At 35.3% G+C, this 72089-nt stretch overlaps 2 protein-coding genes across 2 annotated transcripts in view; both read left to right on the top strand.

Moving 5' to 3' along the window:
• The first annotated feature begins 210 nt into the window (after positions 1–210).
• Positions 211–44308, top strand: LOC108778262 (dual specificity tyrosine-phosphorylation-regulated kinase 2). The gene is made up of 3 exons (XM_018545393.1): positions 211–503; positions 723–1422; positions 42758–44308. The coding sequence occupies exons 1-3, from the start codon at positions 211–213 to the stop codon at positions 44306–44308; spliced, it is 2544 nt and encodes an 847-aa protein (XP_018400895.1).
• Positions 44309–70716: 26408 nt separating this feature from the next.
• The window catches only part of Zw (glucose-6-phosphate 1-dehydrogenase Zw), a 14010-nt gene continuing 12637 nt past the window's right edge, over positions 70717–72089 (top strand). Inside the window, exons 1-5 of the mRNA XM_018545619.1 lie at positions 70717–70822; positions 70894–71080; positions 71155–71283; positions 71806–71929; positions 71997–72089. The exon at positions 71997–72089 is cut by the window's right edge and continues 94 nt beyond it. Of these exons, the coding sequence (XP_018401121.1) occupies positions 70717–70822; positions 70894–71080; positions 71155–71283; positions 71806–71929; positions 71997–72089 (639 nt within the window). The remainder of the gene's footprint in view (positions 70823–70893; positions 71081–71154; positions 71284–71805; positions 71930–71996) is intronic.

Consider the following 72089-nt stretch of genomic DNA (forward strand, 5'->3'; position numbering starts at 1 on the left):
TCTCAACGGAGAAGCATGTCACCCGTCGTAACATCAGGACTGTTCTTCGCGTCTGGCGAAAGCGCGAGGATCACGCGCATGTCAGGACACACGGAGGAACGCTGATCGCGCGCCACGTGGATTCGTCCGCTGGACGATACGCTCGCGCGTTCTCGATAGCGGGCCTCGACGAGGACAGATAGGACTGACAAACGAAACAAATGGGCACCAATGACTAGCTTGGCCCTGTCGGCGGCGGCAAGCAGGATCGAGATGCCCCTCTCCAAAGCGAATCCGTTCGTGCAGGCGGGCGCGATCTCGACGCAGCCGTACATCTCGAGCAGCGAGAGCAGCAACCACCTGCCGCCGATCATCAAGGGTACCGGGCTGACCGGCCTGAAGCAGACTAGTGGAGGCGGCGGTGGCGGCGGTGGAGGCGGAGGTGGCGGCGACGAGTCGGTGCCTTACGTGCAGGGTTACCAGAAACTACCGTGGAAAGGCGAGAGCTACGGCCTGAGTAACTGGCCGGTGAATTACAGTTTTAGTCACAATTCGCATTCCCAACCCAACAGCCAGTCGAGCAGTCCAGTGGTGAGAAACGGCCGTTCCGATGGCAATTCCAACAGCGGAGCTGTTCGCGGGGGAGGCGGAGGAGGGGGAGGAGGAGGAGGAGGAGGTGGCGGCGGCGGCGGCGGCGGCGGCGGTGGTGGAAATGACAGCGGTGGCGTTGGTGGCGGTGGAAGTGGCGGCGGCGGCGGTGGTGTCGGCAACAACAGCATCGTCAGCGTCAAACCGAAGACGGCGACCATCACGCCGGAGATGGTGATGAAGCTTTACATGAACAAGCTGACGCCGTACGAGCACCACGAGATCTTCAACTACCAGCAGATCTACTTCATCGGCGCGAACGCGAAGAAACGGCCGGGCATCATCGGCCGGCCGAACAACAACGAGTATGACAACGAACAGGGCTCGTACATTCACGTGCCGCACGACCACGTGGCTTATCGGTACGAGGTTCTCCGTGTCATCGGCAAGGGCTCGTTCGGTCAAGTGGTCAAGGCCTACGATCACAAGACGCACGAGCACGTGGCGCTCAAGATGGTGCGGAACGAGAAGCGCTTCCACCGTCAGGCGCACGAGGAGATACGTATACTGCGCAAGCTGCGCGAGCAGGACAAGGACAACACCATGAACATCATCCACATGTTCGACTCGTTCACCTTTCGCTGCCACATGTGCATCACCTTCGAGCTGCTCAGTATCAACCTGTACGAGCTCATCAAGAAGAACAACTTCAAGGGCTTCAGCCTGCAGCTTGTGCGCAAGTTCTCGCACTCGCTGCTGCTCTGCCTCGACGCGCTCTACAAGAATAAGATTATACACTGCGACATGAAGCCGGAGAATGTGTTGCTCAAGCAGCAGGGCCGCAGCGGCATCAAGGTGAATAAATGCACGAATAATCCTATTAAAATAGAAATCGCGCGATTGTGATATTTTGCTCGATAAATATATATCTTTTCAACTATTAGGTATTCAATTAAGAATAATCGGTATCGGCGGATCGAGTGAACGTTTTCTTCGCAACTGTGTGTTGTGAACAATTGTAACAAATATTTTTCGTAATCTTTAACGAATTTTTTTTCTTTATTTTTCATGATTTTACTGGATTTTGTTCTTTAAAATGAAAGGAGTGTGGTTCAATTATATTAATTTTAAGCAAAGACTAAAAGCTAAAACTTTTTTTAGTACACTGATCCGGCGAATACCGCAGTTAAAGAATTTTCGGAGTGAATACCGAGAGAGATTAGGATTAAATACATCAAAATTTCAGAGTAAGCGGGATAAAAGAGTTAAAAAATGTTTAAGATAAAAAAATGCACAGATAAAAAATAACTTTATTAGGAAGTATAGAATATATTTTGATATTATACAGTGAATTATATTTTTGCATAAATCTATAAAATTTATTTCCACAAATCACTTCTCATTTCATAAACAAGAGAATTGAGATAAAATTATCGAAAAATGAATATTTTTTAAATATTTTACGTATCGAAGTGAATATTTTATATCCTTCGTATGTATTTTCATGTGTTTTGTTGTATTTTGATGTGAGATATCTCGAAAACATTCACTTTTCACCTTTATTTTACTATTTTTTTACGCAGAATGACAAGAGAGATTGATTTGTATGAAAAAAAAAGAGTTATGCAAAAAACCAAGTATAACCAAAACCATTTTTATCTCCGTAGTAGTGATTAATTATTTTACCCGTGCATTAAACGTGTTTGCTCCTTTTTAATAAATATTATACGCTTGGAAACTTTCTATAGATATTTTATGAAAACAATTTTACAAATAGATTTATAGCCTATAAAGATAAATAAGCGTATACGTATCGTGTAATCGAAAGGCTTATAATTTATCGCCATGTCCCAGAAACCGATATTTCGGGATTAAGCAGCGATGATATTCCGCTGCTGCAAAATGCGAAGCGCGGGTTCGCGAAAATTAGAGTTACAATCAGATCGTTGGACAAACAATAGAATTGCGATCACTATAAATCGCATGCATCAATATGCGTTTAAGGAATTTACAAGATGTTTCTTGGAATTTCCTTTTCGGAACTAGAGAAAATCTGTTCTGAATTTAACAGAATTGAATTTAGATTTGTTTCCGCATCCGAAGTCTTTAAAGGAAATAAATAAAACGTGTCACCGAGAACTGTTAAATTGATGCGTGACAATCTTTACTTTTGTAACTACACAGTTCGAAACGCGAGTTTCTTTCGTGCGACGAAGGAAGGCACAATGTTTGAAAGCAAATTTACAGCTTGAGGCACTCGACACATTCTTTGATATTTGCGATAATATTTGCGAAACAAGAGCTCGAGTCACTCTGGAAAGCATCTTGAGAGACCACTTATTATTTCTCGTAACGCGATCCTTTATTGACATTCCTTTATTTGCATGCGGAAGCCTTACTACTCCACGTTGGGACAACAAATATGTCGCTGTACCGACGATACGATGCACTGAAGTCATGACACGAGTGACGTTCCAGGAAATGCGAACTAAAAATTCATATCGTTTTATATATGTACTTCATCCTTTTACCTGCTGCACCATGTTCCTTTATACGTTCTTATCCCATCAAAAATATCACGTACAGGATATTTTCTAACGCCCTTTTTTACGCCCTCCACGATCGCCTTTATTTTCGTGACACTGGGGGTTTTCAATTAATGCTAATCGATATTCCGCCTCGCCCACGAAACATTTTCCATGTACACAGCAGCCGCGACCTTTAGCCCCTACTGTTCCCGAACGAGGATCCGATATCGGTGAAATCGTACGGAAGGCTGTCTGAGGCTGCCTTTTCCCCTCGCGAATAATACGACACGTCGCGTTTTGAAAAAAAAAAATCAACCGAGTTCATGGCTAATCGACAAACGGAGAGAGAACGCGCGCGAATATTATCTGCATGGCCATTGCGCAGGTACAGTCACGAAACGGACGTAAATAAACTGTGTTAACCCGACATTATCAAGATGAAAATATGTTTACTAATTGTAAGATGAGATTCGTTAAATTCGAGTTAGTCTGAATCGTATATAATAACACGATGAAATTTATTTGGAATATCTTAAATTTAATGCGAATCAAAATTATATCTACAAGAAATTAAAAAGGTTACGAGTCTAAAGGTGTAAGATGCTCTTTAATATAATGCTCTTTAAATTACAAAAGTTACAAACATTTCTATCCTTATCGGGTCATCAGTGTAAATAACATTTAAGTAAAGTTAATTCTAATAAAATTAAAATAAGAAATTTTGGGGGGGAAACGCATTATTTAGCCTGCGTATCTTAAAATTATTAATAATGAGATTCGATAATCAAAAATAATAGAAATTAAAAAGGCTACGAATCTAATAGACTTTTAAATTTCTATTGTTTTTGATTATTGGGTCTTATTGTTATTATAATTTATTAAATTTTGAACTAAACAAAATCATTCCATTACGTTAACTTTAAGTAAAAAACACATTAATTTAAAACACTACACCAAATACTAATTAAAGAAATTTCGAAGCGAATTCTGATCACATTGAAAAAAATCTTTAAGTCTTAACATGTTTCTTTGAATAATAGGTACTAAGTAACATTTACTTAAAGTAAATAAATATTTACTTAAAAAAAATGATATATAAATTAATGATTATACTAAATAAATATATTTACATTTAGTAAATATATTTACTTAGAACTATTCAAACAAATATTCATTAAAATTTAGTATTTTTCAGTGTAAGGTTAAAGGCAGAATCAATTTTTTGATTGTATAAATTTTGGTAGATAAATTTAAATTTATACGAAATAAATAAAATGTAATGCAACTTCTATGATAGTAGAAATTCGTTGTTAAAACTTTTTGTATGAGAATTTTTTCACATTTTTATACAGTTCGGAACAATATAAAAATGTGTATTAAGCCGGAAGATCCATACGATTTTGTTGAACTAAAAATTTAACTAACAATAAGTAAATAGAGAAAATAATTTTATTAGACTATCAAAATAATTATATATGTATGTATATGTTTACAGATATATCTATAACTCAAACATTAATAATGTTGCAAAAAGTTTTGACGTCTAACAATCGATTTCAGTTTTTTCTTATCCTATATAATATTAATTATTTCTGGTTACTATTTATACAAAATTTGAACTTTGTCATACTCTGTCCACTGCACTTTTTTATCAATATAGATTAATGTAATTAAACTTACGTTTCATATTTTTTTAGTTCTAAGAATTAGAAAAAGATAACGAGTAAGTTAAACCGAAATAATTAATGTTACTCTGCATTAATAGAAATGAACAATAACGTCATGTTAAATAACTAAGTAGTCTCTTCTATCGCACGATATTCGGTTTATCGAAACGATCCGCGAAGGAAGGCGATAGTCCCAAAGGGGAAAATTGGAAAATTTCTACTGTACAGCTACTCGTCTCAGATGCACTAAACACTATATTGTTTCACCACAACGATGGAAACGGGGATATATCATACGTGGGCGGTGACAGAAATTCTTCGGTGCAATTCTGCGATTCCCAAGCGGTGGCTCGCGAGTCTACGGGGGATTCCGGTGTATATTCGCGTTGAAAATGTTGGTCCATTACCAATGGTACCTCTGCTTCCATTACGCTTTTAACGGTAATTGGTAGAACGTATGGTTCTCAAGATACATCGCGTTCTTCCTGCCGTCGTTGTAATTTACATTGCATATGAATTAACAACTTAAATACATTCTCTGCTAGGACTATGAATATTTGACGTCGTTAGATATGTAAAACGGCTTTGAATTAACGCGTGTGCATTGAATCAAAAAACATTCGATGAAAATCGTTAAAATATATCGTTATTTTTAACTTAAGACTTACTTCTTGTTACAAAATAGACAAATTTGTCAATATGTACAGGATGGTGCACGAAATGTCATTTGGTGTGTTTAAATATAATTTATATTAATTATACATTTTTTTTTATGTTTATATACATTGTATATACAATTATATTTAACTAATATATATTTATTTTTAACCAACCTTGATACAGAGCTAGTACAGAGACAATTAATTATCAAAGTCTGAAAATTGTGGATAATTAAATGATATGACATTTCATACGGTACTTCGTAGCTTGTTCGTGTATTCACGTTTATCTGATTATTTTGAATATCATTCCCGTATTCAATTCTCGAAATCTTGGATAATACCTGGTATTCAGAGGTACGTGGGTATTCCAAGTCCTTGCCCCTACTTCCTCGTCCCGGCAATGAACGTGCAAGAACGCGCGCGTTCAAGTGGGAATCGCATTATCTCCACCAACTGTAGCATTCGCACGCAAGTCCGCAAACTTTCTGAGTAAGGCCTCTGCCTGTCGGGTCATAACCTTGCGAGGCCGCACGGTGGTTTACTTTGACGTCGACCTGCACCGACGCTCGCACTGTAAAGCTGAGAGACCGAGTGTTTGAAATGAACAAAAATTAGATTTGCTTGCCTCCTCTAAACGGTCGTAACCGATGGACGGCAAGTTCCGATGGCCTTCCAACGATCGGAGTCTGAGCTCGATCAGTGGGGTAACGCGATTCTTTCCATATCGCTGCGAAAGCGATGATGACACAGCGTTTCCGATCTTCTCTGTTTTGATCCAACTATCACTGGGAAATTGAGATGACAAGTTTAACCCTTGTTATACACGATGATCTTTCATTCCTTTATTTACTACACACGCCTGCGCGATGAGTCGTTTGTGTCCCAGGTTAATTTTTTCATCATTTTTCATTCAAGTAAAAAATTATGTGTCAAACGGTTTTCTTATATTGAAAATTATTTAAGATACTATATATAAGATTTGTTTTATACAAAATTACTATAAAATTATCTGTATTCACCCACGTCAATATAATAATAATTTCTTTTTAATTTTATTGATGAGAATGAATAGAGAAAGACATTTCGCAAAATTTTCTTATTAGTAAAAGAAAAAAATGCGCAGGACATGAATGATCCAATCGGGTGTACAACTTCCCTGAATTTTTTTTAATTTTTACACGTGAAATCGACAGTAGTAATGCTGTAAATTTTGATGCCGGACAAAATAGAGCCAGCTGTAATGATTGATTATCATGGAATCTACATAAAATATTAGAGAAAACTTCGATACAATTTCGAATTTTGTTGATGCAGGACTTCTTCCGCTGGGCGACTTTTGATTTCGTGATTAAACAATAACTGTTATCTAATGACGCATTAACGCATGTATCAACGTACCTATGTACAGAAAAAATTACGAGAGAGGAAGTATTACTAAGAAATCTCCGAGAGGAGAGAAAGAGAGAGAAAGAGAGTTTGAATTGAATGCAGTGCAATGAGTCGTGCGAACGCAATGAATCGGAATCGAATCCGAACCGAGGCAGTGCCAGGTTTCTTTCCTGAGTTTCACGCTTGCACGATTAACAACATTTCGAATTCGCCTCGAGCTTCGCCGAGACTTCAACTTCAACGCGCCCTGAAAGCACGATATTTTACGCGATTCGAGTGCAATGTTACCGTAGATGCAGCGGCCAATTGCTATTCGTAGTGGAATTTCTAGGAGTAATCACCAAGGACGCGCGCGTCCAATTTATGAATATTCAAGACCTGTCTTCGATCGTCATGCAAGCTTTTCCAATTTGACTCTCCTAATATTTAATTTTGTGAGAAGGCTCGCTGAGTTTATTGTATATCGTTTCATCATTATCCGCGTAATCGATCTTGCTGTAAGAAGATAGATATTAATAATAAGATTGGAAATAAGAGCGTTTTATGTGAGTACATCACCTAAATGCGAGAAGTATTTCATCACTTGACGGTCAAAGTTAAATTAATAATGTTGAGCTAATACGTGTACGTATTTTTTTTAAATAAATTTATTTCAGAAATATGATTACACGCCGTTACTGTCTAATTGTAAGATATTGTTTCGGGGTCACGTACGCGATATAACTGATTTTATAGCGTACATTACACTGCTGTCGCCCATATATCGGTTCTTTTCTATTACGTACAGCAAAGTGGGTCGCAATTTGACGATAAAATGTCATAAATTGTCCTACTCTTTTTATAAAATATCATTTCGCGTGCAGCATCCTAACTAATGCAGTAGACGTGTATTAATTTACATTATAATTACAAGCGGCAATAATTTATGTCAAATTAAGCTTATCAATTAATTATATCTTGAATTTGTAACGAAGTAATATCACAATTTACGGATGCGCTCGAACATTAATCATCATTCACGTGAATAAAAGTGTTAGTATACATATATTACGCGTTAATAATACGTTAATATCACTGTCTTTTAAATTACAAACCGGAGTGAGAAAAAAGAAATTATTTATGTATATTATAAAATATTATTAATCGAGTAGACATGAGAAGGTATATGAATCAACTAACGGTATATTTGTAAATAAAAGTATACGAGTTTTAATATCACGTATTGCGCTGTGTTTAAAGCGAACACAAGTTTGCGGGATGTCAGGATACATCTATTAATTACACGCGCTTATAAATCTGCACGTGTGCACATTATGTACATACGTATGCACACGTATACGCGAAGCTGCGAATTCCTTTGATGAGAATAAATGAATATCATGCTGTGAATTACTTTTTGCATTGTCGTGTATTTCCTATTACTTCAATTGCAGTGAATGTACTTAATATCCTTTCGTGAATTTCTTTTTCTGTTTCTTCTTCCTCTGTCATTTTTTGTTTCATTCTTCATCTTTTTCTGTAATATTTTTATATTTTATTGTTATATCTTTATTTTGGTATTTCTATTTTATGCAGGTTTAATTTCACTTATTGGTGCTTATTCATGCATTGCTTTTGAGAAAATTCCCGGAAATTCTAGAGCTTTCTCTCTCTCTCTGTCTCTCGTCTTTAACTCATCATTGGTTTGAATTAATTCGTAATCGAGATGTATGATGCATCGCTTCCGTTTAACAAATATCAATTGGATCAGAATACATGATCAGTCTCTAACTATTATTTACTATTTTATGTTCAATGAGACTGAAAAAGACTTGAAAGTAAAATAATTATTATAAAGTAAACTGTAATAAAAAAATTGTAAAAAAAAGAAGATATGGTAAAATTTATTAAAATGAAAAAGTCAAATAGTCTTTAAATCTTTTTATAAAAGAAATTTTTAATTATATTTATAAAATAAAATTTAAATAAAATAATATGTAATGATTATATAATAACATGTTTTTATACGGAATTTTTAGAAATTTGAATCACATTGTGCAAATGAAGCAGGAAATGAAATAATATCGCATTATTTGTGTATATATCATACATTTTTTCATTTAATTATCATTTTATTTTTGTTTGTTTGTTTAATTATCATTTTATCCACATTACATGAATAAATTGTGAAATCGTGACTTTTGCACACACATGCGGGAGTGCCTCGCATTAAATACGAATTTGGGTTCCTCGTTGAATGTGTTAACACGATAACTGTAATTTCCAGTTCGTATTTAACCATCCGCGGCGATACTGTAATGTATGATGTTCGCGGTATGATCGGCACGGAATGGAAAGCACGCTCGAAATTTGATAGGTGTGGAATTCCATATCAGTGATATTTACCAGGGAATATATTTATCATCGATCGGTGCAGTTTTGGATGTAAATTAAGTGTTATGCCTGTCGTGAGATTGAATTTGCATATACCGGCGAAACGAGTCGTCGCGAAATAAATTCGAAATTGAAGAGAGCTGAATTATTTCATATATTTTATCCTCTTTTTCCTCCGAATACGATTGCTTGTTTTTTGATAAAAATAAAAAAAAAAGGTTTGATTAAACAGGTTAATTGTTTATCGACGTGTTTTATTACGTCAATTAGAGAATAAAATTGGCAATTAAAATCAGATTACACAGGATTCTAAATATATTTGTTAGCGAATTTTGCCTTCCTGGGTATATATTAAACGGTAAAAACACATTTACGTAGCTTTTGCCGAGCGTTAAAATAACTTCCGCCGAAAGCAATTCTGTTTACGAAGACGCGATTCAAACTAATCGGGAGAGGAGACAAAACTTGCCGCACACACATCACCCACCACGGTGCAGAAATGTATTCCGGAACTTGTAAAAGAATTCAGCGACGTTGAAATTTATATCTACCGAATACCGCGCAATCCCATGCTACTCTTTTGGCATTAATATCCCACGGAACGAGCAACTTACAAAATCATACAAAAAACGCTGGCGGATTCTCTTAGTATCCAGATCCCGAAGGTAATCATAATTGGAGCAATCCGCCTTTTGTTATTTTCCTTCGTTATCTTCATTGCCACCGCGGTCTAATTTTGCACGCGGTTTTATCGATAATTGTTCACCATTAATTAAACAAGATTCTTCGTGAAATAAAGCGGATGGAAGAAAGACTAAGAGGAGAGTAGCAACGTGCTCGTCCACTCAGTTATGCGGGAGAAAATTCGAATCGGCGGTTTTCTATAGTTAAACCTTTTTGATGCGTTCCTATGTTGGAAAACTCTTTTTGTTGGTTTATGATTGTCCACACGTTATTTTCGTTTGTCCACCCGGAAGGAGTGAATAATTATGAAAAATAATCACATGGGGGTGCTACCATTTTTTTTTTGTATAACTTTTTTTTGGAGGGTGGACAAACGAAAATAACGGGTGGACAATCACGTACGCGTTGTGGACAAACGATTCCCGTACATAATTACGAAAAATAATCACTTGGGGATGCTACAATTTTTTTTGTGTATAAATTTTTTTTGGAGGGTGGACGAACGTGGACAAACAGTGGACAAACGAATGCAATAAAGATTTTATCAAAATTCGCATTTAGGGGTGCCAGCTTCACAGAGCTGGCGTATTGTCCATACTAGACAAAATGTAAACTGACATATTGAAAAAAAATTACGAAATTTTAATAAATATTTATTCAGATAGTACCGCAATGGGATCATTTGCTTATAATAAATAAATATTTATTAAATTTGAAAAATGATATTTAAATTTAAAAAAAAGTATCATTTTTTTTTTAATTGGAAATATTTATTTATTCAAGTTGGATTTTGAAGCACAGTTGAAATTTGTAAAAAAATATCGACTTATAAATAATAAAAATTTATTGATAGTAAAAACTTATTGAAACTTTCACAAGTGTGCAAGAATTTTTTTCAGATTTCCATATAATTCAGAACAATATAAAAATCTGCATGCTTTCTCTCTAAAATTCAAAGACCCAGATTGCTGACGGTGCAAAATTTTACATAGTCAACGAAGGTTTAATGAAAAAAATAACGTTTTATTAAAATAAGAGCTTTAAGAGTGTATTTGTTTTATTAATACTGCGCGGGAGAATTTGGTTGCATTAATTAGAATTCTAGTTGGAAATAAAAAAAATTAAAATTTTCTGGTTTTGTGTGAAACTATTATAATTCTAATTGAAATAGCCAGAATTCTCATTGATATATAATTGGAATCTTCTAGTTCATTCATTTTTAACTAGAAATTTTTCTTAATATGCCATTGAAAAAAATTAACAAAATTACGCTTATAGAACCTCCTGTTATTTAAATTTATTTGAAGTTTCTTGCCGGGAGTTCTTATATTTTATATTATTCGTTTATACTGAAAAATTATGCGTCATTTTGCAACATACATCATTTTTTAATTTTATTTTTCATGATGTGTTCGGTTCTTTTATCGTTAAAAATTGTTCAAATGTTGAAACCATAATATTTTTGGGAGGAGGGGGGAAAGCATTGTATGATTTTCAATAATCGACTTATTGAGTAAATATGATTTATTATTATATAAAATTTAATCTGTGCATTCTTCTTACCACGCCTGACTTCTACAGCTCTCTATTGTTTTAATTTATTTTAAAATTTCCAATTAAACTGTTATCGGCTAATGTTGTTATAATATTATTTTTTCGGGTTCTGACTTTGATAACGGCGACCGAGGGAAAGAGGTTCGTTCGTTCTTGTTCTCTCGGCAGCGGGTAGCTCTTCCGGCAAGACGCCGTTGCGCTCCCCCTGGCGTCTTGTCGATCGATAGGGAGTACGTAGGACGTGTACCCCGCCTTTACACGCCCGTGTAATCACGAATCTGATCTGGAACGTTCGACCAAACTATTCACTACCCGGGTTTGACAGAAATAAATGTTTGACGCCCGTCCATTTTGCCGTTTCCGTCGTCGCTGAAAACTCGTGCGATCTTTATCATTTTGTCAGCGATTTTCGCGAGTCGCCGAAACATGTATGAGACACGGCGACAGCCAAATATCGTCGATCTGCCCTTACGTGCCCGATTTTCGAAGATTTTCATTTAGAAGCCCAATTCCTGTACCTCGCGTTGGGCGTCGGCCAAAAATCACTTCGTGTCGACACATCTGGAAGCTACCGCGAGAAATGTAGCATAGATATCGATCGAATAGGTACGCTGAACACGCTGTCTCTAATCTATCTACATCATGCTTTATCTACCTCTGATCGCAACAAGTACCGAATCCGCGATTACCCGAAGAAGCACGAAAATTTTCTTTCGTCTTTACAATTAAAACTTTTATTTGAAACAGGTTTGTAGCGTGATTTATTCTCTCTGTCAGTGTAAATATTTTCGAAAAATTATTAAATAAAATAATAATATAAAATAAAATTATTATTTCAAAAATATTATTAAAAATTCCGTTTTAAGATGCTTATTAATATCAAATCATTAACAGTTTTCTAAGATTGCTTATTTACAGCAATAATATTAAATTGCTTGTTAATTTGTGATATTACTACTTCAGCTTCGGTTTTAGGATTATATATTTCAAGCTAATCGGCTCACAGTTAGCTTGAATTAAAAATTGTATGAATTTACAAGAAATATTAGATACGAAGTTTATATTTTTCATTCGTGTATAAAAATTATTTAACAAACAAACGTATGTAATTTTGAAATTTTTTCTTAAGATGAGGTAGTACAATTTCGAACGTACAATTTTAAACGAAATAAGATTTAAATCCAATTTTCGAGATTCGAGAAGTTTGGTTTTCCCCAGTTAAGTGGTATTTTTTAGTATCCTCTATACAATGAGATCAAAGTTATCAAACTTGAACCTGAAAATTGGATTCACATTTTATTTCATTCAGAATTGTAGCATTTTCGAAATTGTACCACCTTATCCTATTCGATATTAAATCGAACGAGCGCTCGAGCGGGGTAATTTATTTCCGCCCTTTTTGCATAACTATCGTTGAAAGACTAACGGGATGAGATCCATCGTGATGCTTTTGCAAGCAAGGAGAAGAGCGAGTCGCGGCCGATTAATAACCGCGACGCGATTTTCGATAAGCAATCGCGATGAATTCAAGCGCAGCCGCGAATATCCATTACTCGTCGTTAGGCGGATTGGTATCGCGCGGTGCGTGAATACATTGTGCGTCCGAGGATTGACAGATACTATATCACAAGGCGAGATCCCACAGGAGGATAGAGAGAGAAGGAGAACTACCGTACACTACTCTGCTCCGTGGATTGCGTGGGCGCGGACGAGTCAGATCGATCGCGCGAGGAAACGCCGAAGACCGTGTGCCCCATTTATCTATTCACATTGAACAAATGGCGAAGTTTAACACGAAGCCGGACGAATTGTTTGCCAATGAAAATCACGCTAGCGCGAAACAGACTTCCGCGCTGGACTTCGGCGTTATTTACGCTCCGGAGATGAATTACCTGTTCCTTTTTTCTCTTTTTTTCTTCACTGTCTTTTCTCGTGAATATAACGCGAATGTCAATTTGCGAAATGGTACTTATTAAGTAAATTATGCGCAGCGTAATTGACGTGAATGAAAAATATATGACACGAACAAATCGAGGAGATGATTAATCCGTCAGAGAGACCGGTTATCGAACTATTTATCAGAGACTCGCGTTCTGTTCTTTTTCTTACTTCTCTTCGATACCAACTAAAAGTAACATAACATCTTTGTTATATAATTTCACATTTAACTAATTATATATATATATATATATGTAATATAACTCATGGTATCACATAACACAGTTACATTATTGAGTGAGTGACAATAGATATCATATTACTTTTAGTTGGTGTCGAATGGGTTCTTTGTCTAATGGCACCTGATTCTCATGAAGGTTCGATACAGCTTATACAATACTTCATCCTCTGCAGAGACCTGATTCTGTAACTCTTAATGACAGTGTCGATATCGTTATACTATCATTGTGCAGGTATTATATATGATGAAAAAGTTACGCAGCGACAGTATAACAATATCGAACTGTCGTTAAAAGTTTCAGAATTGGAGTGCCGTCAACTGAAGTCTTTAAAGAGAGAGAGCACCATCAATATCTTGGTTGTGAGAATTTTGGTAGATAAATTTAAACTTGTAAAAAATATATAAATACAATCCGGTTTCAATAATGATAAAACTCGTTGTTAAGTCTTTGATAAGTATACCAGAATTTTTTCAGATTTTTACGCAGGGTGATTCCTAAGTGTAAGTATAACAAATTTAAAGGGGTATTATTTTTTTATGAAGAAAAAATCCTATGAACATACGTCCTAAAAATATTTTAATGTTTTCAAAATACAATTTAGGATGTCAAAGATGAAAAAAAAGTATGAAGAAATTTAAAAAATTGAGAAAACTTAGAGAGATTTTAATCAAATTTAGTGTGCTTATGTAATACTAACAATAAGAATAATTTTCCAATATCAATGAAATATTTTTGGATCCACCAATGACATTTGTGGGGATAAAAAAAGCACTTTAGAACATATGTTCACAGGACTTTTTCTTTCTAATATGTAAGCCAAGAACGTTTCATCCCTTCAAATCTTTTATATTTACTTAAAAATTGCCCTACATAATCCATAACAATCCCAAATTTACTCTATTTCTCGAAGATCCCTATTGCTGATGGAAAAGTTAAAATTAATGTTGCCGGCGGAAAGTTACAAAGTTGTAATTGTAAACGAAAATGCAATTTGCGAAGTTAGAAAATATAAATGTGCGGGCGGGACAAACTCGGTTAGTTTCATTAGAAACTTTCAAAAATTAAAGCTGATGCAACACACTTGGACCGAAGTAAGAACACGTCCGCCTCGGTCAAATCGTCACACGCGAATGAATTTAAGGTACGGCGTTATCGAAAGCATCGTTAGGAGCGCCGGGAACCTATCGGTTTTCCATCTCTACCCGGTAGTAATTAATTCGTAGGGCATTAGGTTTAACCCGCTTTCGGGGGTCGGAGGGCTCGCGCGCGAATTCGATACCCACCCTCATTTACTCGCGCGGATGTCGTAATATAACGGCATTAGCATGTACGTAGGCACGCGATCGTATCGACGAGCCTTCGTCGCGGTTTAATAGATCGAAATCAATTAATTTCCCAAGCGCAACGATTCAATCTCGATTTCTCACGTGCCCCGGGAAACTCTTCGGAGTTCGCGTTATTCGTGGGAACGTGCGAATGAAGATGAATCGGGATTGTATCGGCGAAGGTAATAACTTTGGAACTTTGCACGGCGTGGTAAACAATCCGAGAACTATCCGTTGCAATTCTCGTCCAACGTGGACTGGAACAGGAGATAGAGAAATATCAGCGCTAATCTCGTTAAGTGAAACGTTTCCGATTAATACTTCTCGATGCATCGCAAACGCGGAATTCCAGCAATTAACTTATAAATCCCAGGACTGTTCGAACACTTCGGAACTTTTCTGACTGACATACATGCACACGTATACGTACGCATGTTAAATGAACGAAGATTAATGAATGAAAATTTTCTCAATGGAAGTTCTCACTTAAAAGCGAAGTTTCGTCATGCACCAGTTGATTTCATATCGAAATAGCCATCACAAGTTCGCGCACGTTGATAGAGATTACTTTCTAAGACGTTAATCCTCGAATGTCACGACGCATCTATGAGACCTGGAACAGATATTCCTCGCGATAAACTTCACTGTGGAATGCGATATTACGGCTTAAAGAGATACTCTTACAGATTTTATGTTATAGATATTTCAACAAGATACGACTGCTTTTATACGGAGAATTTTAATTGCCTGATAAATGTATGTGCATCGTGTCCCCTACAGCTATGAAGCACGACAAACGGAAGTTCTCTTAACCAATTTGCAATCGCGTTTGCGCGGTATATTAATAGGAAATATTACGAACGTAAACAGATAATTGTGAACGTATGCAAATTTACGTCATGTCTCTAATTGTGGTTCTCGTTTGAGTTACGAACAATCAGATTAAATACAATAAAATGATGTACATTACCGCTCAAAAGTATTTTGAGTTCGCTTCCTTCCTTAGCTTTTAACCGCAAGAGGTAAACCGCTAAGGGCGTTACGGTATACAGATTTGGAGCATTACTGGGGGCATTACTTTAATAGAATTTATATTATAATGAGATTATGCATTATTGGGTATTAATGGGTATTATTAGAGGATTAATGAAAATTACTGGGGCATTAATAGAGATTTCTTGGCATTAATTGAGTATAAAAATTGGGTATTACTGGGCATTGGTGTATTATACAATTTTGGACAACTCTACAATTTGTACGATTGATATTATGAGGTTGTAAATTATAGGTTAAAAAACATTAAAATCTTCTATAAATCATCGTAAGGCGGAAGTTTATTTTCCTATTCTGTATTTCAAGGATGCTTTATTAGAAACTTAGTGTAGTTTTCATAGCTGTAGTTGAAAATTAATTAAATGAAGAAGAGTGAATTTCAATCTTTTTTCCTATATAATTCTAGATATTAGACTTAATAATAATGTTCGATGATTCAAAATTTGCATTCTATAATATTATATATATAAAAAGAATGTAGTAGAATTAGCATGGAGTTTAGATGTACAAAAAGGACAGAAGAATCAGAATGGGCAAATATTGTACTTTTGAGCGGTAGTGTACGTGTACTATTCAATTACATAGTGTAGAATTAAAAGAAGTGGAAATGACTGAAGAAAAGCTGTGTTTAATTAAATGCCTCGTAGGAATGCAATCAACCGTGCACTCAATAATTCCTTGTACCTTCATATTTTCACTATAATAATTCTAATAATAACAGGAATGCTTCGGATGACGATGATGAAACTTTCAAGACGCTAACGGTGTTATTGGGTGCCATTTCCGATAAATCAGAACACTAATTAGGTCACGATAATGCGCCTGGCGATCGGTACAATTTATCTAACGAAGGCGTATCGTCTTCGAATAGCGGCTAAAAATAGCTTGGTACATCCTTCGTTATTGTCTGAAACTGACGTCCATGATATTTATGTTCCACGGTACCCCGCACGAAGGTTGCCCAAGCTCTAAAGGAAGACTTTCTCGGAAGAGATTTGCCTCGGCGACGAGACTCGCCGAGACACAACTTTGTTCAACAACGTCTCGAGCGGGCCGATGCATCTTCTTGCATCTCTTCCCGATGCTGCGTTTTTTTTTTTTTCCGGCATCCTGAACACGTGTCGCGACGACGTGTTCTCTCGTGCGTGTGCATGTTGTTTCAATGCGATGGAACGATTAAGTATTTCGGAGCGCGAGAGTAGACGAAATTCGTAATTTGTAAGATCCACTTTAAACACGAAGTTGTGCGTAAAGCAGATCTGATAAATTATGGGATACATGTACGACGCCGTTTAAAGTAGACCGTGCAAACTTGTGGGCTTGATCCACTTTTCGTCTTGTAATGAGACAGCGAAACGATATGTTAACGAGAAAGAATTAGATATTATCTTGAATTAAACGTCATATATGTGTACATTTAAATTTTAATTTGTCATTAGGTCTCTATTTATTTCTGCACTGTCTGAACTGATGTACATGCGAGTGCGATAAGTTAAAGTGAAACAAGATACAAATTCGTTTAACTTATTACACTATATGCACCAGTTCAAAGAGGAAATAAAAAACAGACCTAATATGCATCGCAGATAATAAGAAAAAGCGAAGAAATCGTAAACTGAAAATTAATTACAATTGTGTTTGGCGATTTGGTTAAATTTGTGAGATTGGATTAAAGTCTTCATTCGTTTTAGCAATAAAGATAACAAAAAGTCTTAAAGATCCTCCAAAGTTTCTTCTTGTAAGAAATCTTCACGATAGAGACCATCTTACGACTCTCTAACACACTCCATCCACGAAATTGTACGTCTTTACTTCACGCTCCAAATATAAACTCGCGTATCCCTCCCTCCATGTGGATCTATTCCTGGATTTGTCTCTACGACAATCTCTCCTTTCTTAATATAAATAAGGATGGACTGATCGTTTCTTGGCAGGTTTTCCTGCAGGAAAACTAAGTAGGCTCACACGTTTTTTTAATAGCAATTTCAGCCACTCTATTGATACTTTGCGCGACCCTTGTGGAAAATAATAAACAGGGGATGGGACCCTGGGATAAACTCCTCACAGAAGTGGTGCTTCAAAAGAATTGATCAGAGAAGAAGTACCACGTATGTTATTTCATCCTCTTCGAAGAACGGATAGTGATTGATTCGTACAATCAAATTTATGTGAACGATTGATATAAAGAGGCCATTTCCGTGTTTTTCTCAATGCATTTTTTGTAACGGCTAAAAATCACAAGAATATATTTGATAAAATTTACAAAAATAAAATGAAATTAAAAATGTATGAAAAATTAGTTATATTTAATTAATCCTACAGCTAAACTAATAACACTTCAGTTTATAAACTTGTGTGGTTACTGCAGAGAATTTATAATATAATTAAGATCTCAGCATGAAATGTATACTAAATTTGGAAGAAACTGTTTTACTTTTCTACCTTCCATCTACAGCGAATGCAATCACTAGTAACATCTTGAGAATTATGCAAAAGATTGCAGGCAAGAGCACTTTTTTGCCGCTTTTAAGTCGCAAAGTAACACCGGCGGTTCGCATTCTGATATGAACTACCACTGATATAAACTAAAACATAAAACTCTCGTCTGGTGCGAGCTCACTTAGCGTTTTAAGGATTCAAAAGAGTAGGCGTGGTAAATGTGCTCGGTTTAAATGTAACTGATGAGGAGGCACGGTCAAACGCATTTTGAGAGTACCTCAGAGGCGCAGTTGGAGCTCGGTCGTAAAAATAGGGAACGGATAGGTCTCTCTCGTCCTCTCCCTCTCTCTCTCTCTCTCACTCATTTTCTCTACGTTTACTATTAATAGGCGAAGTAGTGCGTCGATGCCGATAGCGTGTCTTTAATCGACGCTCGTCTAGTTTATCGGAAATTTACCGGCCGTGTGTGGTGCAGCCTTGAGTACGAGACTAATTCGATTTTCGCTACCGTCTTGAATAATAAATTTCACCGCTCTGTGAAGTGGCCAATACTGAATTTTTTTTTTACGGTCGAAGTAAAACGTTTGCGGCGACGAGTTTGCCAAACGAGCTAATAAAAAAAAAAAAATAATAAAATAACGGATCTTCGAAATCAACACGATTTTTCACCGACGTCTCAGTTCGGTGATTGAGGACCATTTCCGAGGTAGTTTATTTTATCGCGGAGACGCAGCTGTAAAAATTTATCGTGTTTGTCGATTCGATTTTCTATTACGTTGTAATTTTGACAAGTGGAGGCGAATGTATCGATTTTACATGCGTCTTAATAATTCGAAAATTGATTTTATGTAATTATTTCACACTGTCCATATTTTTACCAATGTAAATTAATGTCGATTTAATCTTACGTTTTATCTTTTTTTAATTCTTAAAACTGTAAAAAAAAATAAAAAGTACGTTAAATCAAGATTTAAGTTGAATTTTTACTTTGATATAAATGGATGTCAAACAGTGTAATCAATATTATCTTGTTTATTCCTCATGTTGTAAGAGTGATTTATAGCGTTTTCCACTGCGAAAACTAGTCCGACGCTGCAGTTGACTGGTATACACACCGAGTGCAATCAGTATTTTCGCGTATTTTCAGTGTTAATAAATAATTTTACTCTTTTAATTACATATTCTTTGTTGTCACGCTAATTTTATAACCTTAAAAGGATTAAATTAATTATTAATACTGAAAATATGTAAACCAATTTACACTCGATTACCTCATTGTTGCATAAATTTCGTCAATTAAAAGCATTTAAGTTCGCCGCGAAATTTGCGTTTTTTCCACAACAATCCTCTCATCTTTGTGGTCTCAATTGTTTCACGTCTCGTTAACAAACAGTTATCGTAATAAAAATATAACGTTTATTTATCGATGTTATCGTAGATGTATCCGGCCTGTTGTTAACACGCAGTAGCGCAACGGTGCCGCATTAAAAATAATAAGCACATTCCTCTTCCCTGGCTGATTTTCGCGGCGGCCGGCTGTCCGGCCGGTACTATCTCTACGATACATTTCGTTTGTTACCGGATCTGGCGAAGGTGCGCGGGTCAATGAACCCCGCTCAGTCAAAAATAACGAGGAAGACAACGACCGCACATCGGTGTTACACCGGCGCGTGATGTCGTTTCTCTCCTTCGTTTTTCTGAACGGGAACTTCTTGCGAATCCGGCATCTTCTATCATAAAAATATTCTTGACCATCGTATATGTATCCAATATTCATGCAGTATTGATTAAATTAATAAATAAATCTTGTTCCCGGTTTCACGAATGTACTTTGTTGGTAATTTTAATCTCGTTTTAATTTACTATTTTTATCTTTTTCTAATTCTTAGAATTAACAAAAGATAAAGAGTAAATTGAACCGAGATTAAAGTTAATCTTACATTGACTAAACCGGGCTTTAAATACTTTGTTGAGTAGCAACAATCTTCGATTGTAAAAAGATTTCTACAATGTGTTTTTAAAATTATAAATAATTGAATTAGTTAGGTATGCCAGTGTGGTTGTTTTCATAATAAAGCGTTTAATTATTAAAGGTTGTAATTAACCAGTTACAATATTTGAAAAATTGATGAACCGATATTAGGGCACATGTAGGTATATGTTTTACTTTGATTATAAATATTATATTAAACGACCTTTTGAATTTATTCGAGAGATAAATAGATTATAAGTGTTTACTAATTTGTGTTGTATTTGTGTCGAAATTTATATTTGCATAGGTTTATTTGTTTTTCAAAATTAGACGATTAGTGTTTCTCTGTATATTTTTTAAGATCCGTTAAAGTAATAGGAACTCAAGATAATATATCCATGCCCATTTATCAAACACGTTCCGTGCTGGTGGCGAAGTGTGCGGAAGCAACCTCGATATTTATCTGCGTCGTTAATGGGAAAATACGCGAAAGCGTGAACGTAAAATTACCGGGCGCCGCCGTTGTCTCGTTGTACAGCCTGCTAGTAATTTATGGACCCCGTTTTCCTCATTAGAACGAGATACGCGCCTGTCAGAACTAATAATTTTGAAGCTAAGTCCTGTCCCTCCTTTGTCTTTTTCAGGTACAAAAACTGGACTTTAATGTCAATACAGTTATGGTGGAATTAGATAACGTATTATTTTGCTACAGTACGTGTCGTATGTGTGTGCGTATATTATCTTCGGGAATATAACACTTTATTTAATTTCCACTATATGGACATAGCAAAACGAGAAAGCTTATTTCTGATCGCCAGTCAAGATCGACGGGTCAACGGGCATATCGATATCCATTCTTTTTCTCTCTCCGTCCTTCTCTTTCGATATCGCTGAATGAACAAGTCATCTCATTGTCTCGCGTGCTTAATTGAGCCGCTGCTGCACCCACTTGAAACGTTATAGCCGCACGAGCGGTTCTGTTACAGCACTTCCGCGCGGCATAAAGCGGCCGCACGTGGCTTACGGTCACGTAAATGCGCCGCACGTGGTTCTCGTGTTTTACGCCCGTTTTTACAGTTACTCTTTCATGCGGTGGCGATTAATGCAGATGAGTATTCGCGCACGGACGAAATTTTGGCCAGCTACAATAATCCATGCCGCAACGGACACGCATTATTAACGCACTGCATACGAGCTTCAGCGACGTATAAATTATTTCTTTCCATTAAATTTTGACGTACACGCGCTTCCATTCGTATTTTGATTTTTGTTGAGCGTGAACAAAAACGAGCGGAATAATTTAACGAAAGTTTTATACGACTGGGAAAAGAAGGTTGCATTAATTGCAATTCTGAAAATGGACAAATCAGACAGAATTTTTTGGTTAAATCTGTTATAATTCAAATGATTGAGATAACCAGTTCTGATTGATGTAATCAGAATCTATTGATTTGTCCGTTTTTAGAGTTACCAGGTGGTTCTGATTTCTGAGAAAGTTTTAGAATTCCTCGATGAATTCTGTGTCTAATAATTGCAGTTTTTACCCCGCAATGAATAATTTTAACGAAATATCAGGATTTGTTTTACATTTTTAAGGTCTTTTTTCGCGATTGTAATAAAATCTTACATTCACATACTCACGAGCGCGTTCATAGCACTGCAATGGTATTATACGTTCTGGTATCACTGAATTCTCTTCAAAAAAACGTTTTTAAATAATCAGAAAAAACACTTTCAAGAAAATTATACATAGTAATATGCGACTCGCCTTTCTACCTTAAAAAAAAAGTTAATTCAAAATATTATAAAAAAATGTTCAGTGCACCCAGATTTATGGAGACTTTTAACTGATACAAGATTTATAACTCAAATACTTTAATAAAATCCATTTTCAACCATCGCCTTAGACATGGAAATCTTAGTATTAGATCTGGTAATCCTATCCATTTTCAATCAGAAATTTTTTTTAGTGCATATACAGAGAATGCAAAAAGTATTCGTATCAGGAAATATGTTTCAAAAAATCTTATTTTGAAAAAGAAAATAATTAACAATTTATAAACAAAGAATAAAATAGATTATAATTTCTTAAAATTATTTTAATTAAAAAAATAATTCAAATATATTATCTTATAAAAAATATATTTGAATTATTAATGTGTAATATGTTATAATATGTATAAAATAAACGAAAATATAAATATTGTATTATATGTGTGAACGCACAAAAAATATTCGCATAGTCGAGAAATTTACTTCTAAAATAATAAACAGGTTTATTTTCGCGAAGCTATTTTGTTTATATTAGGACAGAATGTATTTTTCGAAATAAGACTTTTTTTAAATAAAAATATTCCCTATAAGAATATTTTTTGTATTCAGATCAAACATTTTAGATGAATTTAAATATATAATTATTTTAGTTTTCAATTTTTTTTTCTAGATCTCAGGTTAATACTGTCATCAGAAATAATCTTGGAATTTATAACACACGATGTATTATACAAATACTCTCTGGCGATATCTTGTCGGTATCAATACGAACACAAAGCATTGATATTTTACCTTGACGTAACGATCTCAACGAGAGCGACGTCCCGCTTGTATATTCTGCTGCACTCTGACGTTCAAATATTTAGGCAGCGAAATTTATGGAGAATCGCGCACATAATATAATTCGAGCCTCCTCCACGTCAGGAACATCGACCGTACAAAAGCGGAGTCGTCGAGAGAGGCGCTTTTAGGAGCGGTACTATATAATCTATATATCTTTGCCATTTTTCTTAGCCATGTTGCGTCACGTCGCATCTCGTCTCGTCTCTCGTCTTGTCTCGTCGCTTTAAATTCGCAACGCGGTTGCGTCACCCTCAAAAGAGTCAATGAAACTTTCCGACCCTCCTTCTCCGTCAGTTGTGAACTCGTGACTCTGAATTGATCGCTGAATGAACCGAACCTCCTCCTCCTATTGTTGAACGCGCTCCAGTCGAGCGTGCCACGGAGAGATAACGCATCGCTAACTTCGGGAAACGGGACTGGGAATTTTCAGGATTGACTAATATGCCCGCGCGCGCGCGCAAGAGAGAGAGAGAGAGAGACCCCGGGATGGAATTATCCACCCAGAAATCTTGCTTGAGAGCCAAGTTATTATCTTAATTAAAACGAAACAATTCCCTGGAATTATTTTCTTTAATTAATATTTTACCGCGCGGCCTCTGTATGCTTTACTCAGACTTTACTCTCGTTCGTGGCAAATTAGAACTTGAGGTCAGACTGCGTTGAGCGCTAATTGAATACCGAGAATGCGGGCCTCGAGTGCTACACGAAAGGAAAGAAGAGAGGAAACGTTTGCAAGCATCAACCGTAAGAGTCTCCTCTCAGCCAATCTGCCCGTCTATCCATCTATCTCTCTACTTATTACGTCCGTCTTGGCTTATTTACAGTTGATGCTTACAAGCATTTCTTTCTCTTTCTTTTTCACGCGCTACACGCTTCCGAATCCTTTTTTCGCGAAACGGCGCAAAGAGGTATATACGCGTCGCGTCGCGTCGGTGCGATCGTATTAGACTCGAAGTCTCGACGGAGACTCGCGAGAGGAAAAGAGAGACTACACTTCCGCGACACGATCGGTGTGTGGACCGGTTCTTCCCCCCTGGAAACGAATTGAACAACTCGTCCTTTTGCACGTAGTCCTGCCTGCGCACCTATCTATGCACGTACCACGAAGAAGAGACTCGCGGGAGCTTGATTCGCTGGAACGTGTCGCGTCGCCGAGTTGTGAAATTTCATTTGGCGTCGAGTTATCCTAATGCAACTTCTCCATCTACCTGTCTATCTATCTGCTTATTATGCGTGTCTCTTTTTTGCCATTTGCCTACTTAGACGTCTGTCTTGCTTAATGAAGTTATATGAAGAAAAAAATACAAAGTAGATTTGTTGATTTATTAACTCTTTTACATCTTCATTATATCGCGTACTATTATTAATAGTATAATTTTATTATTGCTTATACTTATTAACCTGAATAATATCAATTTCTGTCTGCTCTTATTGTTACAATATGATATTATTGTATTTTTCTATTTGCCTATTTGACGCTTGTTTTTTTTTAATGAAGGTTTAATAAAAAAAAGAACGGAGATTGTTGACATTAACTTTTTATCTTTGTTATATATTACGTTTTATTATTAATAGCGCGTAATTTTATTATTATTTACTTATTGACCTAAATATCAATTTCATTCTCAATATCAGTTTCTGTTAGCTTATTATTATTGTATCTTTCCATTTGCCTACCTGATGTTTCTCTTTAATGAAGATATATTTAATGAAATAAAGAAAACAAAGATTGAGATTAGCTTCTCTTTATTTTCATTATATCGCGTGTTATTATCAATAGCGTAATTTTATTATTGTTTACTTAACCGGAGGATAATATCATTTTTATTATCTTTCAATATCAATTTCTATCTACTTATTATATTATTATTACATTTTATCATTTGTCTACTTATGATCTCTGCTTTACTTAATAAAGATATAATAGAGAGAGAATAAAAACACAAAGCAAATTGTTGACACTACACGAAAAAGGAATGATTATATAATAAGGCGATCAAGCATGATGCTGGCGCTGCAAAAAGTTTTAATACTCTAGCAGCTAGTTTGAACGTTCTAGCATAATAATTTTCGGCAAAATTATTTTCATATTTGTTACCTAGTTAAATTATCACATGCAACAAAATTGTTCTTTTTCATTATATGGGTATTTTCGTTACGTGGGCTTGTAATAACGTTTAAATAACATAGTTTCATTATTGTTCACTTGTTATGAATATAATATCAATTTCATTACCAATATTAATTTCCTTATCAAACATTTCCTTTTTCATTTTCTCCGTTGCCGCAGCATCGCGTGTTTGCGCGTTCAGGAATTTTCATTCATCCCTTCCGCAATTTCGAAGCCTTTCTTCCTCATAACGGAAAGCTCGGACGCCACCCTACAACACATGTCGTGTGTTGTACCGCCAGAAGTACACAACACACAACGCGACGCACACACAATCCTTTTAGTGTGACCCTACGCTACGCTCCGCTGCCAATATCGACTTATTTGAAACATGATAACTCCAACGGCCATATAACTGTATACCACTTTTATATACATCGTCGACCGAGGCAGCGGAGAGAAAAATAGAATATGACCTTTTAAAAAAAAGTTACATTTTATAGAACTGCTGATTAAAAAATCGTTAATATACCTACCAATTTTATAAGTATATACATGTATGTATATATATCTAACAAAACGTTTTCGATGAATATGGAAATACTTATTATACAGAACTCGTTTTATACGGAAACTTTCATTATCTGAGGATACTACAACGGCCTATTAATTAATTAGTTGCGTTTTGTATTTCGCGACTTATTATACTTTTATTGCTGAGCGAGGCTTTAATTACTCTTTACCTACAATTATTGCGGCTAACACGCTTTCAACCGAGGTGTACAATGTATTGTAGTATCCAAACTGCATGTCCCTATATTTGCGCAACAAAGTCACGCAGTCGCTCGCTTTCTGGCTTGTGATCGAGTGATCGTCGTTGGTGAACGGAAGGCGCCGTGAGAGGTGCCTTCTCTCGCCCTCACGATGATGCAGGAGAGCCAGCCGATCGTGTGTCAAGTGCAGCGTCGCGTGACCGTCGGAAATAGGAAGGCTGAATTACGGCCGGGGCGCAATTGAAAATTAATTGGGGCCTCGTTTTCCCGACCTTTTTGACGAAGACCCACCGAGGTTTAATCCGCAATTCGACGCAACGACAAGAACATATTATGCAGTTAACTGCATAATGCAACAACGCACTTGATACACGCCTTCACGAGACAAGGTACACGTGGCTTCCCGAAGCGTGCAGTTTAGGTATTATTCTGATAAACTACTTTGTATTGCGTATACATTTATACGCGTGTATTATACATATATGATATAATCACTGAGAAAGAAAGGAAATTAAATATCTTGTGTACGAAAAACATGCGCATACATTCTTCAAATATGTTTTTTTAATTTTGTTTACTTCGAGAGAGAAAGGTTGAAAGTTAATGAGACTCTTTTATTCTCTTCGTTTGCCAGTTTCTCTATTCCGATGCAGAAAAATAAAAAAGCCACGGCTCCTGGATTAAACCTAGTCGGTCGGTTGCTTGAAGTAAATCGAGTGAATTCAACGGGGAGTAAATAAATGTAGAGCCTTAGATTAAATCGAGTGAATTAATCGCGAAACAGAGAACGACGCAATGTACTTTACAATTGGGAATAATTGTCCCTTGTTTTGCGTGATTTTTTCCACCGGCCAAGTTACGCGAACCTATGCAGGGATCCGTTACTAAAGAAAACAGCCGGAGAGCGATAACTCCGGGTAAAAAGTTAATTTCTTGCAAGTAATAACTCTAGAATATTTCCAACAATATACCTTAAAGCCTCGTTAGATCTGAACATCTCGGAAGTACTACGAAAGAAAACATTTTTCTCTCCAATTATGTCGCACCGCGGAAACGGATTTTTTTTTTTTTCCCCGTCGAACGATACGTCCGGGGTCGCTTCTCGATAAATATGCCGCGTGCGTGTGGTCGAGAAGCGAGGAGAAAAAAAGAAAAATAGAAAAAAAGTCTCGGAACGGAAATCCGCGCGTTCCATGATATCCGGTCGCTTGGTGTCGAGGGTTGCCCGAGCACCGTCGTACGCCGTTAAATGTTGCATGATATTTCAATTTTATGCGCCGCGCGAATGCGTCGCTCATACAGAAGGTATACCGTAAAACATATTACATAAATTTTTGCACCGGAGAAGCATACTTTTTCAAGTTATTTATAGCCGCTTTTCAGATTTCGGTGGACAAATAAATGGGAACGCGTACTCTTGCAGCGAAATTATGATTTAGTGGGTGGAGCAAAAATATTAAGAATAAACAACCGAGAGATATTGTGAGAAAAAGAAAATCTCTAGTAGCGAGGTTTTTACTAAACGATAATTCTTCGCCAACTTTATAGATAGATAATTCTTATTTCTTAATATAAGGAATATACCCCATCCTCTATATAACTGGGGTAGTAATATTTTTCGCAATAAGCTCTTTTATATTTATTATATATTTTAAGACGCTTAGCTAATGCGAAGCGCAATCAAAAACTGAAGATGAGATAGTAATATTACAAATTGAATCGTTCCTTTTATAATAATTTATAAAAGGAACGATTCAATTTGTAATATTACTATCTCATCTTCAGTTTTTGATTGCGCTTCAAGTTCGATGGTAAGCAAAGGGCGCATAATTGATAAGAGATATATTTATGATTTATATATTACACAGATATTAGGCTTTAAGATCTAGCCTTGACTGTGTCTTTTTTCTTATTTGATTTATCCAGCGGTTTAAATTAAATCGTTATTATTTTCTAAATTCCGACTGAGGTAATATTTTTCTCAATAAGTTCTTTACAGATTTAAAATGTAACACTGTTAAATAAGATTTTGTTAATTTTAACTTTCATCTACATCAAAATGAAAATCAATTCATTAGTTTCAAAATGTAATTATAGAGTTTCAAAATAAACATCTGTATTAACTTATATATTTAGGTAATAAATTAAATTTTCTTGAGTTAGTAGATAATAAAATACATTTCTTGAGTTAAATTGTTTAGCTTTTTTGACTTGATCAAATTAACGAATAGGGGCAAACGACTTATTATAGATATGATTAAAAGTAACTCAAATTGTGAATATAATTTGCCATTATCAATTTAACAATGATATTAAGTTGACAATCAAATTTAATTTGTGATTATTATTGTTTCAGTTCAATTGCGTGTTGCAAGTCTGAAAAGTAATCGGCGCGCAGTCATATACCTGAGATAGATGCATTTAAAATACATTTATTATTTCAACATCTAACCTCGACCGTATTGGCGCTTCTCTTATTTAATTGATCTTATTATTTTATTGTAGTAAAAATTTAAACAATCAATTTATCGTAACTAGATAAACAATTTTCGTTAGCAACTTTCTTAGCGTATTGTCACATTTTAAGATAAATCACGTACGTTACTTGGCGTTACGTGGATATATTATATGTTACGCCGCATTTTAAGAGCGCGATCGAGTTATAACTTGTTTACGTATGTGTCGTTCACCATACACTATTCATTCCCGTCATCGGGAGATCGGCTTCTATTCATTTTATCGATCTAACAGCAGCTTCCACCGTTGACTTTAATACTTCTATTTTTTCTTGTAAAGCATGGAAACGGGGCCGTCGCGAGACGCGCGCGCCAACGACAAATTATTTCCCGGTGAAACGCGACGACATTTCCAATCCGCAATTCGAATGCCGGAATAAAGTTTGCATGATGTCACGGAAGCGAATTTCGCCTTTTATAAAGGGTTTTATTATATTGAAGAGAAAGATTCCGTATCTGTGTCGATGGTACATCTACATTTAAGATTTCACTACGGAAACCAATTGACTCGTTTCTAGACCGTCGACTTAAAAAACCGATTTTTGAAACTATTATTGTAAACGAAACTTCGAGCCATAGTATCAGAACAAAGCGAATATTACGCAGTTTTAGTAAAAAAAAAAGGAGGCAATGAGTTTCCTCTAATAATTACTATTCATTAATAAAAGATATTCAAGGCTTCGCTTGATCGGAATCTCAAGGTCTATCGATTTTAGCTCTCTAAATATTACACACTTTTCTTGTTGAATTATTAAAAATAATAAACGCTTAATTTTATATGCCACTACATTTGCGGAGAATAAATATAGTGCACGTAAGATCATTTTAAACATGAATTATAAGTTAGCTGTAACGTGTCTTTATCACGAGAACTGTTATATTGTACACAGAAAAGCAAATTCAACGTTTATGTTCTTTTCTTCCGTAAACTCCTAAGAGGATGCTCTTTTATTATTCAGCTTACGTGTGGAAGAAAGCACCCGTTTATCATGAAATATTCAGCATTAACGCCAACAGTAAGATGCTAAATTGATATATCGACGTCCAGAAATCCCTTTTGGATCTGCTTGAAATTCTTTCCAATATTAACTCGTTAAAATAGCAATCGCATGCTTCGAAACACACGTGATCCGATTGAGATCGATACCGCCTCCTCCCACAACTTTTACGAAATTATTTACTAAAATTAACCTGCAGGCATAACGCGCATCGATTGTTCTCACGGATGAAAGTGTCGGGGTCGAGACGTGGCAGCTGAAGTATTTCCGGTCAGATGCGACCGGCAGCCTTGAACATAATATGTGGTTTCTGAAAACTGCGGCGCGTACCTTCTGGCCTCACTCCGTAAAAATGCCGTCAACGAGCGGGAGTGCGTGCCAAGGAATCAACGAGAAACAATATTATCGTAAAATGAGATAAGGTAGACCGAGGCGAATAGAATCACAGGACGAATCGAATCAATATAAATTTTGAGATAATTCGTCGATGTTTGTGATTAATTTTATTACTTTTTTGTTTCATTGATTGACGACACATATTGATTAACTATCTCAAATATATATTGATCCAATTCGTCCTGTGATTCTATTCGCCTCGGTCTACCCTAACTTTTGCCCAGTCGAGATAACTGTCTCTTTGTATTCTATATCTCTTAACGACGATATCGTTACATGTGCAAGTTTTGTACATAAGAAAAGAAGTTGTTGTTAATAGCTACAGAACAGAAATCGTTGGTTCAAATTTAAAAAAATGTCTAGATAGCACACATGCCAAAATCAAGATCTAAAAAATTTTTTTGTATTGTTTTGTACATCAAGAACTCTAGATATTCACAAAATGAAGCTATTAAATCGCTATTCGATCTTGAATTTCAATAAAAAGTTAGCACCCTATTTTTAAAGTTTAATTAAAAATTTGTTATTGTGCAAAATTCTTATAATAAACTGTAAGAAACTCTTCAAAAGGAAGCGGGGAACTTTAACCAGAAATATGGATAAATTTTAATGTTAAGGTGCTTACAAACTTAAATCTTAAAATATCTTTAGGACATTTTAAAAAAATGCTTTATGTGTCGCGATATTGATATGCGTCTGGCCATTATCAAAATTTGGGCCAAAGTTACCTCCATTTTGGAATAGATATTTTACGCAAAAGTACATGCACCAGTTATACATGACATGATAAACTGCTAACGCGCAGTGTTAGCGACGTTGGTAATATTTTCTATCTAATGGTATCTCCCGTACCGCAACGTTCGGCTGATAGAGTATCGATGGCGGGAGCTACGGCAGCGCTCAAGCGTCTGGTGAAGTAAACCCACACAATCAGATTTCCCACTTGAGTATCTATTTGTCCATTCAGACTCAATTCTTAAATACGTACGTGGCTTAGAGTTACGATAACGCGGGCCATTCGTCTCTCGCGCAGACTCACGAAATTTTACTCTTTCATTAACGGACCTCATCTACCCACACGCATCTGCGTTTCTCTCAATGTTTTCTCTGAATCATTTGATCTCCTGGTTTTCGACATCAGAAGAGAGAACTCAATATCCCACGGGCGGGTGGTCCGCATTAGGACAGGACATTCTTAATGTACAAAAAAATGAACCAGTCGAAGTGCTTCATTTCTCTCTCTTTTCCATGAAATCAAAGATTGGTTAATTTATTTATATTTATTATGCAAAAATGTGGCGACCTTTAAGATCAACTCGTTCGGTGGCGGCGCATTTCACGCGATCCTGACCTCGAGCGCGGTTTTTTTAACAGCGTGATATCGGCGACATTACGACCGCAAGGGATTTTATCGCGCTAAGCGGGATTCCAGAAACAGCCAGAAAGCATTATCGATCGATCGCCCGCCCGCTGAGTGTAACGACGAACGGGGGAACCGTAACGAGCTGCCGCGCCGCATCGGTGGCGGTCGTGGCGGATTTTTTCCCTGGCAGTCGACGACGATGACTCAGAGCGCTCACCATTCGTATTGTCTCGAGGGACGATAACACCGATATTACACCAAGGATGTTAGAAAAAGGAATCACGGGAAGGGCCGACCGGTATCTCTCCACCCAGGGCCGCTCACGTACTTCGTGAAAGTGGAGTACATGGAAGCTTTTGTTATTTTCCCCTGCGGAGCAGACTCGCATCAACGAGTCCATGTTGTGATTTTGTTATTTATTGTCCATGTAGTCTTTACGGAGTGTATTGGTGGAAAGAAAATTGATATAATCTTTTCCAATCGTTGAAAATATCTCGGCTTATAAATTCGAAACGTTCTGTAACCCGTTACAGTGTCATTCTCAATACACAGGATGTTCTAGTTTTATTTACAGGCGTATATCTCGAAAAATATGGAAGATAACGGAAAACAATTTTAAGTGACTGTGGAACGGTTTCGAGAGAGATGTATTTTGGTCATGTTATTTTTTTTTTCTCTAGGTGAAGACGTAAAAAAATATGCAGATTACCTTCATTTCTATTTAAAAAAAGAAGTAACCTTCGTACATTTTTTACGTTTTCAAAGAAAACAATGTGATCAAAATACATTCTCTTCGAAATCGTTCTACTTTCATCTAAAACATTTTTTTTACATTTTTTTAGATATTTACCTGGGTAAATTAAAATAGGATACGCTGTGTACACACACTCAGAGAAAAATATTTAAATAATTTTATAGTAAGATAATTAAAGTTAGAAGCTCTATATTTTTATGCCAGGTCTACAATGAGCCTGTAGTCAGTAATCTTAATCTTAATCGGTGAAGTTGGTCAATCATCGTTAGTCGTATAAGTTGGTTATTAGTCAACTTCACCGATAAGATTTAGGACTATCAACTACGGACTCATTGTAGATCCGGCATTATATTATAGTTGAAATGTTAGAATGTTAGAAATAATAAAATGTCAAACTAATGTAATCATCAATAAAAATAATGTAATTACTAATAATAATGTAATTACTAATGTAGTCATTTTTATAAAAAAATGTAGGTGACACCGAAAGGAGTATAAAGTATGGTTAAATTATGACAATTGCAATAATTCTTTTCTCTTACAAAGAGAGAATCAGAAATGAAAACGCGCTTTCGAAAATTCGGCTTGTTACAAAAGATACTTCTTTGTGCTTATATAATATTAAGGATTTCAAAAAACTAATTATAACCTCCATTGGGGTATGTTAAGTTAGCACCCCAACTATAGTACTCATCAGGAGTTCTGATTAGAGTTCCCACTTCCTTTTGACGAAACGAAGAGTTCCCTATAGTTAATAACAAGAGTTCCGCTCAATAAACATTTTTTTTACATTTTTTAAAAATGGGGTGCTAACTTTTTATCGAATTTCGAGGTGGAATAGTTCTGAGCGGCTTAATAGCTTCAATTTGCGATTGCCTAGAGTTCCTGATATAAAATCATAGAGAACTCTTCGTATCGTCAAAAAGAAGCAGAAATTATCATCAGAACTATTGTATCTAAAAATTAATTTTGCAAAAATTTTTAATTTTTTTTTTAATATTCTAAAATTTTTTTTACATATCGCAAATTTTAAAAGTGCGTTTCCATTTCTGATCCTTCCCTTGTTATGATATATATATATATATTTTTTTTTTCATTTATTTAATGGAAAATTACTTATCCACTATATAAATGAATACAAGATTTTCTTATTTCTTTATCGTGTTATCTTCGTTCTGTCATAAGCGTAGGTCAAGTATATTATCGTTCTCTCAGCGTGCTTGAGATAACAATTGCTCGGCTCATTAAACGGTCGAATATTCCGTATGAGTATCCCTGTGCGTTCTCCTGCGTTATCATCCGCACAAAGAGTCGAGATTTTTATCGGTCTTATTATAATGAACTACCCTCGCGTCGGTGGTGGATCCGACGTGTGAAATTTTTCCGAGATATTGATTCGCGCGATCGATGGGCAAACAAGAATCCAGGTCATTCGGAAGAAAATAATGACGTAACGCAACTGTCTGATATTTCTCCGTTGGTGCTTGGTGTGCTTGAAAAACTGTCACGATCGGCCTGTCATAATATTGTCGCACGCCTCATAGCGGTTTTCGCCAAGATAATCAAGATTTAATACCGGGAGTACATTGTCGTAACAGCCGCAAATGTTTAACGGAAGAACTTAGCAGTGATACCGTCAGCTCTACCATATATGTGTATAAATGAACTGGCGAATCCTCCTCTTTTTTTTTTCTCGTTAAGCAAATAAAATTTTTAATTAAATTCTCTTTTCTGCGCAATGTGTTTTTGAACGAAAGACTGCGCTGTTAAGTGATAACTACGGAATACAATATACATTCGTGTAATACTATACAACAGAAAACTGAAAGCTTGTTGCAATCGCGATCAAGATTCAAAGCTGCTTTTCATTAGGCAAATGGACATACTACGACTCGCGTTACTATTTCAAATAATTTCTTAATGTGTAAGAAGCTTTTAACATCTAATTACGTAAATATTCATCGCGCAAATGCAATAGTATAATTGTAGGGAGATAAAGAAGGCCGCTTAATCGCGAGTGCTCAAGCAGAGATAAAGATGATAAAGCCAATCTCATCGGCGCGACCACACAGCTTTTACGGTAATTACAGAAGCGTGATGGGAGATCTTTTGCTGGTGATGTTTACTTTCTTGCGGGATTATGCGCAAGAAAGGCTGATGTTAATATCTTATGATGATAATAAACGCAACGTATCACGCCATGATGCATGAGGTAACGTAACTTTCCGCCTGAAATTGAGCGAGAAAATGGTCTTCACGGTCAACGTACGCTTTCCAATATGTCGAAAGTGGAACACGCTAGAAAATCTATTTTTGAGTGTCCATGATTCACACTTATATCAGATGAGAACGAGAAAGCGAGAGAGAGACAGAGAGAAATTACTGTATTACCGCGTTAAATTATTTCAAGAAGATTAATTAATTAACTACGGGAGAAACTTACTGGCAAGTATAAAAGTATATTCTTAATGTACTAAAAATTAATCTAAAATGATTAGCAGAGAATGCCTCATTTCATATTTTACTTTATTCTTAAAGGCTTTACGTTCAACTATACTTTATTAGGGATTCATTAGTCACGCCGTGAGTCAAACGGGTGCTATAGATGAATAATCACAGTTCACATATTTTCTATTGATATGTCGTAAAAGTTGAGCGACTTATAAACTAGGGACTTAACTTTCGACCGTTAGTCAGATGACCTTACAATACAGTTTGCGTCTTGAATAACTTCTATACGTCTTACCCGTATAATAGATCAGAAATATCCCCGCAAACTTTCAAAGAATTTCCACCGCTTTGTGGCTAGAAGAACATTCCACAAAAATACTCCCTGAATGCGACGCCGAGGGCAAGCGAATCCAGTCTTTTCGTATCACTTCTATTACATTAATTAGAAATCAAAGGCGACGTAGCGGTACCTTACTGCGAACGTATATATCTCAATTAGCGATAATTACCTTGTCGCCAAGTGCATGAGGGTAATAAGAATGCGAATTGACGATTTGTGTGCGTGTACTTACTCGAACGTGAAGTGGACAATTTTGACAAAGGCTGGGGGTTCGCCAACGGCGCCTAACACAATCGATAAAACAAATCGACGCGTGAACAACGGTGCTCATGGCGGCGTGACACGACGCTTGTGATTACGGATATATCAAAGGCGCAACGTGCTTTGATTGAAGGCTGCATATATGCGCCTCCGTGTGTATATTTTTTCGCCGCACTATCGGCCACCTCAACCGCACCGTTAAACCTCACTCTCCTGTTTGATCGATCGATCCAACGACGATTCGTTTTTTTCATAAGTGTCGCGGTAATGGTCGAGTTTTTAAACCCTAAAGGCTACGATACACAAAAAACTTAAACAGTAAAATTGTAAGCAATGAGTAGTGAATCAGCTAATCACAGTAGAGATCATAAGACAATAATATAAGCTGTAACAAATACAAAATGTTGATTTGCTTACTGTTTATGCTTTTTATTGCTTAAATTTTTGTATGATCCATAACTTTAATAGATGATTATAACATTTTACGCATGTATATAATTATCTTGAAAATCTTGATTTGTGGAAAAGAATTTGCCTAGAAATGTTAAAGTTTATTATTTTTACATTCCTCTGTCTCATAGGAATATAAATAACGTAAATTTAACTCTACATATATTATTATTAAAAAATAACTATAAAAATAAAATTTATTTGGGTTATTTTGAGCACCTCATTTACCTGTGTAAAGGGCCATATAAAAAAACGTAAGACGATAAATTGTAAGCGATAAGCGAATTAGCCAACCACAATAAGAACATAAGACAACAATATAAGTACGTCTGTGAAACTGGCCCCTCATTGTCAAAATTTTGAAAAAATAAGCAGAGTTCTGGTTGCCCCCCGAAGAGTTCTAGAGTTCTCTATCAAATTTAGGAAGAGTTCTATTGATTAAAGCAGCGAAAACACTATTTGAAATTACGGGGGGGCCAACTTCACGATTCTGCAACTTTGAAGAGCTATAACTTCTAAACCGTTTATTTTAGCACGTTGGTCTATAGAGGACAATCGATAGAACTCTTTGGGAGGCTATCAGAACTCTCAAGAAAACACCGAATTTCCAAAATTTTTTTCCAAAAAAATTTGTTCCGAAAAAAAATTTTTTTTGTAAAGAAATTCGGCAATCTGATACGAGTTCTAGTAGCCCCCCGAAGAGTTCTAACGATTATCCTTAACAACCAATGCTCTAAAATCAATATTTAGAAAGATATAGTACTTTAAAGTTACAGATTATTAATCACAGTAAACAACGCAAAATTATTGCCTTATATTTTCTATTGTGATTGAGTAATTGGCTTACTGCTTGTATCTTATTGTCTTATGTTTTTCTATATGCTTCTAGCATAAAATCAATGGCAAATCAATAACTTTTTATTTACTACTATTTATGTTATTGCCTTATGTTCCTGATTATGATTGACCGATTCGCTTATACTGTTTATGTATCACAATGAAGCAAGAAAAATTATGCATCGTCGTCTTTCATATCTATGATGACAGAAAAGTTTTGCAAAAATGTCGAAGAATTTCTTGCATAATTTCCTGCACCGGATTTTATAATTTACTCAGTTTTTCTTTTATATATTTGCTTATTAATTGTTACACCTCGATGATTACCGGTATATAATGAAAGAATCTCTCTTTGTAATTGTATAATGCATGCGGCATACGGCATTTAATTAGATTATTCCCGCGCATTACATTTCCTGAAATGTTTATTATCGGATAATCTTAACGAGATATCAAATTAATTATCATCTTATATGATAGCTTAATGCTGAACCACTCGTTATTATTTAATTGGTTTATCATATCACGCTCTATTGCTCGTTGTATGCAAATATCACTCGATTATGTATTCATACATATTTCACAAAGTAGTTTGTCGCCTACTCGATGATGGAACATGGCCAATTTTACTATATATGTGGCAATAATCTTGTTAGAGATAAAACTTAACGAAAAGAAACTTTGAGTTAAAAATTGTTTTTTAACTCAAAAAGTTAGTTAACTCAAAATTCAGTTTTTATCCCTGAAAGTTTTTTTTACTTACATTTTGTTAGAGATATATCTATATTTTCTTGAACACATTTGACGCCACATTATTGTGAATTCAATTTTTGCATTTATTCGAAAGATTTCTGTTTATAGCTATAATAAACGATGAAAATGCAATAATGCCGATTTCTATCAATGCGAATTAACTTTATTCTCAGTTTAATTTACTTGTTATTTTTTTAATTTTTAAAACTAGAGGAACATGAAAAGTAAATTAAATCGAGATTAAAATTAATCTACATTGATAGAATCTGACATAAGTGGTGGTAGCGACAAATATACCACAAGATTCAGTTTCGAAGAGATATTATCAATTCGTTTTTTAAGCACCGCAAAGATGTTTCCGTTTTAATATTTAGAGCCTTTAAATAACACTGAAATAATATCATAGATATTAAATTATTTTAATAATAAATATCAAGAAAAATAAGAGAATTAATATCTTTTTTTAATTAAAAAAAACAGTTTTTAATATAAAAAATCAATTTTTTTGCTTAATTTTTTAATTCAAAGTAAAAAATCTGTTTTTTTTATCTTTAATCTTCTTACAAAAAAGTTGATATAGTCAAGAAAACGCGGATAAATGTTCGTGGAAAATGACGCGGTAAAGGATTTTCCCCAAGCCTACATCGCGCGAATAAGTGGCATGTATAGGCACCACCTGTTACCTCGGAAGCGAAACCGGCGCGCGTTCCAATTAGGGGAATGAGCCTCCTCCTTTTATCGCCGTTCTCGCGCGCGGCGCGGAACGAAGCGGGGGAAACCGCGAATAAACATTCTCCCCCTCATATCTCATTTCACGGGGCACGATAAAGCGTCTCGACGCGACGCCGGATAGCCTCTGCGAGCTCGTCCCTTTCGCAAAGGCGAAGCGCTTCCTCTTGTGCGGTTATCTGAGAAGAAAAAGAAGTCACCGCAACCGCGGAGATCGTAAATTAAAACGCTGAAGGTGCCTATACAGTTGCCCTTTTCATTTCCTGCCTCTGTAGTGCCTATTGATCTCGACCTATTTGCTTCAAAGAGAAAATTATTGAAAAAGACTTTCTCGATGAAGTTCAAAAATAAAACGCGGATCAATCGTTCCGTGAGAAAGACTAATGCAATTTCTTTGGAAATTACTGAAACGCGAAGAAAAGAATAAAATTGAGAACATCGACGTATTTAAAAATTACCACACACAATATGAGAAAGAAGTGCTTGCTATTTATGTTTACAATTGCATGGGAAAATAATTATTAAGGCAGAAGCTCCATTTTTATAATTATTACTGCTATAATATTAGTAGTAATAATATTTATAGTTCTATATATATACCAAAAGTGGATCTCACAATTATAATTATTTTACCTTGCAATTATAGATACAAATACCGAGCACATTTCTCTCAGCTGTAGACGAAAATGATATTCGATAATAATTTATACAAATTGTAAAAATTACGTTCGAGATTTCGTAATTTTATGTAAATCACATAATTTTTAAGAACTGAAGAAAACACTGGTTATTATTAATTAGGTATACGTATAATGTAAACTTGTTATTAACTATATGTATAATATTAAAATTCTAAAAATGAGCTGTTTACTTCGTAGAGTTAATTCTCAATAAATATTCGCAACCATTTACAAATTCAGTGAGAGAGGTCGCGTTCCCTACGAATATCTTGCATTGCTGCAGCTGCATATATGCAGGGGTGAATATATTATTTCGCGTAATGGTATGCATGATAAACATGCTGTGAGACAAAAAATTTTCTAGCGGAAGATATTTTTGGAAATTAAATTACGAAGTCATTAAAAGAGCAATAACAGAGAGTTTGCAAATTAGATTTTTGACAATTTTATTTATTTTTTTTTTTTCCGAAATATTTCGTGTATATTAAGTATTAAAAAGACTCATATAATTGAAAAAAATGATGCAGATCCATCGACTTTTGTTTTTTATATTTAATCGTTTGAACTCTGTCTAGATTTCTTTGTGGTAAAGCCCGAAGCTCCATTAGCCACATTGGAATTCTAAAAATGGGCTGTTGACGTCATAGAGGAAAAATTGATTTTAGGGTATCTGGATGACGAGCACTTCCGTCAAAAGTGCACTTTACGAAAACTTCCGGCCAGCCGGTCGGTCGCCCCTTGAAATCGATCAACCCCGAATGTTTTGTAACGATGACGCACGTGAAGACTGCTTACGTGTCTGCCACGGGGTCAAGTGAAAACGTCGAAGTTTGGGGTCGCAGGATAAGCAGAGTCATTTTTCACTGAACTCACCGCTCGAACTTGTGCCAAATGCTGATTCACTCAGGGATATAATTGAAACTAATCAAACGTGTCACGTGTTTATTCTCAGAAATTTATTGTGAATTATGGCGATTAATTCTTTCCTAGGAGCGACATTTTTATACGATGTATTTTCTTGTAGACACAAGTCGAACACGAGTATCATTCCAAAGCGCGTTGGAAAGCGGACTTTCTATCGATACAGAAAAATATAGAGGTGTACACCGAATTATGCCTTCATGGTTGTGGCTCTTGATTAATTGCGAATTATTTTCTCCTGCTCATCATTTCGCGCAATAACCACGAAAGCAGGATGTACGAAGTGTCCTAGATAATTCTTTTCTGCTTTCTTTCAACCGGATTCTTCTCATTTATCTTAAGCCGGAAAATTTAATGGAGGATTTAATTATATACGGATAATATGTAATTGTAAGATAGATATTATCGGTAGATAGTGTAACGAGTCATTATCATGTATTATGAATGCAAATCATATATTTATACATGGAAAATTTTTTTAAAAATGATCTTATATGTAGAAAATAAACATTAACTAACTATTAATTTATGACCAATGAGTACATTCTATCGTAATAATAAAAAAGTTCTGCGAAAACATATTTATAATTTTAGAAACTAATTTCTCATTATACAAATACTTTTTGTTCATCCAAATAATACAATTTTCGCTTTTGCTTATTATAATATTAAAATAATGTATTTTAATTATTACACATTTTTTTAGATAAAATTATTTGAGAAACATACAGTCTATTTTATTTATTATTAATAAATTGCTATAATTAATGTTTACTACTTCTTAAAAATAAGAATGTCTTTTTTAAGAAGACATCTCTCTTGAGAGAAAATACTTTGCACTTAAGTACCGTATTATATCGCATTATTGGAGTGAGTGTTCTTGCGCTTTCTGTTCTAATATTGTAAATGTTGTAAAGAAACGCAAAAAAAATTTTAAAAACATTTCATAAATACCAAACAAGAAATTCATCATCTATCCTCGCTAGAAATTTGATCTCTATTTTATTAGCTAAATTCAATAAAAAATGAAAGAGACAACTTTTTCTATATACGTGGAGAAGTCAATATCGTTAATAAATGTGTCTATATCGATGCTTGGTATCTCGGTTTCTTGATCCATAAAGACAAGCTATTTTTGAACAAATTTCGCTGGAGGTTGTGTATCAGGTATTGATTGTCGGAAATTATAATTCATTGAAATCGCGCATCGCGACCGAACAGCCAAGTCTAAAGTGAGCCGAGCTGAATCCTGGACAATCTCCAACATGCTGTTTCTGTTCGCTACACGAAAGGGACGATGTTACCCGAAATATTAAAGTAGGCCAGAAGGCATGGATTATCGAATTGCACGACCGCGACGTTGCAATCAGTCTTACCCATCTCTTGCTAGTCGTCGTCCCAAGTATCGAGAAACGTAATAATACTGATAACTACTAGAAAGTCGTAAATTAAACAGGAAAATATACTGAGTAAATCATGAAATACAGCGCGAAAAATTAATTATCGTTTTTGTGTCGCAATGTAAATAAAGGCATGAATATTTTTGTATCGTATTTTTGTATGTACACTAAAACATAACTGTGTTTGTACATATAATTCTCACTGTATTGATGTTAATATTAACACCAATATTATGTAGATTTAATATCATGAATTTCAAATGTACACCATGATAGTGCTGATATAAACATCAATTTGAAATCCACACGATATTGGTGATAATATTAACACCAACCAACACAGTTAGAATTATATAGACACCGCATGGGTGTTAAATCTATACCGATATTTTTTTAGAGTGTATAGGTGGCCCTATATATAAGATCAATAATACTGTTAGTATTAGCAAATATTGACAATAATACTGACGATGTGTGGTTAATATTTAATATTGATGGATTGACGTAGAACATTGACGGTGATCTGGATTTTGATTCTCGAGCATCAGAATCGCTTTATTAGGATCTATGTCACAGTATGTCACAGTTCAACAGATAGGTAAGTTAAAAATACTAAAAATTGATGCACATACTGTCAGTATTACTGATTCAATATTACTGATCAGTATTAGGGTCAGTACGTAGGGTCACCTTAAAAAACTGACACTTTTCCGAAATTGAATTAGTAGATAATTTTTGTGTTGGTAACAGTACGCAGAAAGACATACATATATTGTTACAAAAAAATTAGATCGTTTAAATACATTAATTAAATATTATTGCACGGAATAAAGAAATAATATTTTATATGACAAGAAAACGTGTTGAAATCGCATTGCGAGATGGACGAGTTGCTTTTCACTTCGCTGCATTCGTGCGGTAGTTACCGAGGTACGTTGTGATTGAAATGGTATTACGTTCGGCAAACGTGAGGGAAAATTATCGGGCCATCATTACGACACGTTCGCTGCCAGGTGCGCCATAAACGATACTCATGCTTTACTTTACGTGGGCCACGTGCATCATTTACGAACTGGAAACAGATACATTCGAACGCGCGTGTATTCGAAGTACATCCCGTTTTGCCGTCACTGCTCTAGTGCCACTTGCGCTCAGAAATTATTAACGAACCTGTGCTTTATACGAACTTGATCGATTCTCACGAATGAATATGTTTCGCATGTATATAGTTACGACGGTACGTCGGGTTAGGATAAATAAAGTTGCTGCAGCAGTAATTCTATATAATTCTGTTTTATTATAAATATTTCAAATATTATAATAACTACACAAAAAGAATAACTTTGGTGAAATATATCTAAAAGGTTAGGTGGACATAGATCTAAAAATAAATCTGTTGGAGTTTCAAAATAATTATGTAGGAAACTAAAGTATGATAAGCAATACTTCAAAAAGTTTTAACATTATAACAATTAACTTGAGCGTCCTATGTAATTATTTTGATAGTTTAACAAAGTTATTTTCAGATCTGTATTTAGCTAAATGTCTAGATATTTCAGTTGAAAACCGTTCTTTCTGTAGATATTCCATATTTTGTAACAAATATTTTAGTTTTTCTTTTCTAGAATGAGTAGTTTTGTTTTTCAATAAATAAAATTTCCATTTGAATATTTTTCAAACTATCGCTCCAAAAATTTACACGAAAAGAACAATTTTGCTAAAATATCTCAAAATTTAGGTGAATACAAATTTAAAAATAATTTTATTGAACCATCAAAATAATTATGCAGGAAATTAAAGTGTGGTGAGTAATACTGCTAGAAAGTTATGAAATTTTAGCAACTAGTTTGATCGTTTTACATAATTATTTTTTGATAGTTCAACAGAATTATTTTCAGATCTGTATTTACCTAAATGTTTATATTCTTCAACAAAATCATTCTTTCCGTATTATAAACGTATCATTCAAAGTTGCATTGATTCAGTGTATTAATGAGCTCATTTCGCGTGTTGCAGGTGATAGATTTCGGTTCCAGTTGCTACGAGAATCAACGGGTATACACTTACATTCAGAGTCGTTTCTACCGCGCACCAGAAGTGATATTAGGCGCAAGATATGGAATGCCGATCGACATGTGGAGTCTCGGTTGCATCCTAGCGGAATTATTCACCGGTTTCCCACTATTACCAGGCGAAGACGAGGCAGACCAACTGGCGTGCATCATCGAAATGCTAGGCATGCCACCACAACGATTGCTGCAAAACTCGAAACGGTCGCGTCAGTTCATCAGCTCGAAGGGCTACCCGAAGTACTGCACCGCGACGGCAATGCCGGACGGTACGACAGTGCTAAGCGGGGGTCTCTCGAGACGAGGGAAGCTGCGCGGCCCGCCGGGCTCGCACGATCTCGAGCGCGCCCTGAAGGGTTGCGACGATGTGTTGTTCCTGGACTTTCTCAGGCGTTGCCTCGTGTGGGAACCGGAATGTCGAATGACACCGAACAAAGCATTAAGGCATCCGTGGCTGCGCCGTCGATTACCGAGGCCACCGGGCGACAAGAACGACACGCTACCGGCGGTGACATCGGCGCAACCCGCGACTACCGGCGGCGGTCCCACTCTGAGAACATCCGCATCCGGCAGCAGGAGTTCCAGTAAGACTAACAGTCTGCAGAGTAGCAATAACACCAGCGATGACATATCGACGAGTAAAACAACGGGTCAGCAGACAAGAGGAAACCGTTTAGTAGAGGACATGGTATCGGCTTATGCGGGTTATTCGTACAATACGTCCCAATTACACGGTGGTACTTGGGGCACAACGGGGGGGTTAAGCAGCGGCCACCAATCGCTGAACTCCATTAGCGGAACTGGCGGCGGTGGCGGTGGCGGTGGCGGCGGTGGCGGCGGCGGCGGCAGGAGCTCCTCTAGCAAGACTAACAGTTTGCAGGGCGGCAATAACACCAGCGACGACATCTCTGCGAATAAGACGGCAGGTCAGCAAAGGGGTAACCGTTTGGTCGAGGACGTGGTGTCCGCTTACACGGGTTACTCGTCGGCGTACGGCGCGTCCCAGCTGCACGGCAGTACTTGGGGTACGACGGGGGGACTGAGCAGCGGTCACCAGTCGCTCAATTCCGTCAGTAGTAGGAGTTCCAGCAAGACGAACAATCAGTTGCAGAGCGGTAACAATGCGTCGAGCGGCGATCTTTCCGCGAGCAAGACCGAACGTCAGCAGCAGAGAGAGCGCACAAGCGAGTTGCCGGTGACGATCTTCGATCCCTATCCACTCGGGTCTTACGGTTGTCTGTCCGAGTCTCAGTTGCATAGTAGTCATCGATCGAATCAGAGTAGCAGCCATCAGTCGCTCAATTCTGTCGACGGTGCGACGACCGGCAAGTCGCAGCGCGCTCGTCAGACGCATCAGACGCAGCAGCAACAGCAGCACAATAACAATGGCGCGTCGCACGATAATTACAGCTCTCACGGCTCCTCGAGTAGCTCCAGCCGGTTGGTACTCTCGTTTCAGCCGGGCATCCAGGAGATTCTCGAGGAGTTGAGACGATAGGCCAAGACGTGACGCCAGTCGTTCTTTTCTCCTTCCTTCGGCTCGCTCGCTCGCTCGATGCCGTTCTAGACACTGCTACTGACGAGCGTTTCGTCACAAAAACGGTCACGTGGATTCCTCATAGATGGAAAGGAATGCATAACGTAAAAATAAAGATGATCCGATCCCGGTCACCTAATAACGTGAAACTCGGCTGTGCCTCGCTGCCTGCCGTTCGGGCGACGTCCGAGCTGCTGCGCCGCCTCGACGTGGCATCGAGGAAGGTTACTTGCGGTCGAAAGGGTGGGTGACTGTCTTATCATCGATCTCGGATACCGCTGTGATTCACGCGTCGCGTTTCTACAGTCGCTGTGGCTAACTGCCGATGAGACTTGAATCGGTTATAATTTGGTGAAAAGAAACGAGATCTGTTTTCTATGAAATGCACCGCTTTCTAGATTGAAGGCAGAGCATTCATCTCTTAAAAAGCGAACGTTATCAATGAAATTGAAAACGTTCGAGAAAAATCGTACGAGTTCCAAAGAAAAGTTTAAGCGAAGAAAGGCTTATTTTCGCAAATTTGTCATCAATACTATAACGAGTTTCATGTCTCACACCTAACCTGGCGCTACAAGGTTGCGTGATAATCCTTGAAATCGTACCTTCAGTCACAGCGACGTCGCTTCGCGTTGTTCTCTGGTCCGCTCGTTTCAGGATTCTTTCTCGTTGCCATTGCCTCCGCCGTGAAAATATGCGGTCGGTACGCTTTTCAATAAGAGGCGAATTTTTCCGCTGTGACAATACCTTAAGAACTCTAGCAAAGTGTCAGAAATCCGCGTAGAGTATAGAACGATTCAACACGCGATTGTGCGTCTTAAAACACTCGTCGTCGAGTCCTTTGCGGAACGTATAATCATAAAGTCAAAGGACTTTTCTTCTTCTCGAAACGTGCCGGAAATCGTGAGGACGATCTCGACACTCTACACAATGCGACTATGAGGCACTCATTCACCGCTCGGTTGTGTTTCGCCCTTTTTGAAATTGGACTTTACATTTTATTCGAGATGAACGATGAAACATGAAATCCAATTTTTCAGATCTGTGTAACAAATCGACTGATTGACGAGGCGGATAAGTACAGAAACGTATGTAAATATATTACTGTTAGATTTGTCGCGATGCATAATACACGAGTCATTTAGTCCTCGTTGTCGACGTGATATATTTTCCTCAATACAATCGATTTTATCGGAGATGAGACGACAGGTCGTATCGGATTAATCGTCAACAGAAGTCAGCTGGTCTCGAAAGGAATCGTCGATTGATTTACATTCACATAAGTCTCGGTTCATGAATTATGATTAATGCACGTCGATCGTCTCTTACGAGCCGCCGACGATGCGCGGGAGTAGTTCGAGCGACCTGGAGGTCATTGTGCCAAGGGAAGCCCGGGGAAACCGCGACGGTTCGATAGATCGTACATGATGTAGTATGTCAGATATATTGTCGTGTCGCGATGTCGCCGATAACGACGGCGCAGGTATAACGATTCGCTCACAATAAGCGTGATAAAGAAGCATACGACTGAATAGAATAATTTGCTGCTGATTTTGAAGAAACGCACTGTCGTTTCTCTGTGGTCTGAAAGAAAATATCGAAATGCACTTTTCCGTCATCAATGTGTCCGATTTGTTGTATATACTTGCCAAAAGCGTGACAGTAATTTGAGCAAGAAAGTTCGTAGATCGAACCAATTGAATTACTTATGAAGAAAAATATTGTAAAAATATGACGATGCGATTTTGTACAGTTTGTAGTATTTGTACGATTTTTTTTTTGGTAATTTTGTTTTGTAAAATTTTGTATTGTATGCGTTTAGATAGTAGTTTTAGATATATTTGTTTTAATTGAGTAGAACGGGACACGCGTTAAACAATTATTACTTCAACATTTTTCTTTAGTTTCTTGAAATGGGCCGAAAGTATCTTTTTTATGCTTTTGACGCTAACTTTTGATTATTGTAATTAATTATGCACTTTATTATTCTTTTTTCCATATTATTGTAATTATGCGGCTCTTGTAGGAAATACAGGAAGCTGTTTTCCTTGCATCAAATTGCTCATTACACGAGTCCATTAGTGATGAATTATGAACGCTCATTACGGTTTCAACCGAACTCGAAGTTCAGTCAATTCTGAAACAAGTTTTGATTATAAAAGCAAGTGCGGTGAACCGGAGAAACGCCGGGAAAATATCGTACCTGGTGGCTGCGTTGTACTTCGCTTATTTTACGACGCTCTGGCGTTTAATTCGATGCGATGAACAGCGCGACGCGCAATTTACGACAGGAAGAATCGCGCCCGGTTTGTTAACTTCTCTTGGCTTCTTCTGAGCTAACTGGGTTAATTTCCCCCTCGTGCATTCTTGTGTCGGTGCTCATTATTCGTGCTGCGTACATTTTATCGAGGATGAAAATGCCCTGTGTTCAATAGCGGCTTTCTATCCACGCGGTTCTTACTCGGGAGATGTGACAGTCGCGTTTTTTACGCACTATCCGTCTTTCAAGTCTTTTCCCCGCAAAGCACGTTCGGTTAGGTCTTACGCGTCTCTGTAGTGAGAAGCCCAGTTTAAAGGACACACGACAAAGAACCGTGTCCGAAAATAAAAGAGATCTTCCGTACTCGTGCGGGGTGAACGACTCGAATGTCCTGTAACTGCTTTAGTTCCGCATTATTATCGGTGCTTCGTAGATCCTACCATGAATGGACGGCTCTTATATGTGGAAAACTCAGAAATAGACCTTTACAACTTCAAAGAAAAGAACACGGTAGCTTTTATGTGAAAAGAATGATTTTACTAAAGTATCTAAATATTTTAGCTAGACAAATCTGAAAATAATTGTGTTGGACCATCCAAATAATGACGTAGAAATCTCAAATATGATGAACAATGCTACAAAAAGTTTTGACATTCTAGTAACCAGTTTTATTTGAGTATTTTACATAATTATTTTGATGGTCCAACAAAATGATTTTTACATTGCTGAATTTTTAGATATAGGTATACCAAAATCGTTCTTTTCGTAATGTAAATGTGTATATCTAATATAAATAATATAAATGTCTATATAAAAGCCGCTCAAATAAATTCATATCATCAATATTCACTAATTATTTGCTTTATCCGTCAAAAGTTAGAAACTTTACATTATAAATCATATAAATTGAAAACGTTATAATTAATTATTAATTTTGTGTTTAAGAAAAAATGATTGTAATAAATTGTTCTGTAACGATTGTCCCGTGAACATTTTAGAAGCATATCAGAAACAAAACGTGTTTTTTTACTATGTAACTCTTTTCGGTAATCGGGAAGAAATTTTGCGGATGTTTATTTATTTATACAAGAGAAAGTATGTATGAAAAAAAAATGAAAGAGGACTCGATTCAAGCTGATATAGGTAATCGATTTTTTATTGTATAATTTTGTACAAATATAGCATTGGTTGCAATATAGAAATCATTAATCATTAACATGCATCATTTCCTCGCTAACTATCCATCGCTAAACACTGATGCGCTTTAAGTAGCTCTTACCGTCACTGATTTTCCCCGAGTTATTTCAAGCTTTACTTTGTGGCCGACTATAATCGTCGAGCGATCTGTTCATCAAGAACTGCTTTTGGAACACGACAGCATGTAGTCCGCGAACAATGCAACCGGGCGCCTCGCGATGACTCTGGCGATGCGAAATCGCTAAATTTAGTTGAACCGAACAAAACCATGTGCGTGGGGCGGACAGTCGTAAGAGCCGAGCGTGGATGAGTGACGAGACAACGACGAAGTAATAAGAAACGTGATGAGAAAAAAACCGAAGTTAAAGAGGCTGAAAAGAGTGTTGATGCAGTCGGTAATGATAGCAGCGAACAGCAGCGAAGTCAATTAAGCTCGAGGGGGATCGGAACGATCGGCGGATTAAAAATCGTGATACCGAACGGCATGTCTTTGTGATATGGAACTTAGGTGTACTGGGATTTATACTAACGAGAATGTAGATAAAAAAATATATATTATATATGTGTGTAAAAAATCACGTATATTATGTTACATCGAGGTGATGAATGAATAATTTGTAAAGCGCGCGATGTAGTTTAATCTCGTCGTATAGACATCAAAGTACTCTCGCGTATCGATGCCCTCTTCTTCGATTTGTCATTCTTTGAAAAAGTATTCTTGTGAATAATACATAATCGTAATTAAATATTAATATTATAATAATATAATTATATATACCATATATATATGTTAATATACATATATATGTATTTTAATGTAATATATTATATTACAATATAATATTAATATATAATTATTTTGATATGTATTATATCATTAATAATATATTCACGTAAGGCGTATAAAAATCGAAACCTTTTTACAATCGATACTTGTTCTCTTATCGTCGACCGAGCGAGTGAGAATACTCATAAACGTAATAAGTATAGACTGCATACTCTCTGATCTTAGCATCTATTACTATAGAAAAAAAATTAAATCGATATCTCTTTTCAATTTGACATTTTAAAGAAAGAGCAATATGATTTAAATTACTTTATTCTTTCTAAAACGCTGATGATAACTTCTCATAGAACTCATAAAAATATGCAATTTATTCTTATTACGATTATGAGAATACTGGATCTTCGATACAGCTTTGAGTACAGTTCAGATCGAGTGATGGAAATAGATGATCTTTGTAACGTGTTGTGACATGAATGTAGGTTTCGAACTTGGATTTCTTTTATCGTCTCTCCTTCATCGATCTTATGTCCGCGAAAATGTCACCCGATTATTTCATACTCATATTTTAGCATGCAGTAGTATAGCTTTTTTAATTTCTCGCGGATTTTTATTATCTCGTAGATTTCAATCCGACCATAACAGAACGAATTACGGCGGACATCGAAAGAATCATATTGCGACGTGCGCGTTTGCGAAAACGCTGATCTCATCAAAAAAGATAAATGAGAGCGTCAATTGCGGCGGCCGAAACTCGGAGAAAAATAATCACGATCCGTCGCACATGTCCCGGAAATTGATCGGGAAAATCGAGCGGTTTCAACGATCGCACGTGTATTATTTTAGCGGCGATTTGTTGGGACCGGTCGCCTCTACCACTGCCGATAACTCGTTAAGTAGACGCCATGCTTCATTTTTCGCAAGCTGGCTTATTTGCGAACCTAGTCTCCGTTTCCCCGTCCCGTAATTCTCGCGAATTAACACGCAGAGTGCCAGCTGACGATTTGCTAATTTTGCATGCAAAGATACCGTGTATCACTATTGTACTACTCAATATAATGCGGAGGCACTTAAGTGCGCAGTGTGTATATATATATGTATAAACACATAACAGTAATTGAATGCCCTGCGCACAAATGTCTTCACGTTAATCGCGAGTATCTTATCGAAAGAACGTTTAATGTCTAGATATTTGTTACTTACGTTACATTACGACTCGTCGTGATAAAGCAAATGAAGGGTATAAATTTCAAAGATAATAAACGATCGAAGATTACACGTATACTCACAATAATCAATTATTGACAATTTTATTCAATCTCGAGTTTGTCTATTCTCTAAATTCTTCAGAATGGAATTTTACTTTAAAAAATGAGAAAATTGAAATAATTTTGAAAATAGTCTCTCCAGAGTGACAGTTTACTCTAAAAGGTTTAGATAATACACTTTTAGAATATATATTCTGATAAAAGATATGTCTTCTTATTTACTGAGAGAAAAGTTTTTACTATTTGTGGCTATAATTGCATGGTAGAATTATCAGTAGTTCTAACCAAAACAACTATAAAATTACATTTATTTTTGGGCACGCCTGTATATCTTCAGTATATAAAATATATTTCTTTAGTATATAAAACTATAAATATAATTACATTATTATTCTCTCATTATAACAATAAAAATAATTTTAAAAATAGAATTTTTAACCATAATATTTTATCATGCAATTATAGTCATATAAATACCAAAATTTCCTTCTAATATTATTTTATTTTTGTTAAATACTGATAATGTTTATGATAATAGCGTCTTATAATTTTAGCGGTAAAATCAAGTATACTTTAGTACACGGAAATTACGATTAATTGGCGTAAATGATACGGGCTTGTATTGTCTTAACGAGATTCAATCAGTAACGTCCAACAGAGTAACAATGTGGCACTCAACGTGTTAATCACTATTTACGATGATTGTACTGACTTAATTTATTTCCTTGCTATTTTAATCGGCATTCATATTTATGCTCTTTCGGTTGTCGCTGCTGCCATTCGCGTGTCGCCGACTGATCTTGAGGACGATCGCGCAAAATCCGTTCGAAATTATTCCTTGAGGTGTGATGGCACATAATAATCGGTCTTTCCTCTTTTTCTCGTCTTTCCGCTCTCTGGGTTTAACGATGCTTTTTCCCGCTGTTCATGCACGTCTTGACGTCAACGAGATATGAGTGATAACTTCAGGCTTATAACAAATGAAGCAAACGTGAATCTCAAGGTAGTGGCTGTTGAATGAGGATGCGTTGCAATTGTTTGAAATTTTTTTGCAGATTTCTTTGTTAAACAGTGCGCGGCCTATATAGGCCTATTGGAATCACGCGCGAAATTCACGATGATCCTGTTCCTTTTAATTGGCGAGAACCATGTTCTTGATTTATAAATTATCTGAGAAGAAACTTTATGTCCTTTGGCGCTCATAATTTTCTCTTTAATCACTTTAGCTAAGCACCTATTCAAACGGAACTGATTTTACGCTCTAAATCGATGTGCGTGGGTGCGTTTGCTAGGTGTATAGATACGTCCGTATAGTAGATGATATTTTAAACGTCTTCAAATAGAGCGTAGCGATTAATTTTTACAGAGAAAAAAAGCATGAAACGCGTATAAATTTTCTTTAGGCTGGCGTTAACAGTCAGCGAAATTTAATTCTGGATGCAAGAAAATACTTAGACTGTACCCGTTTTTATAGATCAATTTCTGCGGTATAAATCAGATTTTTAATTTATTCATTCTTTCAATAATACATCTATCTCATAAATGTTATTAAGTTGCTTGATATTTGTATAGCGATGATTCACCGTTTATATTAATTTTGGATATGAATATTTAACGAAACATGCGTTACCATGAAACGACTGGTGTAATTTCAGTATATGGAATTTAATATTCAACATTGTGTGTGCAATTCGGGAGATCGGGGACGATCTCGCTGATCGAATATAATCAAGTTTCGACTCGGGTAAACGGATCATCGCGGTAAATTCTTAACCACAGGCATAAACAGCGCATGAGATGTATTTGATGGGAAATCGGTGCGAGTCGCATCGAATCAACGCGAAATGAGCGAGAAACGAGCGAGCGACTGCACGCATGAGAGAACAAAGGAAAGATCGACTCCGACTATCGGTTTAGGATTAATAATTATCCTTTTAGCGAAAAGTGGCGGATAATAATGAGAGGCTGAGAGTTAGGCGAGAGAAAGGAGGGGAGGGAGAGAAAGAACGACCGCGGGACAAAACGACGAGAGACTGTATCACGTTTCTAACGAAACGATGTACATGTACTATATAATTGCGTAAGCGTTTGTATGATAGTTAAGAATTTTTCGTAAACTTAACCGTTAGGGACGCGCGTTTAGCATACAACGTGTGCGTGCACGTACGCACGAAGCCTGCACACACGTGGCGAACAGGTGCCTCGGAGTTCGTTGAGCGCGTTAACCCTCTCGCTTCGTGACCCGTCCCCGTGCAGCCCTCCCTTTAATCATCCGCGACGAATCGCACTTCACCGGCGTGTAATGTCGCCCCTTAGAAGCGAGAAGGCCGAGTCGCATCTACGTGAAAATCTTATATTCGCGAACCTTCCCTGCTGGAGGGGGAGTCTCTCATCTTCTTACAGAAATCTAATTTAATACTGGCCAATTTAATACTTAAATTGATTATTTTGGGTATGAGAAGCACTGTTGTTCAGTGCTTTTAATACTCCAAATAATTAATTAATCAGTACCTTTCAGTATTAAATTTCTGTAAGGATGGAATCTTTGTCCTCGTTCTCTTTACGAACTTTCTCACTCCACGATGCGAAACCATTTTAAATGCTGAAGATGTGCATCCTATCGTTACAGGAAAAATCTAGATCTCAAAAAATTGTGTCAATGGGCTTTATGCCATTCGGAAAGTTTCTTAAATTGGAGAGTTCTCGTTTTTCGTATGTCTGTAGTAAAAAATATGATGTGAATTTAACACCATGCGATGTTTATGTACTTCTCATCGCGTTAATGTTGATATGAATATCAACGTATATAAAAACCATTGTTAAATCCACACGCACTATTAAAAAAAGGCAGGAAATTTTAAACAGATACATTAAAACATTTTATGTTGCGAAATAAAAATAAAGCTACAAGTAAATTTAATATTCACATTCATTAAATTCCATATAAAATTTTATGTAAAATACACTAAATTTTATAAAATTTTATGAAAAATATATTAAATTTCTTGTACATGTAGATAAATATATATACATTGTTAGAAATTTCGTAATGAATGATTTAATTGAAAATTACAAGTCTTAAATGTATATTAAATTTTATGTAAATCCACATAAAACTGTATAAAAAGTACATTAAATTTCATAAAATGTTATGAAAAGTAAGTACTTTATATTTTATGTACATGTACACAAATCTATTTTTCAATACAAATAGGTACATTAAATTTAATGTAATGTCATGAAATTAAATTTAATTTGTGGAGCTTTTAAAAGTACATTATATTTCATGACATTTTTAATAATGCATGGCTAAATGCACACATTAAATCCGTACCACATTGATGTTTATAGTTTATATCAATATCAACACAGTGAGAATTATATTTAATATCCGTGTTGTTAAATTCACACTCATATTTTTTAGAGTATACACGTTTAAAATTCTTTATCCTTAATTCTTGTTTTTATGTGTGTTTTTAACAATCTATATATAGTTTTAATTTAATATTTTTATACGATTTTTATACGATATTTATTCGGCATTCTATTCGATATTAAAGGAAATCTATAATGGCAAAAAGCAAATCGTATATATGCGTGTACGTTAAATGTGATGTACGTATAATTTATGTTTACTTACACCAAATTATTGAGTGTAGCGTTGCATTTAGTGTCTCGCCTAATGGACTCGCTTACGAGTTCTAAGAAGCGTCGGATTATTCCATAATACGACCAGTTATTCTGTAATAACCTATCACTATTCGATGGATGCCATCTGCAGCCGGGTTATTCTGGGGAAATTGCGTGGAAAATTGCTTTCGCGAAACGGACGGTCGCGCGAGTCGTTCGATCGATCAGCGATTAGCGACGATCGAGGGTCGTCAACCGGTTAGTCGCACGTCCAACGGAATTTTCGGGCCGAGGATTTTCACGACAGTATGCATGTACGACCTGATCTTGGGATCGTTTTTTCATACGTGATTGCGACTCGGTTCGCAGCGTGGAGACTAGTCGTCAAAAATGCGACGAGCGTTCGTCGAAGAATGTTAAAATCGCCAAGCCGTCCAGTATAGATCTCCAAAGGACCTCCTAAGAATGTTTAAAAGACGTTCTATATTCTACGGATGTTTCTATAGGAGATCCCTCGGATAAAATGCTGGGTGAGAAATTGTGTCCACGATCATTCTCACAGCCGCGGCACGTGCGTGGCGTGCAACGAACACTGCAGGTAGAGGTACTTGTTTGAGCGATTAGAACAAAGCCACTGTATTAAGTCATATAGATAAGCGGGAATTTAGGATCGGTTTCTCTCACACAAATGTGTCGGTTGGCCTCAGTCTCGGTTCGTCCGATTCTCTATTTCCTGAATCGTAACACCAGTTAGTTACAATAAGGACATTTTTAAGGATAACATTTTTTTAGAAATTTTGGAAACACACACACATATATATATATATATTTAAATAATCAAGAATTTAATTTAGTTTCCATTAAATCAGCTGCAGGATAAAGTATTTTTTATTGATCAGAAAAAGAATGATTCGTAGAACAGATAAGACAGATAGATAACACGATAATGATATCAAACTCTGTATATGTGGAGAAAGAGAATCGGATCGATCGCGGTTAGCGCCAAGCGATGAAACCGGCTCTTAGACAATGTAACGATTATATAGTTCATAAGAAAAAGAGAATAAGTGCGAAGAACAAAGTCGGTTAGCTAGTAGATTAACGCTGTTTTTTAGCGACCAGGACAACGTGTTTCTCGTTGTATATTTATTTTCTCATCGCGACCCTTTTTGCCGAAGGGAACGACCAATCGATCGCGTATCGCCCACCCTCCTTTACACAATTCGATTTTTATCTTGATCACAACACGATAATTGTAATGTGTATTTTATAGTAAAACTGGAATCCTAAACACGACCTTATAAATCTATGACTAACTTCCGTTCGTATTTCGATCTGTATCCAGAGATACCTGTTAGAATTTGGCGAAATCAAACGGATTGTAAATAATAAAGTAGTTGACAATCATATATTATTATCAATCGACTAACGTTAAATGTCGATTCCTGACTTGGAATGTGAAATCGTATTTGAAGTGGCTCTTAGAAAACATTTATTTATTTCGTACTTGTGCCTGAAATCTGTCAATCATCGTGTTGTGACACGTAGAAAAAATCGCACGTGTAAAGGAGGTTTAAGGTCCGGTTGCATTGACGATTAGGTTGATTTTTAGACTATCTGAACGCTTGAAAATTTTTATAGCAAAATTCTCGAAAATCGGATTTACCCAAATAAAACAACAGGTCACGATAACGTCAAAACGACGTTAAAATGAAACGTGATTGATCGAAAAGTGATTTCTGTAATACACTGGAACATCGTAATAGCGCTTGGTTCGGAGCTTTAAACGTAATAACGAGATTGTCCCCACTTCACTTCTAAACCATGAAATTTGGGATCATATTGAGAGTCTCTAACGCGCATGAAAGGGATTTTGTGCGCTATTTCGAGGTTCACTATTACGAGGTTCCAATGTAATCATTTTGGGGCCATTTTGATTGCATTTCGATATTATCGTGACTTTTTGTTCTGCTTGGATAGAAAGATTAGATCTCGATTGAGAAAAACTTCTCTTCTTAATCCGAAATAGAGATTTTTATTATCGATTCCTGGCTCTCAATATTGAAGTTTCGAACGTTCAGTCTGGCTCTGGTTGGCAATTTGCTCTTTTATAGGTCGTAGTTGTAGTTGTAGAGAAAGTAACGTAGAGGGAAAGAAAAAAAAAAAAATAGTTAACCAGAGTGAAAATCAACCGACGTCGATGTGCTCGGGGTTCCGCGCAGTGTCTTTTATTTCGTACCCAACGAAACATTCTAGAACGTTGTTCCTCGGTCACTGTGTATATTATTGGTGACTGGCAAAGCCTCAAGTTTTTACCGTAACCAAAATGGATTTTGCGTTGGACACTGTTTCCTAGCTCTCGGAGTGTATTATAGATTACGTATGTACGTGCCTGCGAGAAAAACTTGGCGACACACAAACATGAAAACATACACAAAATACACACACACGCACACACGCACGCACCCACATATACACACGCAATCCCACGTTCATTTACAATCCGTAGCCTTTAAACGCTCGCATCGCACCTTTTTACCGCTAAAGTGTATACATCGCGGAACAAGTTCATGGCATAATTACTGTGTAATGTCACTGTCGCTTTGTTCCTAGCATAATCGAAGCGCATAATCCAGGCAACGCGCAGCTTTAATGTTCTGGAAAGCTGAGCGGAATGCGTATTAATTAATTATTGCGGTCGCGGCGAATATTGTGATAGCTACGTAGTTGCGAGTCATCGTCGCGCAGCGATAACAAATTGTGATCCGAGATTTATACTCTTAATCCGTAAGTCGTAGCATGAGGAATTACAGATCAATATCATTTTAATACGTCCTGCATTATCCCCTTGGTGTATCGGTCACTTGCAAGCTGCGGTTTAGAAACGCAAACCGCATCTATTACAGATCATTTCTCACATATCATATATACAACGCTAGATTATTAAATTTTATATTGTCTAATTTTTAATGAGATCGAAAGCGATTATTTTTAAAAAGCGAGTCGCTTTTAGATGTATACTTTAAAGCTAAGATTACTTTCTAATATATTTTCGTGTCTCTTGAATTATTCGTGAAGAGAAAACGTTTTGTAAGTTTGTGATGAATTCGTTTTTGATTGACTCTGATCACGAAAATTGGATATCGCATCAAGATGTTATGTATTTTTTTTTTCCGCGTTACTTCGAAAATTTGCGCTTTTGTTCGCGCTTTCACGTATCCCGACTGAATGGTATATTGTTACCTATGCGCTGTCTCGTCGTAAAAATTGCGAGATCTCCGATAAAATGCACAGTGCGCGCGAAAGAGTTAATAACGATTCCCGTGAAGAATAATAGTCCCAGGTAACTCCAGGACGATCTTAATTGCGCGAAACTACGTCTGCCTACGTTTGTTACTAGCTAAATATTGTATTTTCCACTTTGACCGCCAACGAGAGGGTGAATTTTTGAGATAATTTTGCAACATTTTTTTAAATATAAATATTATTACAGAGAAGGGTGAGACGTTTTTGTTACCGATTAATATCGTCACACTGTGAGTACAGCTACCGTGCAATGATAATTTCTGCAATTGTATATAAGCTCTCTCGCGAGAAAAGTGAAATTTGAATGGAACGAAGAATGCTGCCACAATTTCCTGCGTGTACGGAAAGAACGGCGTTTGCTGAAGTATCTAAAAATTTATCTAGATACAGATCTAAAAATAATTATGTTCGACTATCAAAATAATTATATGGGACGCTTAAGTGGTACGATGATCAATGCTGCGAAGTGTTTTAATATTCTAGCAACCAGCTCTAAAGCGTCCTGTGTAATTATTTTGATAATTGGTTTGATAATATAATTATTATAGTTTCAGATCTGTATCGAAATTTTTTTTAGCTAAATCTTTAGATACTTCGGGTTCTCTCCATGTGGCTTCGAAGATACACGCGTACAACAAACACACACATACACACCCATACACATATAAATGCGTACACGCTCTCTGTCTCTCAGGTACGCGCGTCGCATACGTACTGGTCATTATTCGTTTGCACGCACGTCCTTTCTGCGCATCTCTCGTGCCCTTGATACCCTGAAGCAGGGCGTTTTTCGTTTCAATTTACGATAATACGTCTTCGGTTATCGTTTTATTTAGTCGACAATAAGACTTTTCCTATATTTTAAGTTGTTAATGTTGTGTACAAGGTTATGTTTATTTGCGCCACTGCGACGCATCCGATGGTTTTGTGGATACATATATGAATTAATTAATTCTAGCATTATTCAAAAAGAGAAAATCCGCTTTGTACCGAACCGTTATTAATGTCAATTTTCATTAACTTATTATGAAATTTCGGATTAGAGAGAGAGAAAGAGAGAGAATATATGATTTAATATTCTTTCCAATATTAAAACTTTTTACGGATTTTAAATATAAACGGTGATTCGATATCACAGAGAGTGTATTTTTATATTATTTATAATTCTACGAAGCGTATTCATTTAATGCTTTTGCAATTTTTAATAGTACCGGGAATCTGCTAGGATAAATTAATAACTTTCCGTGAATTTTAGGGGCATTTAGTTTTGAGAAAAGCGATCGATGGATAAGATGATTTTTCTCATCACATTTGACTTTATCACGTTACTGCCGCTCGCATTTATGCATTACGCGTTGCTTTCTTATTTCGTACTTTACCGTGTTACGAATTTTACATTTTTGTTGATAATGTTATTCTGCATTATGTATGTACGATGACGTTCCACGTCGGTCACGCTCTTTTACCCTTTTTATTACGGAATATTCTACCGAAGAGTTCAGTACAAGAATGGAGAGAAAACCCATGATACGTAAACTGCATTTTTAGATACCTACGAGTTTGAAGCGAACTTGAGTAAATTATGGGCTCGCCGTATTTCCGCACACAAACTCTATAATTTTCTAACTTTTTAATTTTCTCTTCACACGAACTCTCTTCTTGTTCAGTTTTTCACGGATGTTTCGCAGTGGCTAGTCTTTTGTACGCGCCGTAAAAATGCGTATTGTCACAAATCTAAAACCATACACACGTACACATCAGGATGCCCGAACGCACGCCCGCATACGCAGATAAAACAGACACACGAATACATACACACACCCGTCTCTCTCTCTCTGTTCCGGTTTACGTAAGTTTTTATAATAAGTTCTTAGGATATTAATGTGGCTTCTCATTTTATTTAAGCGACAATGCAAAGTTTGATCTCTTACTCGTACATACATCATTATGAATATAAATATTATAAATAAATACACATACATGAATAAAATCCGCATAATTATGATTGCGCGAGAAACCATTGCTCGTTGCGTTCCTTTCCTCCCGCCCTTCATCCCTCTCATCGCCGTACCCTCTTCGCGGTTAGCGAATTCTTTCGACAGACAACGGGACGAGGCACGTCGTCGCGCGTTCCTCTTCTCCACGTGGGGAACACCGCATGTTATACATATATAAATATATATAAGGAAAGAAAAAAAAATTATACGAATGTAGGACGCGTTTCGAGCGTTCGTCCCACGTGTAAAGATTATCAGTCCTATCATTTATCCTCCCCCTCCCTTCTCTCTTCCCTTCACAAAACAATTGTTCTCGCCGCGAGTCACGAAAGCGCGAATATGGTTTTTTTAAAGAACTGCTCCGACTTGATTAAGAAACGAAATAAACGCTGCTTATGACAGTTAAAAGCGTACTTTTTCATACCTTTAATCCCCCTGTTAACTTTCGACTACCGAAACGGAGTCAAGAGCGGTTTGGTCTCGAAAATAAAGTGATTTCTGCCAAGATTTCTGCTGAAATTAGAGAAGATAATTCTTCGAAAGGGCCAGAATCGCCGGAAAAGCACCAATCTAGAATTGACCTAGATTCATTTGCATAGTAAAAACCGGTCGAAGGCAAGAATGAGGTAAGTGCATAATTTGTAAGATCCACTCTGAATATGCAATCGTATTTGAAACAGATCTCGCAAATTGCGGGCTTGACTCGCTCTTGTATTTAAATTCTTAGAACCAATATTATCTGATTCGTATGAAAGAATATCGATTTTATTCTTTCTCCCAATTTACTTCGTCAAGCGATATTCAGAGAAGCATTGCATTTTTAAAAAAAAAAAGCGAAAAGCGATGTCGGAATATTTCGGTTGATCGTACACCAATATAATTAATACGCGGACGGTATATTAATTATACGCTAAAACATACATTGAGTTCTCCCGTCAGGTGCGCTTGACATCGCGATATACACTAAATAATCAACGAGCGCGTGTAAAATTGTCGCATCGATGACATCTTGAGATATGAGGACCACCGACGGACTCGGCGCCGGAGTGTTAAATATGAAACCGTCGACATTGGCGGAAATTTCCATCTGGCAACTGTGGATCGCGCGGGCGGATTTATTTCTCTCTCGGCGGGGAAAAGAAGAACGGGATCGTATATCGGGCGTGAAGAATGGGCCAAGAAATCGGACGGTTTGCTTCTCGTCTTTCTTTTTTCTCGGACGTTATTGCGCGTCAGAGTGTTCTCCGACGGAGCTCGAAGCAAATCAACGAAGGAGAGACCCCCACGGTCACACACCACCGGAACGGTTCCATTGATCCTTGACATTCGTTATGAGATTCTATCTCGTCCTCCTTCCGAGGCCCGACGTCTAAAACCTCGAATCGAAACGCTCCCCTCGTACCATCTACTATTCGAGTGCACACAGCCGGATAATAATTATGGACACGACATTACGTGTGGGTGATCCTCTCGAGACGGGCACTAAATTATATCTCGGTCCAACGTCGTTCTCGGCGAGGAGAAATATTGTACTTTAGGACGATGTCAATCGACGCTGGAATATTGCCCTCTTCGCATATACGCGCCATGAATATTTGATTCGTTCAATTATTTTCCGCTGAAGGAAATCGCACTGTTACTTTTTACACGAAATTGAATGACTATATATTAACCCTTCCTGGATATGGTTTACGTATCCTACGTGTTCTGATTAGAAGGAAAAAAAATATTATGAGCGGATTTATGAGTAAAACTTCAACTGAGTATGAATTTAGGACAATTTCAATTATACCACACACACATGTCCGGTAAATGAGAGTAACACCATTAAATATACTTGACTGATGCATATCGGGCGGATGGACGAACGGATATGTATTACATACATGTCTATTTATTGATTACCTTCCGGTGAAAACAGGACAAAGTCGTCGATGTTTAATCATGTCACATAATAATTTACATCCGATATAATACGCGGTTACTATTTAGCTTATCTGCTGCATGATGATCATTAGCATATGTATCATATAGCACGAGTTTGGCCTTTACATTGTAATTTTATCATAATATGTGTTAATTTATCTGATTCGTCTACTCTATTAAATATTAAAGGATCAAATTTAAACCTATTCCTTAATTTAAATAAAATTTGGTAATTTTTTTTTGTAACTTACAAGTGTATCAAAATGTTATTTTAATACAAAATATGTAGCAAAATATGCTAAAAAGCAATCGCTTAGAATTGCTTAGTTTCAAAATAACAGCGTATACAGATGAACGTATGCATTTAATAATTAATAAATAAATTGAATTTGAGTCGAATTAATACATTTCTTGAGTTAAATTGTTTTAGTTGTAACGATAATTTGAGTAGAAACGAACCTATAGGAATGATTAAAATAACTCAAATAAAATAACTAAGATAAATTCAATCTGATATACCTAATTTGAACTATGAATTTAAATATGATATTATTATGTTATATAATGAAAGAGGATAAAAATTTGTCGTTAAAAAAAATGGACGCGAAAAATGAGACAAGGATATTTGCTTTTTTTATAAAAATGCAAAAATATATCAAGGAATCAAAGCTCTCTACGAATGTGAGCTCTGTTTTCATTAATACTAAATATAGAGGGAAATTAAACAGTAGAAAAAAGTGGGTCGTATATTGCGGTCATAGTTCTTTACAGAAATATCTGAGCAAGTGGTTGAAATCTCTTTGAAATGAAATAAAATCTGGATGATGTTCGTATATGACTCTCGAAAATTCAAGATGATAAAACTATACCATTTGTACTTTTAATTATAAATACGATTATATATCCTTGTCATTGGGAACCGACGTCCCACGTTACAGATAATTATAATCCCAGCATTGGTTTTTTAACGTGACCGATCGATATCTTCCAAGCGTATGTTACGACATTCCGTTTAATTCTGCCTATCATTATTGTCTATTAATATAATGCCTGGCTCGAATAACTCAATATAGCACTCAGTTTGCGTCAATATCGCACTATTTTCAGATGTATTCCCTAAATGTATCTCTTCTTGCAATCAGCCATACAATGTCGTTTAATTATACTCAGTCAATTAATTTTCCCATTCTTGTTTTATTATCGAGCATTCATTATAAACTTTTATAAGGAACTTTGCGAAAAAAATGTCAAATTTTTATTTTAATAAAATTTTGTATATAATAATAGGAATAAAATCGGTTTTTATTACATTTCAAAAACTAGTCACGATTTCAAAGAATTTTTCATACAAAAGTGTTATTATAAAATTACTTCTATTTATACAGTCACATTAATATTTTTAAAAAATAATTTCAAAGCTATGAATTTAAAAAATGCTTTTCTTTTAATATTATTGGAACATGAATAATTAACATGAATAAATTAACATGAATAGAAATAATTTTATTAGAACTTTTATATAAAACATTCATTGATACCTTGAATGTTTGAACAATGAATAGTTTTAGATACAATAAAAAAGGCTATAATAAAAACTACTTTATTCACACAAAGCTTTTACTTCCTAAAACTATTTTCTGTTTCGACTGATATTTTCAAAATTCACTTATACAAAATTTTATTAAAATCAATTTAACGGATCCTTTATAATTATTTGTGTGTGCGTTGTTTCTTATTATATTACAGGTTTTCGAAATTTTCTATGGTCTCGTATAATATTACAATGTAAAGCAGATTTAACAGAATTTCATTTCGAGGAGAAAGAGAAATTTTTTATTAGATGGAACTTCACGATAATTAAGCACACGATTCTCTTGTTTCGACGATCAACTATTCAATGCTATCTCGTTGCAATCAAAAACGTTAGAAATCAAGCGGTGAAAATCAATCCTATTCAGATTCCGTGCAGCCGAAGCTCTGTCATGCTCTCCTAGAATCGTGTCCGGGGAATTAGTGCCGAGCCTAGAGCACCGATATATCGGTTCCCTGCAAATGACCTGGTTCACTGCAAAGGTTGCAAGGGTCAATTAATCACAATATCACCATCATCCGCTTCGCGTTATCCCGCGGTACGTACTGGCAGCTTCGCTTCTAAACGCTCTCATTCATCACCGGCACCTGATATCGGCTATTTTCGAACACGCAAGCGAAAACCCGACACATTTTCTTGCATTATTTGACTTCGATTAAACGTGCGGGTCGCGTTTATCCGACGTTCGATCCGCTTTTTGCTCCCCTAATGAAAGATGCATTCGCGATATCGACGATGAAGAAGATGAATTTGCCATCGTAACCTGATCGAAAACGACGTGCAACATCTTAATCGAATAACTTTTTTGTTGTCATAAATAAAGCTGCCAAATAAAATTTTAATAATCCACGGAATGAACGGTTTTACTGAAAAGTATCTAAAAATTTAGCTAGGTATATATATATATATATATACAGGGAATGGAAAGTTACTTTTTAAAAATAACTAGTTACAGTTACTCGTTACCGAGTAAAAAATGTAACTAGTTACAGTTACAGTTATCGCTTTTTAAAAGTAACTCGTTACAGTTACCGTTACTTGAAAAATAACTTTTCGTTACTTTTCCGTTACTTTTTTAAAATCAATTTAAAAATGTACTTTTGCTTTTTTTTTTTATATGTAATACTGACAAATATATAGTTTTATTTAAAAAAAAAAAAAACAATGTAGAATGGCTCAAATAATAAATTAAATAAAAGTAAAATGAGAAGGGTTACGAGCCAAAAATGAAACAGTTTATTTCCGATAAGAACGACGATGACAATGTAATTAAATGTATAAATATATATTAGAACAATACATAGATAAAACAAGATAAAAACAAACGACGTTTCGACACTTATTGTCATCGTCTTTTAAACTGTTTCGCTTTTGGGTTCATAGCCCTTCTCATTTTACTATTATTTAATTTATTTTTTAATTTTTTTTAAACACAATTTTGTAATTCTAAAACCTGTAAAATATGCAGCAAACTGAAATATTTGTATGTCCTATGTATTACATAGAAGATAGAAGTGTAAAATAATTACTGAATCATAACGGCCGAATGTCTAAGGGCTTTCAAGTCTTATTGATAAGCGCTATAAATAGCATGTATCCAATCGAACCGTGTTCAATCGTGTGCAAAGTAACGACAAAAGTAACTGTAAATTTCGTTACCGTTACCCAAAAAATGTAACTCGTTATCGTTACAGTTACCAAAAAAAGAAAGTAACGCAGTTACCAGTAAAGTTACCAAAAAAGTAACTTGTAACTGTAACTTCGTTACAAGTAACGAGTTACTTCCATTCCCTGTATATATACATATATACAAATCTGAAAATAAATCTTGTTAAACTGTCAAAATAATTCTAGAGTTTCAAACTAGTTGCTCAAACTAATTTGCTATAGTTCAAACTAGTTTTTAAAATGTTGCAAAGCTTCTTGCAACATTGTTTGTTATGCTTGAGTTTCCTACTTAATTATTTTGATGGTCCAACTAAATTATTTTAATACAAATCTATTTTTATCCGAATTTTTAGATACTAAATATATTTCAGCATATTGTACTATGCTTTAATAAAATAGTTTTCCCATGTAGATTCCTTACAATTTTAGAATTCCTGCCAGAATTATAATCACTCAACCGTTTTTTCTGCTCTAAATAATAGTTTTAAAATTAAATTATATGGTATATATATATATATATAATTTTATTAAAATCAATTTAACACTTTGCAAGTTAACTTGTAGTCATTTGTGTGTGCGTGGTTTCTTATTCTATTACTGTTTCCCTTAACTTTCATATTATCATATATTTCGATTTTATATTATATTATAATGTAGCAAATTTAACAAAATTTCATTTTGAAGAGAAAAAAATGTTTCAAACAAAGACATGATCAAAAATATAATTCAACGTTATATCAAGTTAAGCCAAACAGCGTCAATAAATTAAGTAAATTTAAAAAAAAAAAAGAAAGAAATTACATTACACAATCTGCATATATCATAACTATGCATATTTTATTCATCCTATTTTGTTGGAATATTTCAACTCGGTTTTTACCTGTATTCCCTGGCGACGTTTGCGTTTAAACCATAACGTACAAGCTTTAAGGGAGAAAAGCAACGAGGTGCAAAAGCGTAAACGAAAAACAAACATATCCGATGACGAACACATGCGTGAATGAAAAGCGTGAATATTTCGGATACGTGATCGATGACCGCGTTTATTCGTACCTTTGCATTTTTCACAGACAACACGGCGCGACAGGGGAGCAAATGTGGGGCAAATCGAAACTATACAATTATCCGACATTGACTATTCTCCTCGTAGGGGGTCGGGGGTATTTTTAATCCCCCGCGACCGCGCGCGCGGGGGAGCGGTGGCGACGAGCTTGACGTCAAGCGGGCTGGAGACGCGGATGATTTGCTCCGGCTGTATACATACGTATACTTTGTCAATAGCATAGAACACGCCGCCGTTCAGGTGATCGATCGGTCACCGCCTTCCTCTTGCGATCGTCTCCTCTCCCGTAACGATATTTTTCCCCTTCGTTTTCTTGGCGGCCGCGCGTCTCCCACTCAGGTGATCGATTGTCGTCTGGCATTGAGATCACTCGTCCGCCACGTGGAATATCGATAATTTTAGTTGCACACAATGCTACTCTATTAAATTATCGCCGTTGGTACGAGAAAGGGAAGATCGTCCTCTTGAAAAGAAATAAGAGAGGAGTTATGCAACAAATCAGAGACTGTATGCACTGTGAAAAGCATATGAACGTATACACACATATAAAATGTATATATTATATACGTATTCCGTTATAATCCTGTGATTTTTCCACTTATCGGTTATGTAACTTTGCATACCTTGTTTATAATATATACACACAGAAAAAACAATTTAGCTAAAGTATTTAAAAATTAAATTAAATATAACTAAATATAAATCTGAAAATAATTTTATTGGACTATTAAAATAAGTATTTACAATACTCAAGTTGGTTGCTAAAATGACAAAATCTTTGCAGCCTTTTATGCGTCATGCTTAAGTTTCCTACATAATTATTTTCATATGTGTATTTAGTCAAATTTTTTGATACTTTGACAAAATTGTTCTTTAGTGCATATATTAAGTCAGATTAAAGTCAATTGCGATTAATATCTTATTAATAATACATATTGCATATACAGTGTAATGATAATAATAATGAAGAACTGACGTCAAAACTACATATTATACGAAATACTAGTCACAAAGACAGTCTATTAAAGAACCTGTCTATATTTCCATCGACAAATGTCACCGAGGATAAACGTAAAAGCCAAGGAGAATACAATCGTTTATTGTAAGTCACTTACATTAGGTCAAGTATAGCTTTTATCTTTAGATGTATTTTCCCATTTCTCAAACATGCACGACATTATTAATATACTGCTTCACTTCATATTTCACTTTTTTAATATAAATATTAATATAAAACATATAAAATAAGATATATATACATGTAATGATATCAAAATGATCAGTATATCAAAATAGAATTTCATATAACACAAGTATACATACACACAGTTTAAAATATTTTTTCTTCTTTGTTACGTACTATTATTATCTAGTAGGTAGTGCTATACAATAAAAAAAGTTATGGCCGAAATTCATAGTTGGTTCTTATATTTATGACCGTCTTAAGTACAACCCAAAGATTAGGAAATTAAGATTAAGATTAAGACTCAAAGATTAAGAAATTAAGATATCATAGATATGCAATCATAGATCCACATATTAGGATTATAAAATATTACTTAATATAATCTTGAAATAGAAACTGAACATGAGAATATTATCTTTCACAATTAAATCAAAATATTAAAATTATTCTGAAGGAATAATTTTGCCGAAATATTTAAAAAGTATCTATTATATATATCTATCTATTATATATATTATCTTTTATATATACAGATCCAAAAATAATTTTGTTGAATAATAAAAATAATTATAGGTAACTTAAGTATGATGATCAATGTGTTGCAAAAAGATTTTGTCATTCTAGCAACTAACTTGAACATCAAACATAATTATTTTGGTAGTCCAATAAAATTATTTTCAGATCTATTATTTAAATTTTTATATTATACTTTATAGTTAAATCATTATATGTGAGATCAAAAATAAATCGATATTGCGCTAAAGAATTGGAGCTCCTAATTTCATAATTTTTTGGTGATTATTATTATATTATAAGTGACATCTAGAAACAAAATGCTATATATAAAGAGATATAAAACGAAACGCGCAGAGCGTATGTGTGTATGTACATGTGCATGCGCTGCATCCTTCTGCAGTTACGTATCTGGCTGTTGGCGTCTTCATGCGAGTTACGAGGTGGACAGCCATGCAGGCCGAACAATGATCCCAAAATGTCCCCGCGCTTATTCGGTTAAACCGGTCTTTAAGAGGCAAGCGAGGAGATCGAACCCGTGTCACTGTACCGCCTGTTTACCGTACCGACTCACTTATTTTCGGTCCACGCGAATTCAATGGCAAGCGACGCTGGCGATAAGCCAACGGCGCCAAGACGCTGCTTCAATCGTGAATCTCTTCGATAATTTCACTCTTTGATTTAATGGCACACCGATACTCTCGTTACATCAGTGTCGAACACTGTAGCCAAAAACATTTATCACCTTGAGTGGTAGCAATTAAATGATTGATGAAAAACCATTAATGAAGTCTAATAATAGTTTTAATAAATTCGATTAATAATTAAAAATTGCTCGCCATAATTTTCAGCTAAATGTATGTGACGTGGAAATCTTAAAATATTTATTAGGTTTAAATTTAAAAATTAAACTAAAAAAATAGAATTTGCATTTCTAATATGTGTATACAGTGATGTATATAAACTAATTTATTGAATTGTGGTAAAAAAAAGTTCTACAATGTTAATAAAGCTGGTGTATACAATTTTTTATCAAACTTGTATATTTGTATTATTAAACTATGTATTACTATTATTAACTATGTATTACTATTTATAGAAGCATTTTAGCAAGAGACACGAGTAACACGCAAGTGAATCATTACATTCTTGTTTGCCAATGTTAAACAAAAGTGGAATGAACACTGTTCAAATGAACACTGTGTTACAGTTTGTGTTGTACTATGCCTCTTGCTGGAAAATATTATATATATTATGACACTATACGTTATTAAAATTAAATAATATATTATAATATATATAAATAAAATAAATAATAAATACATACATAAATTAAAAAATGTATCAACACTATAAAATGTATATTCATAATGCCAATATAACTTGATCAATGCAATTGGCATTTTCGAGTTAATTAATTCTGTTTTAATATAACTGTGAGAAAATTAAAACTGATTACACGAGATTCAATCTGCATTTTTTGATCAATATTTATAATGTGTGATGTAATTTGTTGTTATATTTAAAATTATCTTTAAGAATAATTTTAAGGATTCCTATGGAAATATAACGGAAAGAAAATATATAAGGGGCTAACTGATCAGAATGATCCTGTTCCGCTTTTTTGTGCACAGTAAACTTTACTCCTTCGTAGCTTCAGTAGGATATATGAGGATATATTTAAATGATAAAATGTGATTTGTATAATAATCCGATATCAAGAAACAACGATCTTATATTTAAGGGATATAATATCACTAATTTTGTATTCTTGCCATCAAGGTAACATTTAAACGATGATATAATACGAGTATTAACTTTTACCTAATGCAAATAAAAAATGTAAAATTTAACAAATTTATGTTTTAAAAAATAAATTTAACAGAGAGTCAGGCTCCAAAAGAATATCCAACTAAATAAATTAATGCCAATGAGAGTCAGCATGTTTATATTTTAATGTAATCCTACTCAATCTTTGCAATTTGATATGTAATTTAAATGATTTTGTATATCCACAGATCCAGATTATTCAAATTATGTCCAATAATCTTATTAGGATATACTATATCCTTAGTCTTATATCCTAGATCAGAATAATCCTCGTAATTTTATATATTCTAAGAACAATTTTAAGTCAAAATATATTTAAGCGTAAAAATATTCTACTAAAATTTTTAAATATAAAGTAGATACAAAAAATATTAATTTGGTTATATTTATAAATGTAATGAAAATGAAGTATTTTTTGTTTATATTTTTAAATCATTTTTCTTAAATTTTATTTTGCAAATTTTTTACACAAATTTTATTAGTATTTTATTAATATTTTATATTTAATATTTGTGAGAATATTACAAAATAAATTTTTTATTTAATTTAATTTTGTTTTTGTAATTTAGAAAGTGCAGTTTAAAAAAATCTGGTTTTTTCAAATTACAAAAAAAAAACACAACTTATTTTCTTTATAAAAAAAGTATGCAAATATATATGTTTTACATATTAACTCTTCCAACGAATTTTTTTACTTTTAAGAAAATAATTGAAAATCGCGGAAAAAGTCCATCATTTTTTGAAACTTTTCTGAAAAAAATTTTCCTCGGAAATTTTAAAACTATATATAAAACGAAAATGGAAAAGTAACGAATTGTTATAATACTTTTCAAGTAACGAGAGAAAGAGATAACAATAAATTACTTTTGAAAATTAGTAACTATAATAACAGTATAAGTACTTTTCTGACTCGGTAACGATAACGATAATTTATTTAAATTATTTTCAAAAGTTATTTTCCGTTCCCTGGTGCATGTCCATGCTAGTAAGAGCTGCCAGGATTGGTTCTTATTAGCACAGACACGCACCACATTCGTTTTCGACATTATGATTTTATCGACAATTTTACAAAATAGATATATGGTACTTACCAAGACTATTACAAAATATTTATAAAATATTTAAAATATTTATGAAATATTTAAAAATATTTTAGAAATACTTGTATTATAATATATATAGTAAATACTAATATAATGTTATATTAGTTATATAATGTTGTTAAATAATATTATTTAATTGTTGTAATGTAATTGCTGTAATTTATAGCTAAAATTATAACATTGACTTTTGTACTATAAAGAAGGTTTTCTTTTTTCTTTCATGATTTCTGGTTCTTGCTATTTTCTCCAGTCACTACGAAATACGAATCTTCTATGAGGGCGCTAGTATACAGCAGGTGTTACGTTAACAATCGCGCCCAATCGCGTCAGATTGAGGAACTGTCCGTTACAAACCGATTCAAATACGACGCTGTGCGGTCCTCGACTTCAACAATGTTTAAATATATTTGTTACTTGTTGCTCAAATTCACTTAATATGTGTTATTATCAGCAATTTCGTATAATTAGCATGAATAATGAGTGAGAATAATGTGCTTTGTTGGCAAACAACTCAGAAAGCTGGAATGATCGTACAAATTCTCGTTCAAAAATTCCGAAAAACGCAATTATTTTTCTATTTTTTTTTTTAAACTTTTGTAGTGTGTGTGTCTCTCTTTCTCTCTCTTCAAGTCAACAGTTTTTTTTACACATTTTTTTAACACCTTTAAACTTTGTGTTAATTTTAATTTAATTTTTGCTTTCCATAGATTTCAATTTCGTAATTTTAATTAATTTAGTTTTATTTTGACTCTTCGCCAACTGTTTATCACATTATCGTTCGAAAGTTATGTACAAAAAATAAATATATGTGAATGTAGATGTTTGTAAATGTCCCGGGCTCAACACTCGAACTCTAAAATTTAAAATACAATACAATTATAGATATAATAACATGTCCTGTATTTTCCTATATTTTTTTGTACCATAACAATAAAATTGTTTTGTTTACTCCAAATGTGTCATCTAACAAAATAATGGAGAACTACATTAATATACACTTCCTGAAAGTTTATAAAATCTAAAAAGGCTGTATGTATATTTAATTCCAAGATGATTTGGTTTTTGTTACTTATTATTATTCATGAAACATTGGCTAACAATAATGGCAATATAGTCTTAAGAAATTTGGGGGAGAAAGAATATTCCTTATTAAAAGGTAAAAAATTGAAAAGTCGAAATTGCTAAGAACAATAGTTAATAGAAAATACATTGAAAACACATTTTCAGCAAAATCATCATTGCCCCAACATGGAAAATGTTGGCATACTGCGCTCCAAACATTGGAGAGCAACTGCAACCAATTGAATGATCACAAACATTCACTTCTTGCTCTGCACCTAGCAAATTGCTTCTTAGAAGATTCTGGTCTCACACCCTACAATTGTCATTTCAGTGAAACAGATGACGAGCGTCGGTAAAATGAGTATTTTTTATTAATTACTTATTTATGTCTGATTTTGTAATAATTCACCGATATTTATATCACAGGAAATGCATTGGCGACATGACAGACCGAGCCTTCAGTGTTTACAATGAATTCTACACTCATGCAACTCATATCTGTTTCTTTTTAAATTATGAAGCTTGGCAAACTGAAGTTGAAAGTACTATAAAGCTGTAAGTACATATATATAATATTTTTGCATATGTAAAATGCAAAAACTCACGTATTTTTACATATTTGAACTATATTTAATTATTCTACATATTTAGATTGTTTCAAGTATCTTCACGAATGAAGGATCAATTGTTAGAAGCATCGGAAATGCAAGATACAATTTTAAACAGTCAAAAGGAAGGTCTGCGTATTCAGAACGAGATTCTAGATCATGGCAAAGAACTTGGGACTGTACTAAAGACTTCGTCTGATACAGTTAGTAATATGGTATCGGATTTCAAGTGAGTTTGTAAGGATGATTTTTGTTAACGTTTAAAACTTCAATAAATGTAAATACTATATAAACTGTCAATTTAAAACTTTTGATTAAATTTTAGAGAATCGGCTAAAGATCAGAAGGAGTTACTTTATGAGATCTTCTCATATATACGTACTTTCCAAAGCTGGATTATTGGAGAAGTGTCTTGGTTTCAATCTATTATATTTTATACTGTTAGCTGTATTCTGTGCGCATTATTCAGTTCTTCTAGAAGAACAGTTGATGCAAGAGTTGCTCTCTTTAGTATCCTAAGTCTCAATATAGTGATTGAAAGAATACTCGTTCAATATTATGATAAGATTATTTTTCAATCTCCCGATGATAAGGTAATTTTATAAGAAAGTTATAAAGATTGTTTTTCATAAAATAATACTATTCCATTTTCTCCTATAGGTGCACCTGCTAAGTACAACATGGTTGTGCAGAAAAATTGCCTTAATGCTTTGTGCTATAACGTTATTCTGTACATATTACTATTATAAAGAT

The sequence above is a fragment of the Cyphomyrmex costatus genome, unplaced genomic scaffold, assembly GCF_001594065.2.
Source record: "Cyphomyrmex costatus isolate MS0001 unplaced genomic scaffold, Ccosl1.0 scaffold5, whole genome shotgun sequence".
Lineage (NCBI taxonomy): Eukaryota > Metazoa > Arthropoda > Insecta > Hymenoptera > Formicidae > Cyphomyrmex > Cyphomyrmex costatus.

Excerpts from the sequence above, each read along its gene's own strand:
- LOC108778262 (XM_018545393.1), top strand. The coding sequence starts at position 211 with ATGACTAGCTTGGCCCTGTCGGCGGCGGCAAGCAGGATCGAGATGCCC. Across the intron at positions 504-722 it reads AGCTACGGCCTGAGTAACTG|TGGCGGCGGCGGCGGTGGTG; the intron begins GCCGGTGAATTA and ends TGGCGGTGGAAG. Across the intron at positions 1,423-42,757 it reads AGGGCCGCAGCGGCATCAAG|GTGATAGATTTCGGTTCCAG; the intron begins GTGAATAAATGC and ends CGCGTGTTGCAG.